This window comes from Quercus robur, chromosome 11, assembly GCF_932294415.1.
Source record: "Quercus robur chromosome 11, dhQueRobu3.1, whole genome shotgun sequence".
NCBI lineage: Eukaryota > Viridiplantae > Streptophyta > Magnoliopsida > Fagales > Fagaceae > Quercus > Quercus robur.
The window spans coordinates 35,729,986-35,790,933 of NC_065544.1; the positions used below are offsets into that span (position 1 = coordinate 35,729,986).

General features: G+C 34.8%; 2 protein-coding genes and 1 long non-coding RNA gene across 5 annotated transcripts; 2 read left to right on the forward strand and 1 right to left on the reverse strand.

Moving 5' to 3' along the window:
- Positions 1-22,865: 22,865 nt before the first annotated feature.
- On the forward strand, positions 22,866-26,510 carry LOC126706965 (uncharacterized). Its single transcript, XR_007648775.1, has 2 exons — positions 22,866-23,066; positions 26,281-26,510. It is a non-coding gene; the product is annotated as an uncharacterized LOC126706965 (long non-coding RNA).
- Positions 26,511-32,536: 6,026 nt separating this feature from the next.
- On the forward strand, positions 32,537-59,953 carry LOC126706344 (LYR motif-containing protein At3g19508). 3 transcript variants are annotated; one of them, XM_050405764.1, is made up of 4 exons: positions 32,537-33,039; positions 59,418-59,495; positions 59,613-59,665; positions 59,762-59,953. In XM_050405764.1, the coding sequence occupies exons 1-4, from the start codon at positions 32,923-32,925 to the stop codon at positions 59,793-59,795; spliced, it is 282 nt and encodes a 93-aa protein (XP_050261721.1). In that variant the 5' UTR covers positions 32,537-32,922; the 3' UTR covers positions 59,796-59,953. The 3 variants fall into 3 exon arrangements, with proteins under 3 accessions (XP_050261721.1, XP_050261722.1, XP_050261720.1); XM_050405763.1 differs by lacking the exon at positions 32,537-33,039 and having other exon boundaries at positions 59,057-59,495; XM_050405765.1 differs by lacking the exons at positions 59,418-59,495; positions 59,613-59,665; positions 59,762-59,953 and adding an exon at positions 33,239-33,624 and having other exon boundaries at positions 32,726-33,117.
- Positions 51,823-55,009, reverse strand: LOC126706343 (putative calcium-transporting ATPase 13, plasma membrane-type). The gene has a single exon (XM_050405762.1). The coding sequence runs from the start codon at positions 54,876-54,878 to the stop codon at positions 51,948-51,950; it is 2,931 nt and encodes a 976-aa protein (XP_050261719.1). The 5' UTR covers positions 54,879-55,009; the 3' UTR covers positions 51,823-51,947.
- Positions 59,954-60,948: the final 995 nt, after the last annotated feature.

Here is a 60,948-nt window from a genome sequence, read left to right on the forward strand (position 1 = left end):
TACGGGTGCTTCCGTAAACCTCATTCCGTTGAGCACCTTACAAGCCGTAGGAATTTTAAAAAGAAAGATCCAAGGATGTACGATGGAAGTAACGGGGTTCGGTGGAAGAGGTGAGTACACCGTAGGCCACATTCAGTTATGGTTGAAAGTAGGCCCTATAGCCTCTTTAGCTCGTTTCCATGTGGTCAGAACGGAAGTATCCTACCATATGTTTTTGGGAAGGCCCTGGTTACACAAACACTCGCTAGTCTCATCCACCTACCACCAATCTGTGAAAGGGAGATTGAATGGCAGAATGATATGCATAGCTGCAAACCCTTCGCCATTCGAGCAGGCAGAAGCCCACTTGGTGGAAACAATGTTTTATGACCAATGGGCTCCATCTGGGGAAAATTCGGTTTTAAAGCCACGAGGCACCTTCGTCCCTAAGTGGGAAGATGTTCAAGATGACCCAGAGTTCGATTTAAGAGAACTACTGGTGCGAAAGAAGAAAAGAAAAGAAGCGCCTGCCGCAGAGCCAGACGAAATACCTCAGTGCATTAGGGTTCGAGGCCTTGATGGCAAGATTGTGTATAAATTATAAAGGTGCGTGGGGCCCACAGGTGAGATGCAAGTGGGTCCCACTCAAAAAGGGCAACACAAGAGTTTGACGTGTTGCGTTGCTGAAGGAAGTTTGGGAAAAGAAGAAGAGAAGGATGAGGCAATTACGGCAGAAAAGGACATCCAGGTTATGGCAGAGGAAGAGTTGGAAGAAGTTGACTTAGGGTCTGATTCATGAGAACCAAGGCCTATCTCAATCAGTGCAAGCCTGACAGAAAAGGAGAAGTCAGAACTTATACTGCTGTTGAAAGAATTCAAAGACGTTTTTGCTTGGGATTACAACGAAATGCCAGGGCTCGATCCCGAGCTAGTTGCGCATACATTAAATGTAGACCCAGAGGCCAAGCCGGTGGCCCAGCCTGCTAGGATATTTCACACAGAAATAGAAGGACAGATAGTCAAGGAGTGCGAGGCCTATCTAACCGGGCTTGCCACGACGCTCAAAATGGGAGTCAAACATTTGAGAGTACTGGGAGATTTGAACTTGGTTGTTTGCCAGGCCAAAGGAAGTTTTTCCTTAAAGGAGCCTAGCCTAGCCTAGCCCCATATAGAGCGATGGCCTAGAAAATGGAAGAAAAATTCTCAACTTTTGAAATAGAGCATGCTCCGAGAAACGAAAATCGGTTTGCGGACGCGTTAGCTGCATTGGGTTTGCAAATAATCTTCAAAGGGAATAACACTAATATAGAAGTCTGTAAGAGAGAAGAATCCATCGTTGAGGTGTTGAAGGAAAAGTTCCGAGAGGAACAGGGCAAAGGGGATTGGCGAATCCCCATAAAGGAAACCTTGGTGAAGGGAGATGATGCAGTAGAATTAAAGATGTTAAAAGACTATGCCTTGGTAAAAGAAGAGTTGTACCGCAGGATGCCAGGTGGGGTCTTATCCAGATGCGTGGGGCAGGAGGAAGCTCAATGAAAATTGAAAGAAATACATGACAAGACTTGCAGGTCTTACGGAGAAGTCAGTCTTTATCGCAGACTTTAGAGAGTGGGCTTCTATTGGCCAAGCATAGGTAAAGATGCAGATCAAGTCCAAACCCAGTGTGGGACCTGCCAGCTTGCGGCAAACAGGGAGGAAAGTTACGCTGTGTTCATCGACGAGGATTGGAGAAGCCCTTTCATGCAATACCTAACAGAAGGCGTCCTGCCACAAAGGCATAGTGAAAGATACAAGCTTAAGAGGCTGGAAACACGTTACTTCTTGCATAACATGGTCCTTTTCAAAAAAGGATATGATGGAGACCCTTTGAGGTGCTTGGGCCTTGAAGAGGCAAAAGAAATGATAAAAGAAGTACATTCAGGAGAATGTGGTGAACATTAGGGGAAGAAAAAGCTTTACAGATGCCTGTTGCAGATGGCTACTACTGGCCAACCACGAAGAAAGATGTGGCAGAATTTGTAAAAAAGTGTCACAGTTGTCAAGTACAAGCCAACTTGATTCATACCCATCCACAGGGCTTGCACAGCATGGTCACCCCATGGCCCTTCCACACTTGGGGACTAGATTTGGTAGGGCCAGTTAACCCACCATCACATGGATACATATGGATATTAGTGGCTACAGAATATTTTATTAAGTGGGCAGAAGCAGTGCCACTCCGTAAGGCCATAGGGGGAGCAGTGGCAAACTTCATCAAAGAAAATATAATTGTGAGGTTTGGGGTGCCCTACAGGATCATCAGCGACAACGGCACACCATTTTTCAACAGTGATGTAAGGAGAATGCCAGAGTTCTACCAAGTCAAGCACCACAGGTTATCACCTTATTACCCTCAAGGGAATGGGCAGGCAGAGGCAACAAATAAAACTCTCATAAAGATCATCAGCAAAATGAGCCAAGAGTATACGGGAGGATGGGCGATGCACCTGCCGGATGCTCTCTGGGCTTACAAAAAATCACCAAAGTCAGCCACAGGCTTTTCACCCTTTTCCTTAGTCTACGGAACTGAAGTAGTGAGTCCGGCAGAAATAATGACACCATCCTTGAGGGTCATGCAAATGCGAGAAAAAGAAAAGGAGGGAGAAGTCTTCATGGCAGAAAGGTTAGAGGACCTAGAAGAGCTTGATGAAAAGAGAGAAGAAGTCCAGGAACACAGCCGAAGATACAGGCAAAAGATGACTGAAGCCTACAGCAGGACGACCAAGGAAAGAGTGTTTGCGGAAGGACAATTAGTGTTAAAGGTGGCAGACTATGTTAGGCGAGACCTGGCAGGACCATCCAAGTTTGCACCAAAGTGGGAGGGACCCCTTGTGATAAGGGAAGCGCATCAAAGCGGGTATTATTGCCTAATTCAAATAGATGGCAGGGACTTGATGGATCCCATCAATGGAAAATGGCTGAAACGTTATTTTGCTTAGAGAAGAAAGTTATGTCGTTGTCCCTTTCTTTTGTTTTTTTTTTATGTTTCCTTCACTTTTTCTTTTTATTCCTCCAAGTGACTATATCACAGAAGAAAAAGTTGTAACGTGCTTTCATGAGTATGCAATGAAAAAGTATGAAGTATTAGCATCATGTCATAGCAATAGTAAAAAAAAGGGTAGCAAAGTGTAGCATCATTACAAACCCAAACTGTGACAAACACACGCCAAATAACTACTGTAGGAAAGATATAAATGTTCTGTGTGACGTAACAAAAACAGAAAAGCAGAGAAAAGGAAAGGGAACCGCGCCATCATCAATGGAGTCCAGAAATGAGACTCTGATCTCCAAAACGACTAGACCCACTAACACCGGAAAGAAGGTGCTCACGATGACCCTCCAAATCTGCCACTTCTTTCTTCAAAAGCTTGATACGGGCATCTATGGCATCAACGGCTGGCTAAACTCTCCTCATAAAAAGGGCTCGGGCAACCTCACGAAGATGATCAAGAACAAACTCCACGGCGAAACCCACACTGATAAGTTCTTGAACCATAGCCCTCCACTGCAGGATTCTCTCGGCAGAAACAGAGTCAATGAAGTTATGCTCAATATCATTTAGCATGCACCCTAACATCTTCAAGAAATGCTCCCTGGCAGAACGGCCAAGACGAAACTCCTGCATAAAGTTGCCACGACTGCTGTAGGTCATCACCAAGTGAGAAACACAATCCTCAGGGACTCGGAAGCCATAAAAATCTATGTAAGGAGGACTGGAAGCCCAGAAGTTTGCCGGACCAAGGTCGTTAACCTCCAGTCGGTCAAAGCGGGCAAGGAAGGTCACAGCATCATCCGGGACGGCAACAGAACTACTACCCGCCTCAAACTGAGAAAGAATAGTAGGAAGTGGACCTATAAAAAAGGAAATGCAAGGCAAAATGAGAAGCCATAACACGGGAAGAGAAGACTTACAGAAAAAGAGGATGAAATAAAAGGAAAAGGAAATTTGTCAAAGCTACCAAGAATGGGGGCTACGGGTGTAGTAGAAACAAGTACTGTAGGCACAGCAGAAGCAGGAGTAGTAGGTACGGCTGAAACGAGTGCTGAAGGTGTGGCAGGAATAGGCGTTACGGGTGTGGCAGGAGCAGTCATTCCCACGCTTGCTGCAATTTCTGGCCCCTCAGAAGTCTCTGCAAGCGGGGAGATAGGTGTGCAAATGAAACGCAAATACAACAAAACAAAAAAAGAGAAGGGGAGGAAGGATATACATACCCATGAAGTCAGACTCGGGCGAAGCACTCCCTTCCTCATCGAAATCAGAAATCCTCTTCTTTAGGACGGGCGCATCATTGGGATCCTCAAGAATGTCATCGGATCCCTCTGAGGATAAGTCCGTATCAGGACCATGGGTAACGGAGCCGAGAATGGAGGAAGGAGTAACAACAAGGGAGGCACCGCCCTTTGCAGCCTGGGAGATAGCTGTAAAAGGGTCACTAGTCGAAATAACAAGCGGCAAAACGGAAGGAGCGATCTTGGTTTGAACAGTGGTAGGAGGAATGGCTCCCTCTGGAGGAGTGGGTCTCTCGGCAGGCAAAGGTGTAGTCTCACCAACCCCTTCGACATGAGTACCCTCTCTAGGTATTGGCTTAGCGGAAGGGGTGAGAGTTTTGGCAGGAGCCTTATATGTAGCAGTGGAGGGAGCGGGCGTTGCGAATACTGCATCGGCCCCATCAAAAAATCCTTCCATGGATACACCCATGGAGGCGGAAATCTCCTCAGCGGTAGGGCGATATATGGATAAAGGCTCAGGCTCCTCCTAAAAAAAAGGGGGAATTAAGCAAAAAACAAAAGACACATGGCAGAGGGAGCGTGTGCGAAAAAGAAAAAAAAAAAAGAAAAGAAAAGAAAAGTGAAGAAAAGGGACTTACCTCAGATTCAGGCTCATCAAGCAAAATGGGGCGGGTAACTGACGAGTCTTCCTTATGCTTGGACTAAAAGAAAAGAGGCAGAAGAAATTAGCAAGTTAGCCGCAAGAAAGTTAAGAAGTTTTGTCAAAGAAAAAAAAAGGGAAGAGATAACTTACCCTCCGTTCAGCGGCAGATACAGGGTGAGGAGTAGTCTTCCTTTTGCTACCACAAGTTCTGCTAGTCAAAGGAGCACCTATAGGAGGTAGTGGGGTGGTAGGCTTGGTTTTGCCGGCAGACTTAAGTTTGGCAGGAGCTTTCTTGCTCGGTACAGAGATGTTTGTTACTTTAACTTTTTTCTCCCAACCGGGAGGATAATCACCAGCGTTCCAGTACCAGCCTTTCTTCTCTGCGTCCCACTCAAAGATGGCTGACCGGCTTTGTTTTCTAGCATACGCCAAAACAGACTTAGAAGGAAGTAGCAGACGAGGGTTAACTGAGACAACCATACCTAGCCCATCAGGAGGAATAAGGGAGAAGCCACGGTTACCCGTTAGCTCATCGACAAATATAGTCATCACTGCGTGCTAATAACCGTGCATGGGAGGAGTACAGAGACCCTCCCTTAGTGAATCGGGGACTGTAACAGCGTTGAAACGCTACCTCCAAAACTCAAAGGCAGTGTGCCGCAGGAAAAGACGGACTGAAGTAGGAGATTCCATGAGGAAAGAAATGTCATTGGGGATGTCTTGATCCAATCCAAATTGCCTTCTCACCTGGTTGGCAGGATAGTAAACAAACCTAATACCTTCATCGGGTAGGTAAGGCAGCCATTTGGCATTAGTAGCAGCAAGATAGGTGATCCCTGTTTCATCAAAACTAACCAATGGGGTAGTGGTCCCAATGGTGTCAACAAACGAACCCATGGTAGAATCCGCACAAATGTAATCTGCACCCAAGTTCCTATAGGCTCTCCAAGAAAAATCGATGCCCTCATCAAAAGATTCAACCACAAAATAGCCAATCGACTTCAAACCAGACCAACGAAAAGCAAGCGGAAAATCAGATTCAAACCTACCACAAAAGTCAGTCTCGAACATGTCTGGTACTTCTCTCTGGCAAACCGAGCGGATCTACACTTTGTCAAGTATTGAGCACAACTCTCAAACAACAACTGCTAGAGTATGGTACAGTGAACGGAAGAGGTAACAATGTGGCAGGACCAAGCCTAACTCTCATCACTACGGAGAATGTCTAATTGAACATACAAATGTCCCAGGAACATGGGGGCCAGCAGCAGGTTCACCCCAGCAGATATTTTAATAGCCAAACGAAAGTACAAAGGCTTTATGGCATAGTGGGGGTAGGACCCAAAAACGAATTTGCAAAGCCAAAATGCAATAAAAGCCGCACAACGAGCAGCAACAGAAAACTTAGAGGAAGAACTCACCCAGTATGACAACTTGGCGTTTCCGGCCATCCTTTTCCTCAATTCAGCCTCAATGGCCTCTTCCTCCGGAGAAAACTCTAGGGAGGTAGGATCAGCATCGCCAAGAATGGGCATGAGCAACTGATTAGCCACATCTTTAAATGTCACAGTGAGTTCGCCGCACGAGAAAAAGAAGGTGTGGGTGGTGGTACACCACCGTCGGACCAAATGACGGAGGTTATAGAAGTCCCGAAAGTTCGACAGACAGCGAGATGAGACTATAGCCTTCAAGATGCTGGCTCGTTGCAACAAACCCATAAAGCTTGTATCGGAAAGCTCACTGTCAACCCATTCCCTCCAACCCGAGGCTGTGCCGGACCCAAATTTGAAATGAAGGGGTATGGGAAGCGAGGTACCTTGGCGAATGGCCAGATCGGGGATCAAAGATGCTAAAGGAGCCCAAGAGACGTCGGGGTTTCGCCGGACAAGGGCAATCCATACACGACCCGGCGGCGGCAGCGCATAGTCACCAGGAACTTTTGGAAAGTGAGGATTGACTTCATACCACGAGTCGATTAAAGGAGCGCATTCACTATTGGGGTCGCGCTGCGTCTCTTCCTCAGCGGACTGCTCCAAATCGGAATGTTCCATCTCCTCGCCTATATTAGGAACGGCGGGAGAATCGGAAGCGATTGCCTTCCCTTTGCGACGGGAAGAGCCTTGGCTTTTCACCGACGACATGGTAAGGAGGCTCAGTCGGAGAAGATGGGTATGGATGTTTGAAAAGAAAAAAGGACAGTAAGAGACGGAGAGTGTATGTTTTGGAAAAAGAAAGAGTTTGTGTTTAAAGTGTAGAAGGATTCCTCCTTAAATACCCAGGTCATTAATAACAGCACGAAAGAAGGTGACGGGTTAGCCATCAAAATTGGATGAAATTAATGAAGCGGCGACTCTGTTTCGAAAATAACTGCCAAACTGGGAAATTCGAAGAGACAACCCTGTTCGCGACAGGAAGGAAAATATATATAATATATATGTATAAGAAGGGGTCCACAACTTAAAAAAGACCCGCAAAAAAAGAGAAGAAGAAAAAAGATGAGAGAAGGGCAGAAACGCCTTTTCATTCACATATGAATCGTAGGAACGTTTCATAGGTTCAAGGGGCTAAATGTTGAGGGCCATTTGTGAGAGTCCAGGCAAACAGAAAGTAAGCCCAATAATAAGGGCAACAAGGAATTGACAAAATAGATGGCAAAAAACCATTAGGCTCAAGTGGCAGGAATAATGAATCACAGGCCCAACAAATAAACAAATGGGTCTTGAAGAGGCAAGTGGGCTCAAAGAAGCCCAAAAAGAAAGAAATGACATCCCATGGGCAGTGTATGAGGTAGAAAAGTGAGAAAGGGCCGCCGCAGGCCCAAGGCAATGCAAACTAAGAAAGTAAGGGGTTTATGGTAGGCCCATGAACCCCAAGGATGAGAATAAGGTTATTGGGTCAGGGAAGCCCAATGAAGTTAGTAAAAAGCCCATGGGAGTGTGGAATTAGCAAATGGGCCGAGGAAGTCCAAAGAAAGTAAACGGGCCGTGGATGCCCAAAGGGACATAGGAGCCCATAAGTAAAAGCAAAACAGTAGCCATGACAAGCCACTGAGAGAAGGAATCAACGGCTGGCCCAAAAGAGGCCCAGCAGGATTAAGTTATTACGGCAGGAATAACAGTACAACGTTGCAAGAAATAAAGAAAATCGAGAGTGGGCCAAAAAAACGTAAGGCCCATCATCAGACAAAGTCCAGCTCGTAAATGGAGCGGGAAACCAAAGAAAAGCCCACATAAAAGGTCAGAAAACACAAAAGGAGAGTCTCCAGATCATGGCAAACGCATGAGCAGTAAGCAGACTTTTGGACATATCTGAAAGGAAAGCACGGGCAAGGCCCAGGCACCACCAGCCTGTACCCAGCCAATATGGGATGTGGTGGGGCCATGGGCCAGAGGTAAGAGGTAAAGGGGGTATGGTTTGGTGGTGGGGAGAGGGGAAAAGACCTATTTTTGTGGCTCCCTCCCAAGCCCTTTTGGAAGGTACGTCCTACTGGGATGACAGACTACCCAAAAGAGGCAAGGTTGAGGGGGGAACTGTTAGGTGCATGCCTTGAGGGAAAGAGAGAGAAAGCATTTATGTCGTGGCAGGAAAGAGTGCTACGGTAGACTAAGGAATGAAACAAACCTGCCTTTGTCTGGCAAAGGTGAGTTTCACACACCTTTAGTGGTCAGCAAATACGCCCAAACCAGACAAAGGCGGTTAAGGGGTAAAGTGGTAAAAAACTGGCCACGGCAGGCACTATAAAAGGACCCTTGCCGTGCCCTGGGAAAGGATCGAAAAACAGAGTATTCACGGAGTAAAAAAAGAAAACAGAGTAAAAGAAAAGAAAACAGAGAAGAAAAGAGAGGGAATTGAGGAAAAAAGAGAGATAGTACAATGGACATGCACCAATAGGTCGGTTTCCCTCTCTAACCCTTCAAATCCTGCTCTCTTCCAAAACCTAACAAGGATTCCTTTTGGGCAATAACCATTCAGGTCCGACTCCCTCAAAGCCATTAATCCCCACGGCAAGATCTTTTCCTGGGAGATTATTTGCATTGAGAGGAGGCGTTCTCCCCTCTTTGGCTTTGCTTCGGCAAACCAAACTTAAAACTTGATTTATGCCAATTCTTGATTAGTTCATATTGTTTTCTTCCTCCTTTACTTTCTCTGTGAATGACATTATCACGACTGTAATCATGTTTTATAAGTAGGGATTACTTAGCCATTTATTTAAATAGTCAGAGTACTCTATTTTGGTTATTATTATTATATCTGCCTGCCGTAACTCATCTGAAACAGTTCTGCTTGTCGTAAGCCTACTCCTGGCAGACAAGGCATAGTTTGTGCACAAACCGGCCCAAGTTGAGTTACAATTGGACCGGCCCCAACTCTCTTACTCGGAAACATTCGGGCCCATTACCGCAGGAGGCAGCCCAGCCCAACACACATTACACAAAAAAGGCCCCTACACCCATCATAACTCCTTTTCAGGTATATTACATGATATTTCATGTCAATATATACGCCATTGTTTTCATTGCGGCAAAAGTCCTGATTTGGCATTAAATATATTGAAATAATGTTGAGAATGGTGTTGATAAGCTAAATGCTAACATGTTACGGTAGCTACGAGAAAATTAAAATATCTCTTGTTTTATGCACTATGCACATACCTTACTTGCAAATTTATTATCAAAGCTTGTTATAGTAATAAATACTACGTATTAACAATTTGAATAAGTTGAACATTGGCAACTAATTTATCTAAGTTCTCCACAATGGTTTTTAAAATTGAACCAGAGTAGCCGGGTTGACCAGATTAACTGAAAATCAACCACTAATATAGCTTTTAAAACTAAAAAAATAAATTAAAAAAAATCTATTTTTTGTCGTAAACCATTTAAGCTGACGTCAAACTGTCTAGTCTCCTAAACCAAACATGGGTTTACCAGTTTTCTTCCCTGTAATTTTTTCTCAAAATCACCGGCATCTATCTCATTTGTTGTAGCCAAAAGCTCCACCAAGATCTTATTTTTTTAATTAGAAAGGTCAAATCTATTTATGTACATGGGGAAGAATTACCGAGAGAGCGGAGGGTGAGAAAGAGAGACATGAAAGCAATGTAAAAGAGAGACTGAGAGGGGGATTTTGTTGGAATTTTACTTAGGGAGTAATTCAGGAGAAACAAATTTAATACATCTAGAAATTAACAATTACTATATAAGCATATATAACATAAATCAATTATAAGATGTGAAAAGTTTTTTACTAGATTATGCTATTCAAGGACCTTATAAGTAATCGGGATGTTCTCCTTAGCTAGTCAGGATTAATAAGAGTTTTACTTTCTCTTTTACACCCATTTGCGATTGTGACCTTGACAATATTTATAATATTCAAAAATGACATAACCAACCATAAAATCTTTCCTATCATAATAACACTTCATGTAACAGATATGTTACATATGTTAATAAACAACTATATTAATTAGATTCATTAATAAAAAAGTTCATTAACATGTCATTATTTTTGTAACTCCATATTAACGCATGGATTCATCTATTGTTCATATCTAGAATCACTATAATGACAACACCTTTAAGAGCATCCACAGCAGTAGTGCTAAATAGTTATATTGCTATTTTTAGTACCACCAAACACTAAAATATGCCCTACAATAGTGGAGCTAAATCTATATTTTTTTGCTCCACAGCTACAGTGCACAGCTATTTTTGGCTGTGCACTGTAGCTGAAAGGTTTTTTTTTTTTTGTGCGTTCTCACTGCTTTTGATTATTTTACTATTTTTTCTTTATGTCTCTCTCCTCACTCTCTCTCTCTCCATCTGCTTCTCTCTTCCTTCACGCCAATCTGCACGCCATCAACCCACACTTCGCCGTCAACCACGCTCATCGCATTAACCTACTCCACTCCTGCACTCCTCATCGGCCCAACTCCCCTGCCCCACGCCACCGAATTAACCTAATGATCCGGTTAGTAATCCACACCACATCACCTCCGCTATAAACAAAAACAATCCACAACCACCATAAAACACAAACCCACATCATAAATCACAAACCCACGGCAGATTGGTTAAAGCAGAGAGAAAGATCATAAACCCATGACATAACTCACAAACCCGTGACCCCAACCGAAGAATGCCGGCGTTCTCAGCGACCCAAGAAGCCCTCATCCACGGCAGGATCCTCGAGAGCTTTAACAAGTACATCTCCGACACCGGCGAGGAAGGTTTTGAGATGGTGATGGGTGGGAAGGAGAGAGTGGTGACAAGGCTTGCTGGGAAAAGAAGGGAGAGAAGTGAGAAGTGAGAGTGGAGATGGAGAATGGAGAGAGGCACAGCGCAGAGATAGAGAGAAAGAAAGAAATTAAAAAAATAATATAGTAGATATATTATTTTATTGTAATGTTTATAGGGTTGGCAATTCGTGTTCGCGTGTCAGGTTTGTGTCGTGTCGACTCATGAGTATTCGATTATATGGGTCAACCCTAGCCCGACATGTTTATTAAACGGGTCAAGATTCATCAACCTTAACATAACCCATTTATTAAACGGGTCAGTCGTGTCGACCTATTTATCGAATTTTATCAAAACGAAAAGAAAAAAAAATAGTATTAACTATTAACCAAATTGATATGAATTATGAAAAACCAAACAAATAAATATTTTTAATATAAAACTAATAATTATTCAAAACTAAAGCATATTTTAATATCACAAATAATTAATCATAATATGTCAAAAAAAAAAAAACCACAACAACTAATAAGTTTATATACCTAGAGTTTGAATGGTATATTGGTAAAATGTCATTTAATTAAACGGGTCAGACAGGTCAAACGGGTTCTATATGATGAACACTAACTCAACCCGTTTATTAAACGGGTCAATCATGTTAACCCAAATATGACACGAATCCATTACGCCTCAACCCATAACCTACTAATTTCGTGTCGTGTCGTGTTGGGTTCGTGAGTTGTGTCAAATTTTACCACCCCTAGATGTTTATATTATTTTATTGTATTGAAAGGTAAAATAGATCCATTGATGCTGGATGTTTTGTAAAGTAAGTAGGTAAAATAAATAAAGTGGATTTTTGTGGTGCCAAATAGCTAAAAAAAATAGCACTACTGCTGTGGATGCTCTAATAGGAGTTCAAGTTATTGGTAATGACACAACAGATTTATTAAAGCCAACACTCAACATGCATGAATCTCATTATGGAAGGACTGTCGAGATTATAACCATCGAAAGACTAGCCCTTATTGTCTTCCATAATCTGAGCGATTTTAACTTGCACCTCCTTTTCATTGTGGTCCAACAATGTACCTATCAGAATAGGCTACATCATGATGGATATGATTAAGTCAATGACTACAATAAATGTGTTCATAATCTTAGTCTACTAAATCAAGTAGACCTATTTCAATATATATATCAATATCTTACATCATAAAAATATTGCATAATTTCACAAGAGACTGAGTATTTATATGTTGATAATAGAGGCATCATAAAGTATTATGTTGGGCCACATTATTTTAACATATTTCAGATTTGGAAATTGGTGATTGTTTGGGTAAAGAGAAGCTGAGATGTTAGAGAGAGATAAAGATAGCCGAAGTGAACGAGAGAGTAAACTTGAATGGCTAAAGAGGGTTTGATCTATTATTGAAAATTTGTGTTTTTCTTTTTAAAATTACACCTCATGATGGGCCTTTTGTTGTTGATAAGCTCAATTTAAACTGCTTTGAAGCATTACTTTTGTATAATTATATTAATTAATATTAGACAAATTTGCAAGAATATTTGTCTAATCTCTGTAATAAATTATTAGAACTATCATATTATCTCCAATCAATGTTGTACATCAGTACATGTAGTTTATTTATTTTTATATTAATTATTCATCTTAGTTCAACCTTAGTCTGACCTCAATAACTTCTCTATTTTTGGATTCTTTAAACGGTCCGTGACTAAAAACTATGTTCTCCATAGAACACAAAGCTCAAGCAGTAGCAACGTTGAGAGACAACCAAACTTAATTTAATCATTTGCCTTAAAATCTCAATAAGACTATAAAGGGAAGAACAACAGAGATTTCATACAACAACCCTGAAATTGCAACTTAAGAAGAAAAAATTAAAACTAATGAGCTATCATCACAACTATAAATAATGTCTTTAGGCACAATGTCAACAAAATCTTAATTTTAACAGAGTCTTAGTCGCATTTAAATAATTGTTAATTACTAGCTTATAATCCATACATTTTTTATTATAAATTTTATAATATTATTTTTGTATTTACTTTCTAGCCATCATCAAAGTATATTAATAATTTATACTAGCAATATATATTAATTTGACTTTAAATCACAAACAAAATAATTAATCTTATAAAATTGGAAAAATAAGTTCCTTTTTTCAAGTGAATTTCTTTGCAACCTCATAAAAATTTAGATTCATAGTTCAAAGTTATATCTATAATCCCAAGACAAACTTCAAAATTCAAATGGTTTTATTACTTGCTTATGGACTTCATGTTTTAGCTCTTAAAAGTCGTCTTATACGTCTAATGTTGCCAATGTTCATGCATGCACTAGAGGATGTTTTTCAATCTCATGATTTTTTTCTAATTATATAGTATATTATACCTAGACACATCAGAATGAACTGCTTAAAAGATTTCAAAATCCAAAATTTAGTAAAATTTGCCAACTCGGAAGCAACATGAATGACGTACGTCTGAGATAGGGTTCTAATTAGTGTTTGCTAATTTGGGTTTGATATTTGTAGTGACATGTCCCTTAATTCTATGGTTTAAGATACTAAGCAAAACACATGTTACAATTGATTTGTATTATGGGTTGATATTGATCCACAATGGGAGATTTGGACAAGAATATGTAAACTACCGGAATCTTTTTATTAATTCAAGTGTGATATGTCACATGAATCTCTCTTGAGTGTTTTCTTACTGTTTTCTCTCTTCCTATATTCTGTGTTTGTTTCTTCTCTTTCTTCTCTTCTTTTTATATGAGTCATCTTCGTATTTTGTCCTAGTTCACTTGGATAACTAGCTTCTAGCCTTATCGAGCTCTTCTTTCTTGATTTTTCATCATGAAAGGAGACTTCTGGGGTCTTCTTTACTATTCAAGCATCCACCAGAATAATTTATGATCTTATCGGGCTCTTCTTTTGTAGGTTTTTCATCATAAATGGAGACTTTTGGGGTCTTTGTTGAGGCATTCACCTGGATAACTTCTAACCTTATTGGGCTCTTCTTTCTAGATTTTTCATCATGAAATGAGACTTTTGAAATCCTCTGTACTGTTCAAGCGTCCACTTGGATAACTTCTAATTTTATCGGGCTCTTTTTTTGTAGGTTTTTCATCATGAATGGAGATTTCTAGAGTCTTCCTTACTGTTCAAGCGTCCACTTGGATAAGTTCTAGTCTAGCTTATCGGGCTCTTCTTTTGTAGATTTTTCATCATGAAGGAAGACTTCTGGGGCTTTTTTTACTGTTCAAGCTTGTCTTTCTGCATTAAATGCGGTGGTACCAGGCAAGTTACCTATATTGATGCGAGTTTGTTGTGGAATCATCAGGAACTTTTAGAAAGCTACCTCGGAGAATTTTAGCCTCTCTAGGATTTACCTCGGTAGCTCGGACACGCCTCGGACATGACCGGCTCAACATGCGACCTAGAAGGGTGTTGGGCCTAACCAAGAATTCAAGGTTTTGCATTTGTTTAAAAAATGGACTAGCCAATACTGGATTTATTTCCATTGTTTGGGCCGATACTTAAGTTGGGCCCAATACTTACCTTATTATAATAAGGCTCAATATTCACTCAGTATTCGCCCCACTAGAATATTGATATGGGGTTTTAGTTTTGGGTGCATTAATGAGTGTTGATATGCTTTCACTTTCTTGCTTAAAGACTATTCTATTTTTCTGGTTTGAAGAATTGAAAGGAAAATGTTTGCATGGACTTCAGCAACTGGGGACGTAAACACTTGAAGTTTTCTTGGTGCGTGTCTGCCTACACGTGTAATGTTGATACTTTTACAACTTGCATGTCCAATTCTGAATCACAGAAAGAAAGAAATAGTACTAGTTGAAATGTGATTGCAGGTAAACTTAACTATAGTTTGGTTTTGGTATAGCAAGAAGACAAGAAGTTCTAAAGAGACTGCATTAATTATTAATTATATGCATGCATATCTCATATTGTTTTTAGTTGCAACTACTTTTTAACTTTCTATCACACAGATTCTAGTTGTCCTAGGTAAGCCACGTAAACTATAATACCGATCAAGTTCTATAGCAGTAGGAGTGTGGGACTGCGATCAAAGTCCACAATCAGATTTACTTTCCTACGACTATTAGTTTGTAAATGCAGGGGTTAAAAGAAGGGAGATATTATTTGCAGATCAGAGACATTAAAAAATCTACAACAAAAATGTAAATAGGAATTTTATTTATCATTCATGTTGATCATGTAACACTAATTACATTAATTATCATATCTGATAGTTTTTAGACCCCTTAAAAACACAATTGGATTATCCTAGGTAATTAGCCAAGTTGTTACTTAGTCCAAATTTCAAATCTAGGTTATCACAATCAAACAATCATATCATGCAAAGCAGCGGAAAGATAAATAACACAATGATATGATCACCCAGGAAATCAAACCGATAAAAACCTGGGAATGATTTAACCTAGCTATCCTCAAGGTAAACCTAAATCCACTATGAAAGAATCGAAGTTGTTCAACAAGACTTAGACCACTAACATCCTATTGCTACCCTCCAGTAGAAACTTACTAACACGACCACGTGTAAGCTCCAAAACCATAGACTCCTTCTTTCTTGGATTCGCCAGCAAGTACAAGCACACCTGCTTGTGTTTCTTTAAGTTCTTATGGCAGCAATTGAATGATCATCAAGCTCTTGAAGAAATTTCCTTCTTGATAATCCTAAGCTTGTGTAAAGGAAGGCTCCTCACAGATCTCACAAGAGATTTACACAAACAGCAATATGAGCAACACTAAAACGTGGCTAGAGTTTGCCTTATATACCTAGGGCAACTTAGAAAACCCTAAACGTTTTAAAACAAAATTAGGGCTAAGTTGGAATTCTGCAGAAAACGCATCTGACCCGATTTTTGATTGATCGAGCCTAAGCTTTAATCAATCGAACCAGGCCGAGAAGCATAAATGATTTATGCATTAGCTTGTTCCAACTTTACATAAATGAATCAACTTTGAGCAAGTCTAAACATGACTAAACATCTTGTTTTGATCATGGTTTGCCAACAATACACATTAGAGTTCTAAATACATAAAATCCTAAGTCTTTAGAACCTAACAAACTCCCCCTTTGGCAATCCGTGACAAAACACAACTAAAAGCTCAAAGTTTATAAAGAAAAACCCTTTACAAAAATAATGCTCATAAAAACAAATCCAATCCTAACTACTATCCATCAGTTGCAAGTGTAGACAGCAGCTCAATTAAATCAACCTGTATATTTCCTAAAACACTAAACAAAATGCATAACCGCATGTGTGACAGAAAAACAAAAACATTAAATCAACAAATATGCAAACTAACTCTCCCCCTAAGTTAGATACATCAAAAACAATGTTAACTCCCCCTAAACAGAACATTCTTGTATTTTCCACACATATTCCCAAAAACAATTTCAAATAATATCCCCCTTTTTGTCACATATTGACAAAGACTACTCATACAAAGAGTAAAAAGCCAACATACGCAACAAAAATCAAGAGAAAATAGAGAATTAAGGGAACACAAAACAATTCAACTCTATAGAAAATAGAGACAACTCCCCCTATGAACAACAAGGTTTGGGAAAAACAGTTTTGGGGAAACTTTAGGAGGTGGGGAAAAAAAAACACAACCCAAACTTAAAAAATTAAGTTGATAAGTTTAGGATACATATGAAAAAAAATATTCTCTCTTTCAATATATGCAAACCTGACACTATGTGACCTATAAACAATTGCATGAGTAGAGAAAATATTTGTGCATTGATTATCCATCATATCTATTAAGAAAATAATTTTCTACAGTTCACACATAAAAATAGCATATACTAGAATGTAAAAAGGATTCAAAAATTAATCAATCAATTTTTAAATCAAGTTGAGTATCCAATTTAGCAAGGTGTATGCATGTTATGTGTGAAACAATGAGAGATATGATTGCAAAACTGCAAGATGGATACAGAAAACAATGCAATGCATGTGAATCCTAAACATAAATGATGCATGAAAAAATAGATTGGTCAAATACTTAGAAACTCCTCAAAGCATAGTATTTCATGAATAAAATGCATGAGTATGAGATTAAAAGTTTTCCAAAAACACTTGAATTCAACCCAGATCTTTCAAAAACAAGATTTTCAACCAATTTGTCCTCAAATCTCAAACTTTAAACACATTTTGCATTAAAATCAAGGAACTTTTAATCTTGGATGGCCACAACAAGATCACACACAATATAATGTACCAAGTTTAGCAAAGAGTAACTTGTGTAGCGTGTGCAACTAGCAAAAACTTGAGATACATGTGAGGTGATATGTAAATAGAAATCAATCACAATTTCTACAAAATTCATCACATAGAATTTGAAAGAGACTATTACCAAAAGAGTGACATCATATAACTTCCACATCTCCTAGAAAACAAGCTTGTAATCATGTAAGTTTCTTTATTTGCCTCATATTGTACACATCAATTTTTATTTGTTTGATTTAACATTAAGTCCAATAATGTATACACCAATTTTAGCATTTAAACCGAGACTACACCTTATGTTCTTTTTGTGCATGTGCTACACTTTCTCGAGCACAAAATCTTACGATATGCACTAAGGTGTTCATGATTGACTAGTAAACAATGGTGACATGGTTATTTATGCCTTTCTCAAAAGGTTCAAGTTTGACAGTTAAAGACATGTGACTTCAAGATTAAGACAAAGTGATCAAAACCATAAACATATTTCCCACACAACATGCACTACAAAGCTTCAACTAGTAAAGTGCAATAAGTAAGCTCATTAAAGCTAAACAAGGTACATAAACTTGTTATGTAAAAATAAAATGGCCAATCCTTGATTATAAATCCAAGATGTGAAATACAAAACACAAAAATCTTTTTGGTTTTAAAAAATTTATGACAAAAAAAAAAAAAAAAGCACACATTATGCTAAATGAACAATGCAAATGCAATGTATAACAATACTTAACTAAGCTATAGAGGGTACACAAACAAGAAATATCAATTTCTTAATTAACCCATGAGTACATGTACAAACTAGTACATATTCATACAAAATCAAAAATAGCTTAGCACATATACAACACATTCTATTCAAGTTTCTCCACAATGTCAAGCATGTTCTAAATCAAGAGAGATATCATAATTCATGTAATCCTCAAGAAAAATAAAACAAGACTCAAAATAAAATATTTTTGTCTTTTTGAAAAATTTTCAATGTTTTTGGATTTTTTTTATTAAATAAAAAAACATTCCAAAAGAAACAAAACAACCAAAAACAAAAACAAGACATGTCCACAAACAATTGAAAGAATTAAATCAAGGACAAGTCAGCAACACTCACCTTAGAGAATTTTTTCTCACCCATATAACACGAGTCTTCAGCTTTGTAGGTGAAAATCCATAAGAAGCAGAGTGTATTTAAGGAATTACACCAATCTTCTAAGAAAAACTGAAATCCTGCAAATTCCTTTCACAAGCCAATAAGCTCAAATTTTTCAAAAAAATATGAAACAATTTATATGGACTTATGGCAGGAGAAATATCATCACATATCCTAGATTGAAACATAGAATGCTTAAATTTCAGTTTATGACAATTAGGATGAATGTAACCACGAACACCACAAAAGTGGCAGACAGGAACAAATTTAGAAATATCAGTATTCCTAGTGGGGTTTCCGGTCACAGGCTTTGGTTCTTGCCTCAACAAAGAACAATTTGGTCTAATATGACCAACAACACCACAAAGGTGACAGGTAGGCACAAAAACAGATTTATTATGCTCTCTAATAGTAGGTTTAGACTTAGGTTTAGAAACTTCAGCGTTTACATCAGAACTTTTACCTTTGTCTAACCTAACAAAATAAGTCTTTTCTTTATTATTCCTCTTGAAAGGAGGGATATAAACTTTCTCAGTTTTAGGCTTAAGAGAAACAGAAACACTTCTGTTATCAACAGCAGGCTTGGTACTAGTCAAATTTTCAATTTTAGCTTTAGATTCAACTAACTCTTGTTCCAAGCTTTTCATCTTCTCATCTTGAGAGGAAATTTGATTTCTCAAAAATTCATTCTTTTTATTTGACTCATCTAATCTAACAACCAATTCCTCTTTTTCAAGATTAGCCAATTTTAACTCTTCCTTGAATTTCTTAGCAATTTTCATAGATTTCAATAATTTCTTACGAAGAGTTTCACAGGCATTAATAAAATCAACAGAAGCATGAGTAGAAACATGATCAGAAAGACACTTCAAATTATCCATGACAATAGGGGTCAAGGATCAGCTCTTAGATCAAAAGAATTAAAACAAAAGAGCAACCCGCTCTGATACCACTTGATAGTTTTTAGACCCCTTAAAAACACAATTGGATTAACCTAGGTAATTAGCCAAGTTGTTACTTAGTCCAAATTCCAAATCTAGGTTATCACAATCAAACAATCATATCATGCAAAGTAGCGAAAAGATAAATAATACAATGATATGATCACCCAAAAAACCAAACCGGTAAAAACCTGGGGAGGATTTAACCTAGCTATTCTCAAGGTAAACCTGAATCCATTATGAAAGAATCGAAGTTGTTCAACAGGATTTAGACCACTAACATCCTATTGCTACCCACCAGTAGAAACTTACTGACACGACCACATGCAAGCTCCAAAACCACAGACTCCTTCTTTCTTGGATTCTCCAACAAGTACAAGCACACCCACTTGTGTTTCTTTAAGTTCTTATGGCAGCAACTGAATGATCATCAAGCTCTTGAAGAAATCTCCTTCATGATAATCCTAAGCTTGTGTAAAGGAAGGCTTCTCACAGATCTCACAAGAGATTTACACAAATAGCAATATGAGCAACACTAAAACGTGGCTAGGGTTTGCCTTATATACCTAGGGCAACTTAGAAAACCCTAAACGTTTTAAAACAAAACTAGGGCTGAGTTGGAATTCTACAGAAAACGCATCTGACCCGATTTTCGATTGATCGAGCCTAAGCTTCAATCAATCGAACCAGGCCGAGAAGCATAAATGATTTCTGCATCAGCTTGTTCCAACTTTAATTTACATAAATGAATCAACTTTGAGCAAGTCTAAACACAACTAAACATCTTGTTTTGATAATGGTTTGCCAACAATAAACATTAGAGTTCTAAATACATAAAATTCTAAGTCTTTAGAACCTAACAATATCAGTTTGCAAAATTTTTGTAGTAAAATTATTGTATTTTAAACATTTTCTTATTTGAAATAAATCTTACGATGCACACACAAAATTGAGAAACTGGAATTTTTTATTTATAATAAACGTGAAACTGGAATGTTAATGTCCAGTGTTTTAGAGTTGCCCAACAATTTCTAAGTACGTGTATTGACAAATGTCACAAAAAAATTTGTTTTAGGTCCACACAAGCAACTACAAAAGTTTTTTCTACCCAAAAAAACTAAGAATGTTATTATGAGATTGTCAATACGTACGTTAGATGATATTTAATAATTATTTATATATTACTGTTTTTTAAAAAAAAATATGTAATAATCATCCATAAATTCATTATCAAAACTACGCAACACACGACCTTAACTAATTTATATATAAAAATTCAGGGGCTACAAACCAATGTTATGAATACCGTTTCGGAGCCCGTTTCGGTTTGTCTATTGGAATGAAATATTTCGGTACCGGCCTATTTCGGCGTACCGTTTTAGACCGTTTCGGATTAACACAAATAAATAAATATAAATATATAAAAATATAATATAATGGATTTAATATATTTACTTTAAAAAAATTTTCTCAAATAAAGTTAGTATTTGGTTATTAAAAAATCATTTGTTGCATTTTTGTAAATAAAGTGAACATGTTGACTAATTATAACTAAGAACATTCTTGAAATAACTTTTCCCATTTCCCAAACCCACCCACGTGAACCTCTCCATCTCTTTTTCACCTACTCCATTTATTTCCTTTGTCTCACACACTTCTCAATGTTCTTATTCAAGAGTTTCAACTTTCAAAACTCTGGAGCCTCACCACTCACCACTCACCAGTGCTCTGTCTCGGTCTCTCTTCTTTGTTCTAATTTTTGTTTCCTCTAATTCTTTCTTTCTCTGCTGTGTTTGTTTCATTTTGTTCTTCATTATTGTTTTTCATTCTTGTGTTTTTTCTTCTCCGTTTTAAACAGAGACAAAGGCAGTGGAGTTTATTTTTTATTTTTTTTTTATTTCTTTTTCTGGTAAGGCAGTGGGCGGACATGAAATTTAGGGGAGAAGGCCAAAGATTCATACCGGCCGAATCTTTAATCTCGGCCGGTATTGACCGAAACGGACCGAAACTCCCGAAATAGCCCGAAATGGGCCGAAATTCCACCCGAGGTGGAACAGGGGTGGTCTCTGTTCCGGTTTACTCACCGGTACGAAATATTCCGGCCATTCCAGCCGGAACGGAACGGTATTAATAACAATGCTACAAACTAATAATATCAATACATTAAATTTATGAATAAAGTCAAGTGACATAAAAAATTTCACTAATTTTTTAATAGATCAAATAACATGTTGTAATTGACGCAAAAATAAAAATTGTGTGTGTGTATATATATATATTGATGAACAAAAATAATATATTTTGATCAGGGCCGGCCCTAGACATTTTGGGGCTTAAGGCGAGAACTAAAATGGGGTCTTTTGTTTAATATTAATAACAAATTTATCCATTGATCTTTTTTGAAACTCTTTTTTTTTTTTTTTTTTTTGAGAGAGAGAGTTTCAACCTATATATGGCATCCCCTCCTGATGATAGTTCTTTATCATTAGATCAAGACACCAATCAGTTTTTGATGTAGACGGGGATTGAACTCCAGATCTCTTATACTACCATCAGAGATTTTACCAGTTGAGCTAACTGTAACCCATTTTTGAAACTCAATTAATTTTTCTTCGTTTTTCCTTTTTTTTTTAAGTTTTTTTTATATCCAAATGCATATTTTCTAGTAGACATTTCTAATCAAAAAATATATTTATAAAGACTAAAATAAAAAATAACTTTCAAGTATAGATTTGAAACTCAATTAATTTTTCTTCGTTTTTCCTTTTTTTTTTAAGTTTTTTTATATCCAAATGCATATTTTCTAGTAGACATTTCTAATCAAAAAATATATTTATAAAGACTAAAATAAAAAATAACTTTCAAATATAGAGCAAATGAGAAATAGAACTTGATTTATATAAAAAGTATTGTTATAGTTTTACCGAATAATAACAAGTTTTTAACAATCTCAACCTGCATAAATAAAGATTTATTCATTATATTACCATTAACTAATATATATATAAACACAAGATTAAAATTTAAAAAAAAAAAAAAAAATTAAGCACAGTCATAACAAAAGTACAAGCCCAACCCAGCCAAGAATCCTGCCAAGATGGCCACACAAGTCTTATTAATAAGACCCACCCACAAAAAACATAAAACAAATCCCATTACACCTATAACCCAAAAAAAAAATAAAAAATAAAATAAAAAATAAAAAAAACTTGAAGGCCCAAACGTGAAACGTCCAACCACAGCCTAGCCCCAGTCTTAACAAATCTAAAGTAGAAAGCCAAGCCTTATAACTTATACCTCAAAAGTCAAAACCCATTCTGTAGAATGCCAGAATCAAAATGCAGCAGCGAAAAAAAAAAAAAAAGGCAGTTGGCTCGGCAGTCCTCAGTCCTCAGAGTTTTCAAATCAAATGCGATCGGATGAGTTAGATCGGAGGAAGCTTGAGCCAGGCAGCCAGCAATAGTGGAGAGAAAGAATGAGAGAGGCGGAGAGCAAGAGTTGAGAGAAAAAAGCAGAGCAAGAATGAGAAACAGAAACGGTAAAAATTTTAGGGATTTAAGGTTTTTTATTTGTTTTGATTATTGATTATTTTGTGGTTAATTTCTTAGATTGGATTTGTAGTTTATCTTGTTGAATTTTGATTTGTCTAGAAGATAATGATGTTATTTTTGGGACAATTGATTTTATTTAGACCAAAAAAAATTTTTGTGCTACCAATGTTTAACTAGGTATAACAGAAATTTTGTTTTTTGGTCAAAAGGATGTGCCGGATTTTTTTCGATTCATTTGAAACCAAAATTTTTTTTTCCCTACTACCCTTTCTTTTCTAAAATTTTGGGACCCCCTTCCACTTGGGGACTTTAGGCAATTGCCTAATTGGCCTAGTGGAAGGGCCGCCTTGATTTTGGTAGATCATGAAAGTGATATTACATTAGTTATAACTTAACACCTATAAGTTGTGAAGACACATCATTTCCCTAACATGATTCTTTTTCTTTTTAATTCACTATTCTTACAAATATACCTTGCAGGTTTCAACAACTTATCTATAATCTCTTTATTCCATATAAATAACATTTCAGCTTTTTCTCTTCTTTTCGACTCAAACTTAAGAGAAAATGCCACCTTCCTCACGTTTGGAATGGACGATCTTGGGAAAAACTCACACATAACTCTTTGCAACTCCCACAAAAGAAAGTTCATTATAGCTTTGACTCATCTGACATTTCCTTAGTCATTTTCTTCTTTTACAACTTTATCAATATAATAGCTCTCACTGCACAGTACTGTACTAAATTACAAAAACAAACTTTGAAGAATAGTGGAAAAATATTACCTCTCTTTGACTCTTTTCCAATGTCCTCTCTTGGTTTATCATTGATTATTTTCTAACAAATGTTATAAATTTCTCTTACTTTTCCTCAAAGCAATGATTTTCTCTTGAATTGTAATAAAATTTTTTGTTCTTGAAAAATTTTGCAAGCCATCATAACTCATTCCAAGGACAGTAACCAGGAGCCAAGAATGTTATGCCAGTTTCTGAAAAATCAAGACAATCTACCCAAAGTCCAATCATAAATGGAGCCTTTTGACAACGAAACAATGACAATGGTAGCCAATTTAGTGAACTACTCATTACAAAAAAACCCTGTTTACACCGGCGTTTTCTAAACCATACGCCGCTACAGGTCCCATATCACCATCATCTTCTCCTCAAAAGATGAAGCTTTAGGCTCCAGCAACATTGAGAGACAACTACAATGTAACCGTTCACATTAAAATCAAACTACAATGTAACCGTTTACATTAAAATCTCAATAAGACTTTCAAGGGAAGAACAACACGGTATTCATGCAACAACCTGGAATCGCAACTTAAAGAAAATTTTAAAATTAATGAGCTATCATGCCAACTATAAATAATGTCTTTTTCTTGAAGTTGATTTACGCATGTGTCCGCAAAACCTTAATTTTAACAAAATCTTAGTCGCATTTAAATAATTATTAATTACTAGCTAGCTTGTAGTCCGTACATTTTATTGGTATAAATTTTATAATATTATTTTTTAGGTATACTATAATCCATCCTAGCAATATATATTATTTTGACTTTAAATCACAAACAAAATATTATATTAATCTTATAGCATTGGAAAAATAAATAATGTCATTTTTCAAGTAAAGTTCTTCACAATCTCATAAAAAAATTTGAATCCGTAGTTCAAAGTTATATCTATAATCCCAATAAGAACTTCTAAATTCAAATAGTTTTATTGCTTGCTTATGGACTTCATGCTTTTGCTCATAAAAGTCTTATATGTCCAAATTTGTCAATAATCATGCATTTGGGGATATTTTTTAATCTCATGATTTTTTTTTTCTAATTATAATGTACCTATGTAGAATATGGTTTAAATTAAGAGTTCGACTCTTTGTTGGATTTGGATAACAAAGGAATTTTATTCCTTTTGGGTTACTGTTGTTTGAAGTTATCAAGTTCTATTAGAAGTCTTGTCTACTACTTAATTTGGAATTCTTTTTGGAATATGAGTGATTCTCCTTTTGTGTGTGGGAAAGAAGTCTAGTTCTTCTTGATTTTGGATATGCTAGCCAACTCAAGTTTCCTATATAAGTAGAGTGCTGCTGCGGCAAATTTAGAGAGGGTGGTGTGAGAAAAAGAGGCTTTCTCTTCGTTTGGTTATTTGATATTTGTGGATTGCAATTTGGAATAGTGAGAGAGGTTTGTTACCGCTTGGTTTTGGTTTTGCGATTTGGTGATTTGCTCTCTCTTGATGCGTTGCAACTTTTGGATTTGCTTTGTGGCTCTCTCTTTGGTTTGTGTGCAATTGGTATTTGGTATTCATATTTGATATTTGTGAACCTTTGGTTCTTTGATTTGTATTTGTAAGAGAGAGTTATTTAGGTGTATTTGGGATTTGAGTTTGTGAGAGTGCCTCTACACCAATTTGTATTATCCCAAATTTGTTATAGTAAAATTTGTTCATCGTCGCCCGTGAATGTAAGTTATTGCCAAACCACGTAAATTCTTGGTGTTTTGTGTCTTTTTTTTTTTTTTTTTTGATTAATTTTCTTTGTTCCTATTGGTAGTTTGAAGATCTTTCATAAGCCTAAAATATTTTCACAATCAACTTGGTAATTTGAGCTTCCGCTATTTTACAACAACCTAAACATATCAAAACAAAATGCTTATAAGATTCCAAAATCCAAAAAAAGGAATGCATAATGCAAATTCATTTAGAGCAAGAAAATACTAATGAAATAATCACTTCCACTGGTGTTTGTTCAACTACAATGCTTTGCCCTAAATATAGATTTTTCATGCCTCTAAGTTGAGTCGGGTGGGGCAAAGGGCCATGCTCGGCTCAGCGGGTCGGATCTTAAAGCAATTATGGGTAACCTATTGTTGGATGGCCGATCGAGTTAGGTCTCAAATTAGATTTTAGGAATGTGATCTAAATATCAAGCTTGTGGTGGACTATTTGAGCACAGGTTGGATGTCACTTGTTCTGTGAAAATTCTCTATTGGAAACTCCATTAATAGGTCTTATTTAGTTATTTGATTGAGGTTTTAGTGAGATAAATATTTTCATTTTGAATATAGATATGTTGTTGCCGTGTTCCTTTTTGTGACTGTTGGATTGTATTATAAATTTGATTTGTTATATATGAATGTATTTATCTTTTAAACTTGTATCTGTTCATCATCCTGATTTTTGTAATGAATTTGTGCAGGTGATTGACATGCTATGTGGTATTGGGTGCCTAAATATAGAGGATGAACTCAGAACTTTTTCTTTTTTTTAATGAGGAGAAGGGGTGTCACCATAAAGCCAACGTTCAACTCCTTTCACATTGTGGGATGTCCCACATTGATGCCTTGTATGGTCAACTTTGTTGGAACCTTACTACTGTAGCTTTGTTTTCGTTATATTAAGTTTATATATTTTTCCACATCTGACATATGATTGTATCTTCATGGTCATTTAGCTTATAATCTAGGTGAAACCATAGAGGAACTTAGGATTGTGTGGGAGAGATTAAGATCCCTATCTGGGCAGTTTTGTCCTAATTAAGTTAACTGCTTTAGAAGAGCCAAAGGATGTTGACACCATCAAAGTGGTGGAATTGGTAGAGAATCCCTGAAAACTTATGAACTACTTACCATAGCAATGTCAGAAATTATCTCAAGTCCATAGATGAGGAGGAAGTAGATTTTTCTGATGGTGAGTTGACTACTGTAAAGGCAGCCTTCCTTACTAGATAATTGTAGGCACTTCTTTTTGCAACGGAGAACTCACAAAAAGAGTAAAACCGTAGTGTTAAATAACCCAAAAGTAAAAATTCTGTTCTTACCATTCAAAGGAAATAAACACCGCTTTAAAACAAAATTAACTTCATCATGATCAAAAAGACAAAGAATATTTAGATTGGACCCGATCGTCCAATGATCAAGCCACATCAAGAACCAATGGTTAATATGCATCCAAGCGCATTAATGCCTAAACCATGTGATTATAATGAATTGATCCTTAATTGGATTACTTAGAACTAATTTTATGTCAAAATTCCATTAGTTTATTTTTTATGATAAGGATGTAATTAAAAGTTTTAAAAATAATCATAAAATTTAGACATAAAGCATGGATTTTAATTCTTTGACTTTCCTTCTTTGAAAATGAGAGGGAAAATCAAAGATTAAAAGATAGGATATTTAAGATAATGTTTCGTTTGTTTAGTAGCTTTAAAATACCTTTAAATTTTGTAATTATCCTTAAACAAATCAAAAAGAGAGATAGAGAGAGTGAGAGAGAGAAACCTGCCAAAATACAAAGTTAGACACAAAACGTGCCCAAGGCATAATAGGTGCAGATCAGAACCTTGTCACTGAGGCACGAGTGTTGATCGGTACTCATAGCTTGACTTTGAATTCAAACGTGCCTAAGGATAAAAAATATATATACAAAACAATAACTGGAGGGAAATAGTGGAGTAAAAATTATGCTATCTACTCCATTTCCCCTCTATAGACAACACCATTCATCATCAAACAAAAGTTCCAATTTTTACCTTCTTTCACACTTGAAAGGAAGGCATTTTGTGCGGTAAGAGAGTTATTATAAACTAAAAGTAGTGAGGTGTTGCAGAAATCTTGAGAGAAAAGCCTTGACAAGGACATTAGAGCATCTTCAATAGGCTATCTAAAGCCTTATTTGGAGAGCAAACACAGAAAAATCAAGCTCCAACAGTCTCTCCATCTCTTTTTTTTTTTTTTTTTTTTAGATTGGCTACAGTAGCTCTCTTGAGCTAGAGAGAGCTGTAGCAATTACTGTAGCTACTCCAAACATATTTCACTCTTCAAATAATCACTGGTTGAATAAAATAATGATTCTTTCTCTGTCATCCCTTTTCTCTTTCGTTCTTCACTCTCTCTTGCTTCTCTATCTCAACGATTACAAACTAAAACATACCACAATCAGATAAAAAACACAAAACCCAATCGAAAGATTTGAAACACAAAAAAATCTTTCTCATAAGCCTAATGAAATCCAAACAATAAAAGCAAAAAACTGCATTTTGTCGATGGTAGGGAGGAGGACAAGTGGCTGTGGAGGTGGAGCAAATCGGTTGTAGAGAAAGACCCATCTGTACTGCATGAACTACATGCTCATCTCACTTAGGGGTGGCAAAGTAAGCCTAAACCCATTTTCCCACCCAAACCCACCCACTATAATTGAACCCAAACCTACCCAATTATTAGTTTGGTTAAATGGGCATCAACCCAATTAGACCCAATGATTATCAGGTTTTAACTAAAAATCCATTAAACCTCATTTAACCCAGAAACAATATACCCAAATTTAATCCAGCCTTTCCCATTAAAAAAAAAAAAAAAACCCTCTCTACGATTCTCCGACGCCGACCTTCTCTACATCATCACTTTCAAGGCCAAAGTCGTGATCGTCAACGGCATCAGCCACGTCAAGGAGGGCGACAAACCGTTGGACCCGTCAATCGGAAGAGACTACATGGCCAAGCCGAAGAAGATTGTTTTGAGCGTGGCAGGGTCTAGGGTTTTAAGGAAGGCAAAGGAGGAGTTTGGGGCGCTAGGGTTTGTGGGGTTAGGAGGGTTTGGGAATGTGAGGTGATATCTTCCAAGTGAGTCCGAATCGTCGAGGTGTGGTAGAGATTCCAATCGTAGCTCGAGATTTGACCGCCATGAGCGATCCAGATCAATCTGTCGCCGGCGGCGGCTGTGAATGCCGAGGGAAGTCCTTCGGAGGCAGGACGGATGGTGGAGACGATGAAGGCGTCGATTCCGACGAAAGGAGGAGGAGATGTCGCCGACTTGAGATGCGATTCGATGCCGTGTATGAATGGAAAGGTTTGAAATTGGAGGTGAATGAGACTGATTTCGGGTTTGGGACTCTGTATGAGATTAAATGCAAAAGTAGTGATCCTGAGGAGGCCAAGAAATTGATCAAAGAGATTGGAATTTTCTTGGGAAAGTTAGAGAGGGAAAAGAGAATCCAAGAAAGTGTTGGGACTTCACTTTAATGGCATTTTGATAATTTTGATAATTGGGTAATTGGATAAGTTGGGGTTTACCCGTAATAATTGGGTTGGGTTAAATTTGGGTTAGAAACAATTAGTTAAATGGGTTTTAATGGGTAAATGGGTTTTATATACCCAATCCAATTATGTCCATCCCAAACCCACCCATTTGACACCCTTAATCACGCTCCTCATCCTCTTCCTTAGCCTCCTCTAGCACTCGATCTCCATGATCGTCTTCCTTGCCATGTTTGTCACCTGGTCTTCCTCTCTCTGGTTTTTTTTTTTTTTTGGGCCGAAATCCTTTCCCTATTTAAGTCTTTGAGTTTGAGATGAAGATATTTTTTATTCTTTAACTTTTGGTATGTGATGGAGAATTGGTTTGTAATTATAGGTGTGTGTGTGTATGGTGGAAATAATGGGTTGTAAAAAGTGGTGTGTACATGTGTGGTGGAAAATTGGGTTAATGATAATTACAAAAATTTTATGATCAGATATATATATATTTTTAAGGGATGCTATATCCATAATATTTTCACAATATTTTTACAATAAATTCTAAATAGTAGGTTGTTATAAATAGGCAAAAAAGTAATTTAAATTGTAATTCAAATTAAAACCAATAAGAACTTACCACATGTGATTTGTTATGAAAATGTCTTTTTTTTTTTTTTCATTTTAGAAAAAAAAAATCTTGTGATAAATTAGTGAATAATAATGAATAAATAAAAACTAACAACTCATGACTATATTAGGGTCTGTTTGGTAAAAGTATTTAAATATAGTTTTTTGTTTTGTAATCCATAAAATAGTGGGTCCCACACTTGAATTTATTGTTTGGCTAATTTTTTCTAAATACAGTTTTCAGAAAACTGTATCTTATTTTCTTGATTTAAAACAAGATTTTGAAAACAGCTAAGAAGGTGTTTTCAGAATACAAAAAATGTTTTTAATGACATAGTTGTAATTAAATTGAAAACAGTAGACCCCACGTATTTATCCAAACTCTTTTATCTCTTAAATTAAGGAGTTTATCTTTATCACAAAAAGAATTCTCATACTTCAAATTTGAAACTTATCATTAAAAAAAAAAATTTGATGAGCTCTATTCCCTTATCATTATCCACCAAAAAAAAAAAAGTAATTTACATATTCTACATGTTACTTTTTATAATTTTTTTTTTAAATCTCAAAAATAGAAATGGTCTTCCAAACAATTATTTTTTGTTTTTAGTATTTTAAAAATTGTTCTTAAAAATGGGAGCCAAACACGTAAAATATAACAATTATTATCTGAAAACTAATTTCAAGTTCAATTTTTTGAAAATTGTTTTTATACTGTTTTGAAAACAAAGATAAAAATGCTCTAACCAAACAGGCCCTTATTTGTTATCTCAATTGCTTCAAGAGATCCATTGAAAAAAAAAAAAAAGACCAACCACAATTTTAAAATTTTTACCCATTGAGAGTAAGAAAATATAGTTGGTGTTAAGGACATATTTTGTGTAATTGGCTAATCATTTGACAAAATGCACTTTACTTGTAATTGGGTAGATCTAGGATGTGTTCAAATACTTCAAGAAACAAGGTTTCAAGATCAAGTGTTGAAGTCATCAAGTCTGTCCAAGAAACAAGTGAAGAAGTGTTGAGTTTTTAAAACTCGATAGCTGCTCAACACCTCTTGACAGCTAGGCTATCTATCAAGCCTCTTAAGGTGTTTCTTATCGCAATCTCGACACCTTCTCGATAGCTGGTCGATCGATCGAGAAAGTTCATGTCCCTTCGATAGCTTCTCGACAACTGGTGGATCAATTGAGCCTCATCTCTTGTGTCTGATGTTTTAATCCTTGACACCTGGCTCGACACCTTCTCGACACCTTATCTGTCGAGCTTTATGAATTTCAGATTTTTAGATATGATTTTCAGCCCATGATGACATGTATGTATAGGGTTTCTTTTCTCACAACTCTAGATCTATATAAGGCTTATTTTAGAGGTCGTCACATAAGAGAATATAAGGAGAATATATGCAAAAGGTGACTGATGTCTTATTCTCTCTGAAAAAAGCTACTATGTTTTTGCGCCTTAGGGTTTTGTAACCAAGTGCTTCTTATCTGTCGAGCTTTACGAATTTCAGATTTTCAGATCTGATTTTCAGCCCATGATGACGTGTATGTGTAGGGTTTCTTTTCTCACAACTCTAGATCTATATAAGGCTTATTTTAGAGGTCGTCATATAAGAGAATATAAGGAGAATATATGCAAAAGGTGACTAATGTCTTATTCTCTTTGAAAAAAGCTACTGCGTCTTGGCGCCTTAGGGTTTTGTAATCAAGTGCTTCTTAATCTTCATTGTTGATGAAGTGAAGAACTTTGCAGCCAACATCTTCTTCTAGTTGGTGATTAAGTCGCGTACGAGGATCCGCACAATTGGTTAGTCACGTACTGGATTCGTGCATCAAAGGGTGGCATTCATATATTGAAGAGTTCAGAAGTTCTGAAGCGGTAGAAGGTTTCTGCTGTGAGTTCATCTACGGAGATTGTAGAGTCTAGGGACAAAAGTTTTGTACTAGATCTGAAACTTCTCTTTTCTATAGTGGATTACTTTTCGGGAAGGTTTCCCCTAGGTTTTTTACTGTGAAACTAGTTTGTTTCATTGGTTTTCCTGGGTCATCATATCTTATCTTATTTATTTTTCCATTGCATGATTTTGACATGATATTGATGTTTGTTTGTTTTAACAAGTTTTGTTAATAATAAATCTAATTAACAACTTAAATTTAAAAGTTGTTAATTCTATCAACCGGGATCTAAATTTTCCAACAGTTGGGAATAAATAAAGAAAGATTAAAAAAAGAATAAAGAAAAATTAAAGAATGAATGAAAAAATAATATTTAAACAAGATAGAGAAAAGATAGAGAGTCTGTTAGAAAGTGTATTTGAAAAAGTAAGTGTATTTGAAAAAGTAAGTAAATAAAATGTTAATATAACTGTTCACTCTCCAAACAGTACAAAAATTTGGAGAGTCTGCTGGAGATACTCTTAAATTGTTTCTGTAACCTTACTCCAGTCCATACACATGTTTACACACATGTATTAATATTATATCAAATTCTTTGAAAACATTTTATCAAGTAAACAATAGCACCATCAGAATCAAGATAAAGCACACGCATAATTGTAATTTATACTCTTAATAGTTTGACTAATTTTGATTATATCCTTTAAAGTTTCAAAATATGGATCCGTACTCATAACACTACATATCATTTGGATTTAAGCTCTTCTATTAATGTGTCGCGATGAGTTGTCTTTTAGGTGTCAATTATCTCAAATTGACATAGTTTTATGGATTCAAGTTTTAAAACTTTAACCCTCTCAGACAAATTTTTTTTTAAAACTTTAGGGAAAAAAAATCAAAATTACCTCAAACTTTTAAGAGTTTGCCATTGCAATTTACTACTAACATGGGTTTGATTGGGTTCCTTGATTGAAAATTTTACCAACCAAAATCTAACCCAATCAAAGTTTCGAAACCTCATCAACCCACAAAAAGTCGAATCGAATTGAGGCATTGGGTTAGATTGGGTTCGTCAGGTAAGCGGGCTGAATGCATACGCATAGACCATAGTTGGTGTAATCAAGTTTCCAACACACATTGGGCCGAATATTAAGGCTAGAGCCAGAATCCATTCTAGAATGCAACACAAGTAAATATCCAACATTCCATACCCTTGTATTGTATGTTTCCGAGTACGCCCGAAGAACCCAAAGCCCATTATTTTTGTTGATCGATTTCAATCTTTCGAAGAGCAACAGAAATGGAGAAAGCGCTGAGAGTCTATGGTGAGGTCCTGAGGCTAGTGAGGCGGTTGCCAAAGGACACAAGGCCTTACTACGCCAAGTACGCCCGTGAAAACTTCGTCAACTACAGAGAGGTCGACGCCAAAGACTCCAATGCCCTTGACGAGCTCTTCCACCGCGCTTACAACCACTCCATCTGGGTCCTCAACAAGGTCTTAACTCTATGTCTCTGTCTCTCATTCAAAATATCGAACTTTTTATTATTATTTATATTTTAAATTATGTAAATGTGGGAACTTTTGAGGACCCATTTTGGGTTTCTTGTTAATGCAGTATTCGGTGGATAAATCGGTGGCGGATAAGCTGAAGGAGATCTGTTTTCCTTAGCATGTGTTAATACGCCCGCCATGTGCTTGTTTTTATTCCTCAAAGGACAAAGGATAGTGAGTAGTGACACTTACTCTCTTTTTTTGGTTGCAAATTGCAGTGTCTACAACTTTTCTGAGAAGGGGTAGTGTTTTCATTGCATAATGTTTTAACTTTTAAACGTATGTGTTTGAAAGAAATTGAGAATATTCGGACGATGTAATGTGTCTGTATTCGTGTAATAAGAGGACGTTGTATTTGTATGTTTAGTTGCTTTTCTAGAATGCCCATAACTCGTGCGTTTGATTGCATAATATATCCAATGCTGCAATAAGGGTTTTGATTGTGTATAATATCGAATTTTTTTCTAGTAATGTTGGCTATGATTCTGGGATATTGAGTTGGCAATAGATGGAGGAATTTCAATGCTGCAGTACAGATATTCAGACTACACCTTAAATAACCTGTTTTACGGTGGAAAAAAACTCATTATGCATTGGACATATACAAGTACCGTCTTTTTCTTTGTCTCACATAAGAATGGACCCTATAAGTACGAAACTACTGCAATGTAACTTGTTAGGGTGCTTAGATATATCGGATACGCTATATACCACTTTTGTTAGGTGGAGGTTGCCATTGATGGGCTTTTTTTTTTTTTTTTTTTTTGCTAAATCCATTGATGGAGTTGTTCATCGAGTGTTTGAGTTCTTGCATCTATCCAATTCTCGATTGTTTTAAACTTTTGTAAATAGGTGCTGGCTGTAGTTAGCAAGACTTTTGTACATAGGTGTTGGCTTTAGTTAGTCTCTGGCTTACGCTGGTCTATCACCTGATTACCTCAGCGAGTGTTATACTGGTTCCAAATTGAAGGAATCTGAGAATTGAAGTAAGAAGATTAGAGCATTCACAACACACTCCATATAGTTTAGTCTAAAAATCTTACTATTATTACAGTCAAATACAACAGCCTCAATACTCACTATGCAAAGACCCAACTGAGGCACCCAGCCACTGTCGTCGATTTTGCCTTTTGGTTTCCTTTATAGACCGTGGGATTGCATCCTGCTAGTCTAGTGAAACCAAACTTTATGCAGCTAAAAAAAGTTTCATTGTGAGATCACCAGCGGGACTCTCTGTTCCTTTGTTGACATCAAAATCATTTTTTGTATGGTTACATTTGTGATCTGTTGTTTCTGGTAAATTTTTTATTACCCTTGCCTAAAGTTTGTTCTAACGTTGGCCATTCATCTATTATAGTTTTTTAGCATGATTCACAATGTTCTATAATGGATAACTATAATGTGAACTGTGTATTTTCTATGATTTGGTTATGAACCAAACCCAACCACCATCTCCCATCACCCATGGTGACCAGATCTGAGTCACCTTCAATTGCCTCTGTACCCACCAGATCTTAACGACCCAGATCAGAGCCTACCAGATTTTGACCCAGATGGACAATTCGGAGCTTAGTATGATCTCAGAGAAGCAACTGTGGCAATCTCATCAACTCCAAGAACCGAATGTGTATGTGTTTGAGAGAGAGAGAGAGAGAGAGAGAGAGAGAGAGAGAGAGAGAGAGAGAGAGAGAGGACATTTGAGAAAGCATTAAAAATAATTTAATTTGGTTTGTTGACGAACAATATCCTCAATCTATATATCATATCATATTATATATAATAAAAGTTGGGCTTAGACGCCGTAATTGCGCCACGTGGCTTCACCAAATTGCAAAAATTTTAATAAATTTTTAGATTTTAAGAATAGATATATACATATTTTTTGGATAAATATGATAAATCAAATAATGAAAGAAAGTAGTATTGAATTTACAACTATAACAGTTGTGTCTATCTAAAATTTTATCAACAAAGCCTAAAATCAATAGAATAGAATTATCTAAGGATAGAATTTTTTTTTTTTTTTTTTTTTTTTAAAGGAACATCTAAGGATAGAATTTAAATAAAAAAGAGAGATAAAACTACCTAAAAAAAAAAAAAAAGAGGTACATCCACTTAGAAATTGAAAATTCCACTATTGGAAAAAGAGCTTCCATTGTATATTGAAAGCATATATACAAATTTGCATAAAAGAGGTCTAATACATCCACTTAGAAATTGAAACTCCCACAATTGGAAAAAGAGCTTCCGTTGTGAGCTTCCGTTGTATATTGAAATCATACATACAAATTTGCATACGTTTCTTAAAAAAAAAAAAAAAAAAAACTTGCATTTTTTTTTTCCTACGTTTTTTTTTTTTTTTTTTTTGGTGGATAAATTTACATCTTATGTCATCTTTTTCCTAATAATTAAGTTTTAAAAAAAAAAAAGTATTTGAGTTTCACCTAAACTACTTCTTTTTGTTCATATCATCTTCTTTACAACCTAAAATTCTCACTATATATACATACAGTTTTTTGGTGTTTCATTATTTCTACTACGTACTTTACAATTATTTGCTATATTCTTCATTTCTTCTCTCTACCCTACCTACAACCTTGCAGGTAACTTTTTTTTGTTCTTTCATCAAATTGAATAGATTTTGTGTATTTGTTGCCTTTATATTATATATTATATGATTTTTACCAACAAGTTTTATAGATAAGCTGAAATTCTATGTTTGATCACACCTTTTAGTGTTTTTTTTAGAAGTTAATATAGCAAGCAATATATTTGTATTTTTTAATTTCTTATTACATGATTATTTGTTGTTGACATCAATATTTTATAATGGATTTAATTTGTTATGGTTTTGTTTGGTGCTTTGTTCCATGTAATCTATATTCTTTAATTAAAAGCAAAATTGCAATCAAACATGAAATTGGATATGAGAGAATCCATCTGTCCAAATTTCTATGTAAGTCTATCTTTACTTAACTCCGTTTTTTATTTTTTAAGTTCAAAATTTTGGATATTTTTTCAATTATTGAATTTGTGGGGCCCAATAATTTGTGGCCCTGGCCCATTTATTCATTAGAGCCCAAGGCCCAAGCCGAGGAAGGTTATGGCTCAGGATCAGGTAATACAAGTACAAGATAGTCTTGGGACACAGCCGAGGATGATTCAGTCCTCGGCATATCCGAGGTCTCATTGGAAGGAAGGGCAAAAACGGTATAGGAACAGTTTGGAAAAAATCTAAAATATCTAGGTCGAAAGAGAAGGATACACTAGAAAGCATAACGACCAGGGAAAGCTGCCCTTACTGTCATTCAATACTCTGCGCCTGACAGAGCCATACTCTCCAGCTTTTACAACCACCCCCAAACACTCTGGATATGGGCTGATGGGACAAGTATCAGTCTTGGAAAAGTCGATCATACACGTGGACGAAGGATAAGGAACACATGCTAGTATAAAAGGAAAAGTAAGCAATCCAGAGCAGGGGCTGGGAAAAATGGCCAAAAACCAGAGCCTCCCAACCCGCCTCTAGGAGAAAGACTCCCAGGGCGAACACGATTTAAATTATGTATGAACACCACGAAAAACCCGCCGTCTGGTGACTAAGGCCTAGCCTTTCAAACCCACGCTCTATAAATCATATTGTTTGGGCCTTTTTACGTGCGAACCCAACCCTGTTACGGGTCGTTACAAATCGCGTCCTTACAGAATTCATTATTTTTTCATGTGTAATATTAATATCTGTGTTTTTTTTTTTTATGATAAAAAAATAATATATGTGTTCTTAAAGGCTAAAACACAATAAAATTACAAACATTCTTTAAGTTAGGGTGTTATATTTATTTATTAGTAAGTTAGAATGTTATATTAAGTTAGAGTATTATATTTTTATTTATTATTAATTTAGAATGTTACATGTGGATATGTATGCTGGTTTAGAATTGATATAACTTATAACCATTTGAATGAAAATCAACACTAAAACAAATGATTTAAATATCAAAATAAGAAATAAAAATTAAATTTCTTTTAAGTGTACAAGTACAATTTATTTTTTAATCTTAAATTTTGAATTAATTATTTTTTCATTTTATTTGTTATTAAATTTAATTATATTATCAAAATATTTTTTATTAAGCCGTGCATCGCACGGGCATAATATTAGTATATATATATATATATATAGGCAAAACTGAGAGAAAATTCAATTATATTTTGAATTGATATTTAATTAGAGTCTAATTTTGCGCCACGTGTCGTATCTAATCTAAGTTTTTAAAATTTTGTACCAAGTTAGCTAATTCAGTGTAAAAATTAGAATTTAATTAGAGTTTAATTTTGCGTTATGTGTCTCATCAAATTTAAGTTTTTAAATTTTTGTACCCAGTTTTTTTTTTGTGCCAAGTGAGTTAATTCAATGTAGAAAACAAAGAGTTCAATATAAATAAATCATAAAAAAACCTAATCATATTTATAACCAACACATAGAGAAAATTGAACTAAATTCAAAATTAAATGTTTGCTTTTGGTAGCTTTCCATACAAATTAAATTGTTTAGATTTTTGTTGTTATTTTCTCTTTGAACTAATGAACATATTTTTTTTATACTATTTCTATTTAGATATTTTGTATACCAGGATCTTGAACGTAATAAATTGTAATTGAGCTGAACGATCCTATGCACCTATCCCTATTCAATTTAGAATATATTATTTGACCAATTTATTCTTTATTTTGTATTGTATTTAATAAAATATCATTGACAATGATTGTGAATTAATATTGTATATGTAGTATTTAATAGTGATTTTAAAAATTATAAACATAATAGTAGAGTAATGAGAAACTTGGTGTAATTAATATAATGAAAATTGCAAAAAAAAACTATTTTAATACCTCTAAATGTCCTGGTCAAACTAATATCTTATATGTTTTATAATTTAACCTAACATCAATAGCAGCACTACAATTCATCATTTTCGTATGTAAGCACGGGTTACATACTAGTACTCAATAAAGTATTGAGAGTGATGCACACTCATTTTAGTAGTTATAATTTTTTTAAAGACGATATTTTCACTATGCTGATGCTAATCCTTACTTTGTCATTGGACAAAAAATAAAAAGAGACCTATCTATTTAAATCATGCTATTTTCTAAATAAATAAATAAATAATCATGCTATTTTGTTTACTTATAAGTTATTGCCAAAAATTCAAAAATCCTGCAGAGTTCCATAATTTGAATGCCAATGTTAGCAGACATTTATATTGGCAAAAATATGCTATAACGTTTGTTCTATTTTAATTCGTCACCTTATATTACACATGGAGTGTAGGAAAAAAACAAAACCAAAAAGTTCTGCCTCCTCCCCTCCACCAGCCAGCTTTTATAGCCCAACGAACAATACAAGTCTAATATAGAGGTCCAAATGTACCAAGTTTCCTATGTTACTAGCAATTTAAATTGCTAGTAAGAGAAGGAATTTGGTCCATTTGGACATCCATATGAAAATAATTGTGTGTGTATAGAAATTTAGAGTGTGTGTGAAACAGGGAGTGAGAGTGGATTTATTAATTATTATTTGAATCTGAGAGTGGGTCTTTGGTGCAAGAAAAGGAATACGAAGAAAGTGACAATTTTGCAAGGATTTTTTAGTAGTAGTTTGTGAACTTGTTCAACTAGATGATGACGTTAACTAAATGCTAAGACCAATTGAAAATTCATGGCCGTTTCATCTTTTGATCAAACAAGAAACAACCCCACCATCTATTATAATGTAGAGCAGTACTTTTAACGTTACTTAGAAACAAGAAACAACCCCACTATCTTTTGTTGGATTTTTTTTTTCAAAAATACACCAATTTTCAAACAATTTCGTTTGTTAGCATTGTTTTCAAACTATTTAGAAAACTAACATCTTGAGTCTATGAGATTCGAGTTCATTGTAGCAACTCGAGTATCAAAAACTCGATTTCTATGAAAATTCATGTGGAACTCGAGTCTCTACGACTCAAGTTCCATAGAGCTGAAGGAAGGAGTGTAAAAACTAGAGAGTGAAAGGAGTGAACAAAGAGTGAAGAAGTGAAGAAGAATGAGTGAACAGAGAGTGAAGAACAGAGTGAAGAAGAAGAAGAAAGAAGAAGGATCTAACCGAAGAAGAAGAAGAATCTGACTGATATACTTGAGCAAACTTGATCTTCCTCTACGACCATGCGTTGCTGGGTTTTTCTTTGCTCTTCTTCTTTGTATCCAAGTGCATTGTTGGGTTTTTTTCTTTGCTTGCTGGGTTTTTCTCTGCTATTCTCTCTCTGTTCTTGCTAGGTTTTTTTCTTTGTGCTTGCTAGGTTTCTTTGCTCCTCTCTCAGTATGGAACTCAAGTCTCTAAGACTCGATTTGCTACAGTAAACTTGACTCTGTAGGATTCGAGATATTAGTTTCCTAAATAGTTTGGAACATTGTTAACTAACAAAATTGTTTGAAAATTCGTGTTATTTTGAAAAAAAAAAAAAAACCATCTTTTGTTCCATTTTTTGTATTCATAGTTTGAGCTTTGGATTAGAGTTGAGTCTCATAATAAACTAAAATTGCACTAATATGAGATTTAAATTAGCGATCGTGTCAAGGGTTCTTTGAGCATGTGAACTATAAGGCATTCATCCGTGCATCTAAAGGTTTTTTTTTTTCCCCTATTTTAGCATAAGAACCCACTTTAAAAAAAATAAAAAATAAAAAATTTACATAGGCACTTTACAAAAACACCTATATCAATTTATCTATTATTGCTCTTTTATTTAAATAATATTTTTCCTCACTTTTTTTTTATTATTTCACACCTACCCCCACCTAACACTCTTTCACCTTTTTTTTTTTCTCTCTTAACGTGCCTCTCTTTCTTCTTCTTCTTCTTCTTTTGTAATTTGGGTTTGATTATAGATGATGATTTTGGGTTTGCAATTTGGGTTTGATTTTGGGCAAAAAAAGCAAAGATTTTGGGCGGAGAAAATGGTGATTTTGGGCAAATTTGCAGTTGTTGCTTCTTCTTTGGCATCTTCTTCCTTCTTTCTTCTTCTTCTCTTTTGATTATTTATATGATTTTGTATACGGGTTTGATGAATTTGGATCTAAATTTAGAACGAGTTTAATGATCTGTATAGATTTGTATAGCATGTTGCTGGATTGAAGAGAAGGTAAAGGAGGAAAAGGGTAGAGGAAGAGAAAGCATCAGACGGGAGAGAAAATAAAATAAAATAATCATTTAGAAAGCTACAGTAACTATGTATATTTGCACGGTTATTGTAGCAGTATTGGATATAAACAGTAATATAAATTGACTGATGTGGCTAGATTTTGAGCAAAAATGTGTAAAATTGTGCATTTTTTCTATTTTACACCCACTGGGGCAAAATTGCAAATGCTCACTTTTCCAAATTTCGCACTAAATTACAGTAAAATTAATGGGATCTTCTCAAAAAAAAAAAATTCGAGTTTCAACCTATAGTGTCCGCTCTTGAAAATTGATCTTTATCATCAAACTGACACCAAATGGTTTTTGGAGTAAGCGTGAATTAAATCTTAGATATCTTATTTGACTATAAAAGATTTTACTAATTGAGTTAACTTGGACTCACGTAATTTTCTCAATTATTACATAAGAGAGATTCCTTGGGCTTATCTGCTGTATTAAAAGCATTAAAAATGTATTCCTAAAATTTAAAAAAAAAAAAAAAAAAAAAAAAAAGAGAAGGATGAGACGTTCTTCAACCCTCACTTGGATATTTTCCGGAGCACATGCATGCATAATGGGCAAGGGGCTTGGCTGATTTATTAACAGATCTGGATTAGTTTCCTAAAAAATATAAAAATCGAGTTGGGTTATATATTATATATAGATTACATTAATAAACAAAATTTCAGCTTCTGGTAGTATAGCTGGATGATTTGCGAGGAGAATTTGCATTCCCACCAAAAAAAAAAAAAAAAAAAAGCACAAACTAAAGTATTATTCAAGTGCATTAGAAATTAGAAAATGTTGAGTAGTCGTTTAAGAAATGAAAATTTACCAAACCTTTCTCCCTAGTTATCTATTACCAATCAGTAAGTAAACATGAAATATATATATATATATATATATATTTTTTTTTTTTTTATGAGAAGACTGCAAAAACTTTTATTAAGAACTAGCCTTATCACACACGCTCTACGCGTGCGATGAAACTCATTTTTTTTTTTTTTTTTGGTTTATTATCATAATTTTTCATTCATCATAATTTGAGGTATACACATTTAATATTATACATTTGGGTTTAGTGTCATAATTTTTCATTCATAACCAAATTTTCTATAACACCTTTCATATAGTTCAAGTATCACAAAAGATCAAAGAGTAAATAAATTTTGTTCAAAGTACCAATTTTGACAGAAAAATGTCTTACCTTTGAGAAGCATTCAGCATATGAAACAGTGAGTATGAAAGAAGATAGTGTCAATTAGAAATAGGGTGAAATAATGAAGAAGAAACTGAAAGAATATTATGGATTTGAAGTTTATAGAATCTAATGTTTTTAGAATTTTTCCTTATGCATTCCACAATCTTGAAAAGGGGAAGAGAGCAACAAAAAAAAGGAGAATTTTTTTTTTTTTTTTTTCATGGAAGTTTTTTTATTTGTTTTTTGGGGAACTGAGGGTATTATTTTTTTTTTGGCTTTGTCCGTGGGTAGTTTTAGTTTTAGTTATAATTGTTTTTCAAAGAACGTGGGGTAGTGGGAAGTTCTGGCCCTTCTTGGAGCTGTGAAGTGGGAAGTTTTTTTTATTTTTTATTTTATTATTATTTTTTTTTTTAATGAATGTTGGTTAGATTTACAATTTAACCTCATTTTATATCTTAAGAATAAAGATAAGTTAATTAAATTAGGGGTATTTTTGAAAGTAAAAAAAATATTATAACTAATTTTCTGAATCCTTTTAATATATAGAGATGAAAAGCTACGAGTACATCGTGGTTAAGAGCTTGTCCAATGAAACAAGGATTTCTCTTCAACCTATACAGAGAAATTAGCAATGCCTAGAGCATGAAATATTTTATTTGGTAACAAAATATATTTTATTGTCAATAGGAACAAAACAATCATAGAGTTTTCTTTTATGTGTAATGTGAAAAGCAATTTAATAGTTACTAAACTTATCACACGTACTTCGTGTGTGATGCAAGGATGTCAATACCGTACCGGAGGTCGTACCGGTTTGGCCACTGGTACGATATATTTCGGATACCGGTCAATACCGATGTACCGTTTCGGGTTTATCGCTATTTTTTATATTTATAAATAAATAAATAAATATATATATATATATGTATGTATGTATGTGTCTGTGTATATATATATATATTATAATAAATATAAAAGTTTACCATAAAATATTTCCTCAATTCAGAACTAATTATTCATGGTTTTAGACTTTAGTATCAATTAAAAGGGAAAAAAAATAAAAAAATAAAATAGAAAGCTTAAAAGTTACCATTGCATACTAAGAAAACAAATAATACTAATAAGTTAATGCAAATAAGTTACCATTCTGTCCTAACAAAAATTCAAAAATTACAAAACTTAAAAAAAAAAAAAAAAAAAAAAACTTTTTTCTGTACCGGCCGGTATTTTTTCTGGTACGAAACAGGACGGTCGAGCGTACCGGATTGTTGGCCGATACAGTATATTCTGGCCGTACCGGCCGGTACGGTACGGAATCGATAACCTTGGTGTGATGAGGCTTTTCTCTAGCAAAAATAAAATAAAAACTTGTAATTTGAAAATTAATAGGAGAGTGACCCTATTTTTTAGGCAATATTTTAGTGGGAATTAGAGTTGTATTTTTACCAAATTATCACTTAGTTTTGTCTCTACTTAAACATAGTTGGAGTATTTCAAATGCTTGAATATAGAGTGTTCCTATTTTGTAGGTAATTTTTTAGTACAAGTTAGACATGTATTTTTACCTGATTATCCTTTAGTTTTATCTCAACTTAACCCTGGGATTGTTGGGGATATTTTGTAACAAAAAAAAAATGTCTAGTCCAAACAGTGGCAGCTACAAGATTATTTTTTAGAGGGGTTAATAGTGTTGGAACTAGAAATTTGTTGTGGGAGTAAAAAATAAATTGATTTTTTTTTTTTTTTTTGTATATACAACTTTCATATTATATACAATAATCTAAAATAGTATTCTAAATATTATATACAATATAGTCTAAAAAAATTATAAATAGTTTAAAGATTGGTAAGACAACTACCATTAAATGCATAAATAAATATAATTAACTAACTAATAATATATTTTTGTCAAATTAATAATAATTTATTATATTTAATATCAATTATATAAAAATATATGATAAAAAAGAATAGTAAAACACCTGGAAGTAGAATTGGGAGTAAACATAAAACTAAGAAAAAATAATAATTGATATAAGTTTTTACTTTTGAAGTGTATTTATTTATTTTCTAGAGAGAATGTTTATTTATTTATTTATTTTTAATGAATGAGAAATTTTAAGAGTAATGCTATTAACACAACACTTTCATAGCAAAATTTAGGTGGTAAGTTATTAAAGGTATGTAAAAAAATGATGTAAGTTGTGGGTCTAGATAAAAATCAGTTACAACTTGCCACTTAACCTTTATTGTAAATTTATTGTGAAAAATATTGTAAAAATAGTATTAAGATGATCATATTCAAGATCATTTCAGCAAGGTTTAAACAAAATTTAAAGTTAGGGAGTTCAAAATTTTATTTTTGGAGGTAAAAAAAAAAGTTTTATATATACTAAAATTAAAAATTGGCCAGGGTGGGTTGGCTATAGTGCCGCCCTTGAGTCTAAAAAAGTCTCTTAAATATTAGTGTAGATAATATAAGTGGAATAATTTTCTTTCCAAATTTGGAAAATTAAAAATTAGGCTTCCCTTCATTTTCAAATTCTCTTCTCTCCCTGTAAATGTAATTATCGATTTTTTTAAAAAAATTTAATTTTTTAAAAAGGGTCCCCTAAAATATTTTCCCTCCTCCTTTAAAAAAAAACAAAAAAACACAAGGTTATTTAAATACCACAATCCCCTTTCCACTCTTCACAAATACACAGTTGAGCAAAATTATTGATTACTGTGGGAGCAATAGTATCTCATTTCACAAAGATGATGTGTTTTATCATGACGTTTTATATTGGGAGCACAAGGCATTAAGGTTAGCCACGTTCAAATTCCTTTCTCTGCATTCATCCCTGTAAATGTAAAATACAAATCTGCTTATACGCATTTCTTTAGAAAACAATTTGGCTAAATTCCGTGTTTCTGTTGCAAAGAGAAATTCAAAGGAAATACCCACTAATTTCAAGTCACTATATAACACATTGAAAATGACTTTTCATCTTCCTTTATAATGGACCCATGTGCAGACTTGTAGCACCCTTCATTTGAAACAGTTAAAATGTTAACAAACCCTTTTTTTTTTCATGAATTGGAAACTATAAGATCATGAGGACTCAACTGAGACTTCTTGGGAAACAAATTAATATGAAAATCACAAGATTAAGGTGCATGATATAGGCAACTAGAAACATTAGCAAGCTTTGGAATACCCATATTTTGTATGTTCAAAACTTCGTTGTTATGTCAAGACGTTTATAGCTCAACCAGTATCTCCTGGTGTTTCTAACAAAGATATCTAGGATTTAAATCCTCCCTCCCTCCCTTAAGTATCGAATAATCAACAAAAGAAAAAAGAAAAAAAATAAATAAATAAATAAATAAAGAGAGCTTTTTATTTTTTTTATAGGTATTTAGTGGAGGAAGGGGAGGCAGGTTCCGACTTCCGAATCCTTGATTTTGGGAACCACAAAGGACACCAATAATTCTGGAAAATCACTTGAACCCCAACTTTGTCGTTATCTTGGGAGAAAAAGAAAAAATGTTTAATCTCTCCCTGAGCTATTTGTGGTTTATATGTCTGTTGAAATTAATAATCAACGTGGTCATTGGTTTGTGAGCCACTTAGCATTTCCAGCCTCCCATAAACAAGGGATATATGGTGAAGATGTAGCTCTAATCCTGTGTGGGTATGTGATTTGTAATTACCTATCAAAACAAAGTGAGATATATAACTAATCAGTGTCATAGGCTAATTCTCTGACGAGAGAGCTTTAGCAGAGATATAGTTTATTTTATGAACAATGTGATGGTTGAATTATGTTTATGAAGCAAGGGATGGGGAACCTACCATAAGTTTGTTTTGTGCTTTGCTGGTTACTTATTTATTGTGATTTATTGCTAGGAATGAGTAATGCAAAACGCTTTGTATGGGCCTTTATTCAATCCAATGTGTGTTTGGCTAGCTTATTTGCTTTCACACAAAAAGTAACTTTAAGCAAATAAGTTGACTTATTATGAAAAGATAACTTATTTGCTTAAATTCACATTTTGTCTTACATTTAAGCAAATAAACTTAGCCAAATATTATGTATGCTTTTCTTTTTTTCTTGTTCTTGAGTCATCCTACAGCTTTTAGACCTTGATCCTCTTTGAAAATAGGCTATGAAGTAATGTTACTCATCTTTTATTCATAAAATGCAAAGAAAGAATGAAAAAAGTGCTGCAATGTTGGTAGTGTCAATAAACTCTTAGTCTGGGCCCTTCTTCATATCAGAATTTTGTCTTCACAACAATTTTACTAGTATTCTTTTCTTGTCCTTGAGTCATTCAGCTACTTATCAAACTAATTGTGTACTTTTTTAAACCTTGATCCCAAAGGTAAAAGGGAAAAAATGGACAAAAAAGTATTGTTGAACATCTATTCTTCTTGAAATTCTGGGGGGAAAAAAAACTAACAGTACTTGTTACTAAAAACTTGTTTGCCTGAGTCCATGTAAGACAATGGTTTGATTGCAGACCTGGTTTGAAGATGATTGTTGGATCTCTGCATCATAAATGCTCTGAAGCCAAGGATGGGCAGCTGGTTCTCCATTTGTTGCTACATTCTGTTGGTACCTAAATTGTTAGAGGCTTTTACTCAATAATAATAATAATAATAATAATGTTAGAGGCTGCCCTGTGTGCAAACTCTTTTATTTTTCCATCTCATGAGTTTATCTGGAGGAAAATGTAATTGTCACAGTTTTCTCTATTGTTTGTTTAGGTGAATCTTTTTCTTCGACGAATGTTATTATTCTTATGTCTATGTTGTTGGGGTATTCCACTCCTAAAGATTTAACTTTTTTAAGGCTTGTATTATATATATATTTACTAGATTATGCGTGCAGGTTCTGTGTTTTAACTGCTTACCATCATTATAATGATCTAAGCTACATTACTTTTTAGTACTTTAAGCTCTTTTCACATGATTTTTTACTTGAATTGTGGCTCAGATTGATGCACAACCTTTTAGATTAATATGCATGGAAGGCTACAGAAAGTTGTTTGAATTGTCCTGTCCCAGGCTAGTCCCCAGGAAATCAAGATCATCTGTCACAAATTGTTTCTAGGAAAGCAAATTTCTTAGTGAAATATGGAAAATGATGCATTGGGCTCTCATGATATGTAGTTCAGTATAATTTTCTTTTTATTCTTAGAACAATACATCTGCTGAATGTGAAATATTGGAGTTTGGCTATAATATGTTTTTTTTTCTTTACAAAAACATCATTACTTCTTTGAGTTAGCGTTTTTTGTGACCCTTTAAGAAGATTGGATTCTAATGTAGCTAGAATTGTTCCTAGCAGTCTAGACTTGCATTCTCTTAAGCACAGTGTCTAATAGTTTTGTTACATATCCACATAGTGAACACCCACATATTTTGAAACACATGAAAAGAATCAAGACATATACTTCAATTCAAGAACCTAAGATTTATGTCTTAGCTATTTACAACAGAACCTAAAATCAGAGAACTTATCATGAAATTACTAATAGAATTGAAGGATGAAGTGGTAAAAAAACTGAATTATTCTGGTATCCTATTTTGTAATTAACTATGCTTAAGAATTAGTCATAACTGCTAGCAGGAAATGCAATGCTTCAAATAAGCAAATTCTTTGGACAAAGCATCAATACCAATACAATCCCTTCATTGGCCTTGCTTCAGCAACTCAGTATTGGCAGAGGTATGTTTCTTAGTATTCCTTTATATATGTTACTTTTTTTTTTTTTTTTTTCCAATTATGCTAACGAAAACTTGTGGATGGTCAAAGCTATTGATAATAGTGGTATTCTTAACCTTCTTGTATGTCAAAGGTAAAACCTCCTCTAAATTTTAGGGTTGATGAAATGGTCACCAGATATAAGCCTTGTCAATGGGATTTGTCAACATGACAATGGCAAAAAGAAGCTTTGCATGGACATGTAGGTAGTCATGAGAATTAGTTTGGAGGAACCCCATTGACAAGACTTATAATTGGAGGATCCAAATTTAATCTACTTTTTTAAAGGAATATATTTAATTCTTGACCCCTTAAATTTAATTACAAGTGCATTATGATCTCAAGGAGAATGGGAAGAAGAAATTCAAACTATTAACCACTGCTTCATGAGGAGTAGTCCCCAGTGTTGTTAAAGAAGTGTGCTTAAGAGCTCAAAGTTCAAAGCCCCAAGGTCTAAGCGCTTCATTTGGTCGAAGAAAAGTCAATTAATAAAGCATGCCTCAGGCACACTTTTCTAATGCTTTTTCAAGAAGCACGAAGGCATGATATTTATTTATTTATTTATTATTCTAAAAAAATATATGAATCACTAAATTAATTTCTCAAAAAAGGAAATGACACGGAGTCATGGACCATTGACTTGTTAGAAAAATACTATTCTTAAGGTGCTGTATTACACACACACACACACACACAAGTCTATATATCAAAATATATGAAGAATAATTTACTATTCTTGTGCTTTTTGGGCTTTGCCTTTTGGAATTTTTTGATTGAACCATATACTTCGTTTAATCATAGCTATCGTAGTTGGTTTTCATAAGCACAAGACCATTATATAAAATGTTACATATAAACTTTCTATAACTAGTTTATGTAAAATTTGAACTTACAAACTTTGTACAATTGTACTATCTAAATTAGCTCATAGGAAAATATATTACTATTTTGGTTTTTTTATTTTTTTTATATATTATTGCTATTAATATTTTTATTAGAGTTTATTTATATTATATTTGAAAAATGTGTGTTTTACTTCAATTAGGTGTGCTCTTGCACCTTTTTGTCTAAGATCCAAGAAGTCTATGCACTTGATTCTTTTACCAACACTGGTGGTCCCCAACACGTTATGCTACCTCTTGGGGTAAATGAAAATTTTCTTGCAGTGATATATGTTTGAAAAATTAACATTAGATACAAAATAACTTCTGACTCTAGCCACGTTTGGAAGGTTGCTGCGTAGCAATGTAGGATTACAAAGAAATCCATTATGAGTCTCTTTCAGCTGCTCTAGGTTGGCCTTCATCAAAATAAATTGGATATTGACTATGAGATGAAAATGGACAACTTTTGAATGTTTTTTTTTGCTGGCATACTACTGTACACACATCTTTAAAATCTTAAGACATATGTAGGTTTGTCATCTAAGAGCTATAAATGAACTCTCCTTAGACATTCTAGGGTCTATTTGGATATCGTTTATTTTGCTGAAATTGAAAAATTACTACTGAAAGTACTGTAAATAAAGGTAAAAATTAGTTGAAATAGTATAGTGAAGCCCATAAATAATGCCAAAAAATGTAATAGGGTCTATAAATAATATAAAAAGTAAGCTAAATAATGAAATAATTTTATTTTTTAATTCTAACCCAAACGCAGCCGAGATCCTTAATTTTGTCAGGTGCATTGCACCATGTGGGTCCAGCCCATTCTTTTGCTTAGCTTATTAAAAGGGCTTGTTGGACAAGCTGCTGAGAAGTCAGCAAATAAATTGAACTTGCTGAAGAAGCTTGCCAAAAAGGAAGAATAGAAGTCATCTGTTTCTTTTCTCTAATATCAAGTACAAAAGTCAAGGCAAGGAATTAATCTTTTTGCTCTGCTCTGCTCTTCAGGCAAGCAATTTCTGAATTTATTATGCCCATTTCTGCTTCATCATCTAAATTCATATTAGACATGATGTTCTTCAAGGTAATCATGAATCTGCTCTTTTCCTCACAGAGTTCATTCAACCTTTCTTTTGAAGCTCCGCAGAGTTGTCATTTGATCCTCTGTGTAAAGCATAAGGTAAAATAAGGTGAAGATTGGCTCTTTAAATTTGTCATATAAGATATAACCGTATGTGGATTTCCAGGTTTTGAATTCTGTTCCTTTTTAGTACTGGCACTTGAAACCGTATTATTATCCTTGTTGTTTTTGTTGTTCTTGGAGGTTCAAAAACCCATTGAATTGCAGATTTTTATCGGGCTTGGCATTGCTTTTGTAGGAAATAGGCATTGCATGGTATGTATATGTTGATGTATTTTTTTTCCCATAATTTCAAATATATATTGACATATGTTGACATATTTATTTTATTTTTAAATATATACAATGTACATAATAAACACACATGATAAAGGGAAATTGCTGACACAACCAAGCAAAAGAGGATGGCATCATAGTTCCTTTCCCAAAAGCTAATTCAGTATGTTTGAAGGTTTTCCCAGAATCTGGAATTTTGATGAGGAAGCCACTATCCTATTATAACTACAAAATAATTCAAAGGTTAAAAAGACTTAAAAAAAAAAAAAAAGGCCCTTCCAAATCTCTAGACAAGTAATCAGAGAATCTTTATCAAGCAGTTTTTGTTATGATTTTTGTATGCTTGGATGAATGCCTTGGGTAAAATGCAAGTGTATTTTGTCTTAGTTTTCCTACTTTTGAATTTCAGCCATAGATCAAAAAATAACAAAATAAAAATTTAAAGGTACATATACACACACTGACACACACACACTACCAGAGGGGTCCACGAGGCCAGAGTGGGCTCATTAGTATGGCTGTAAAGAAACTGAGCCAAGTCAAAATTAGAAATTCAGTCTTGTTAATTTTATTTTATTTTGAACAAAAGTCAAACTTGAGCTTGTCACCAAACAATATTACATGTTCAACCTTGATTCATTTTTTTGTCGAACAAGTTTAAGGTTGTTTATGAGTTACTTGATTAACTTTTTTTTTTTTTTTTCCATATATAGTAAAACAATGACTAAATTATTTTTTATTCCTTCACAAACTTATGAATTTTTACTACAAATGGACCATTTTTATAATCAAATAAACTACAAATAATACTTTGATGTCGTATGAATTTATTTACAAACTTATACAATCTAATTTCAAGTCGTATATTTTTACACAAACATACATATAAAAATATAATATTAGATATAATTAATTAATTAATTGTTTTTTTGAGGAAAAGATATAGTTAAATTGAGTCTCATGTTCATGAGCTTGTTCAAGAACACATTATTATGATTCAGATTGGCTTGTTTAATAGTCAAGTTTATACTTGGGCTTGACCTTGGGATTTTTGCTAAACAAATGAACATAAACTAGCCTTTTTCCAAGTGAAGCTCAAATTGTTTATAAATAGCTTTGTTTGTTTACCACCCTTCTCAAGTCAGGTTAGCCCTGGAATAGGATTAAAAAAAAAAAGTTCACTTTTAATCTCAATACTTGGATCACAAATTTTTTTAATCTTTTAACTTTTTAGCTTTTCTCTCTCACATTTAAGTGCTATTCCACAATGCAATAGCCCTTGTTATTGGCTATTGCACCAATTTAAAATTTTAAATCCAGTTAAGCCCCTATTAGAATTAAGTTAGGAGCTCTTTTGCTTTTGCCAAATATAAGGAGACTCTTTTCTATTGGCTGGCAATGCTATACCTATGAAACTCTGCAAATGCTTTTGTATACACATACTGCATAAATACAATAAATTGACTTAAAATTTCTTTTACCATGCCTCAATAAGCAAACCCAGTACTTGTTCTTTATTATGTAGGTTTACTCAAAACATGTCAAGAGTAAACCTATCATGAGGTTAAAGTGCCCATAATTTCATGCAAGGCATTGGGTCCATATTATTACAAATGTTTTCTTATATATATATATATATGTGTGTGTGTGTGTGTGTGCACGCGCTCTTGCATTTTTATTTTTATTTTTTTGATTCAATGGCCTGTGTTACTGCTTAAATTTCTTTCTTTCTTCAACTGTAACTCTTAGAAATGACTTGTGTGAATACATTCTTCTGGAATCTTTTCCTTATTTTCCCCCTCTCCTGTATACCTACCTAGTTGGCCACAAACTGGAGCTGTTTCTTAATTACTTTTATATGGGAAAATAGGTTGCATCAAAGTGTACCCTAGTTTGAGAAACCTTAATACAGAATTCTGTTAGTGCAAAAAGAGAACTAGTTATTTACTTATATGATATATATCGCAACCTTGGAAAATGACTTTTTTCAATCTTCATCCACAAGGTAGTTTACTGGTTGCATCTTAAGCAGTTTCTTTAAATATCAACTTGAGAGCAGTATGAATTCTAAACTGAAAATAATAGCAAATCTCCATAGGCATATTGAATGAATATCTTTCATCTTCTATTCAAGAAAATTCCATTCATGACATGATGAGGCAAACAGCTAGAAATCAAATTGAATATTCTCATAAACTTGATTTGAGAAACAAACGAAAGCTAAGTAATTAAAACATTCTTGTCATTAGGTTAAGGGCTGACATTGGCTGGTCTTTTAGGATACAGAAGCTCTTCAGCTTCCCAACTGCTTGCCTGAAACTGGGATGCACTTTACAAGCCAACCAATTGGCCATGACAAAGCTGCAAGTCCAATGCAAACACCCCATTGCCCCCAATCCAGTCTCTCAGTATTGGCAAACCTCTTCAGAAACTCCACCATCACCAGCTGAAGAACTATGGTGATCCCAACAATTGCCATAAATAGCTTGTTCGTAAGTATCCCTTTGAATATATTCTTCTTCTCCAGTTTCCTTGCGTTAAATTCATTGAATACTTGGCAGAGGACAAAAGTATTGAAAATGAGGGTGCTCTTAATGCTCTCCTTTACACCAAAAATGGATTTTCCCTTAAATTGTAAAACCAATAAGATGGTCACTTGATACACAGCCTGTGCTATGAGATTCCTCCACATGATTCTTGTTATAAGTGGCTCCGATCGACCAACAGGTGGCTTTGCCATAAGATCATTAGTGGGTTTCTCAGTAGCCAAGGCTAAAGCTCCCAATGTATCCATTATCAGATTCACCCATAATAGTTGGACTGCAGTCAAAGGGACCTTACCAGAAGAAACAGCTGCAACAAAGTTGATAACAAGGGCAGCAACATTCACTGTGAGCTGAAACTGAAGAAATTTTTGAATATTAGTGTATACACACCTTCCCCACCTCAATACTGTCACCACAGAGGTAAAATTGTCATCCAAGATGACTATATCTGAGCTCTCTTTTGCCACTTCAGTTCCTTGGATCCCCATTGAAAGCCCAATGTCTGCTTCCTTTAGTGCAGGTGCATCATTAGTTCCATCACCTGTGACTGCAACCACATGACCTTTATGCTTCAAGCATTGTACCATAAGAAGTTTGTCAAAAGGAGATGACCTGGCCATTACAAGGATTTTGTCAACTTTTTCCATTCTCTCTTCAGGTGAGTAATTTCTAAATTGCACCCCTTCAACTACAGCTTCATCATCCAAATCCTCATAAGGATTGAGAATCTTGCATTCAAGGGCAATAGCCCTTGCTGTATGCACATTGTCACCAGTGATCATTTTGATATTCACTCCAGCAGCCCTGCAAGACTCCACAGCTGCACTGACTCCTGGCCGACATGGATCCTTCAAGCCAAGTAACCCTAATAATGTCAGCCCATTTTCTTCAAGCTTCTCAAGTACTTGTCCACTTTCTTCTTCAGCTTCTTTGTAGGCAAATGCAATGCATCTTAGGCTTTTTTGTGCCATATTCTTAATAATAGTCTCAAGCTGCAACTTTTCTTCCTCATCCATTACTTTCAGCACCCCTTCTCTATCATAATACGTAGAACACATGGCTAATGTCATTTCAGCAGCTCCCTTCCAATGAGTATGAATGGTCTTCTCATTGTTCCTCTTCACCAAAACCCCACTTCTCTTTTTCTCTGAATTGAAGGCCTCTACCTGGATTATGTTATAATTCTGCTTTACTGCTACAACACTTGTATTTAAATTAAACACAGCCCAAGAAAGAATTGCTTTCTCAGTTGGACTACCAGAAATTTCAGGAACTGATGTAGAATGTGGTTTGTATACTGTACCAGTTGTGTTTAAGCTAACTGCTTGTTGTAGTAGTTTGAGAATATTACCTGCCAAACCCGCAAAAGTGTCATCTTTCACTGCTTCCTTTCCAAGCCAAAACTCTGTAACTTTCATTTCATTTAGTGTAAGAGTGCCTGTTTTATCTGTGCAGATTATTGTAGCCGAGCCCATTGTCTCGCAAGAAGATAGTTTTCTGACCATTGCATTATCAGCCATCATGCATTTCATTGAATAAGCCAGAGTTAGAGTAACAGCCAGAGGTAAGCCTTCTGGAATAGCCACCACAATGATAGTAACGGCAGCAGAGACAATACTCACTACTACATTCATCACATCATTAAACTTTGTCTTGCTGCCAATGAATTCCTTGTTTCCTTTGTCATCTCTAGTGTTCCCTGTGAAGTACCGAATCAACATAACAACAAGAACAAGTGCAGCCACCAACAGACCAATCTTCCCTATATAAGAAGTTAGCTTGTTGAGGCGTGCTTGCAATGGCGTCTCCTCATTCAAGTCACGATTTATAGAACTCATCATCTCACCCCATGCAGTGTTCATGCCCACAGAAGTGACGAGCATGAAACCATAGCCATCTGTGACCTTTGTGCCTGATAACATAAAGGGATTCCCTTGATTGATCTCAATGTGGTCACTTTCACCAGTCATGCTAGACTCATCCACCTTCAAAGAATGCCCTTCCAAGAATAACCCATCAGAGGGAACTTGATCACCAATCTTTAAGCACACAATATCACCCACAACAACATCAAATATCGATATAGGTTGGCGCCTCCCATCTCTCACAACTTCCACTCTTATATCACTACTCTTTGTTGAAAGCTTCTGAAATTGCTTTGATTGTTTAAAGTCACTCACTGCAGACACAGCAACCACCAAAAAGACAGCAAGAATAATACTCCCACCATCATACCACCCATCTTCCCAGCCATCTTGCTTGATCCCAAAGCCAAGAGAGAGCACAGCACATGCCAATAATATTAAAATAGTCGTATCTTTAAATGCATCAAACACAAATCTTAGAAACATTTTTGGTGGTGGTTTTTGGTATTTGTTGGCACCAAAAGCATTCTGCCTATGAATAAGATCAGCCTCACAGCCATTGATACCGTTTTTTACATCAGTTTCAAGAATTAAAGCAAGTTCTTTAACCCCTCCAAACTCACTCAAAGACTCAAAGTTTTTGTCCCTTACCGTATCGCGGAGCTTCTTTGGATCAACAGTAAGCAAAGAAACGGGTTTGTTGTCACGTGGGGAGTCCTCGTTGATACGCTGCACGTCAATGGCAACGTAGGAAAGGGTGCGCAAGAGAGAGCCATCCTTGTGAAAGATATGGCCGTGAAAGCCATCCTCCATCTCCGTTTATGGGTCTTGGAGACTGACCACAAGTCTTCTTGTCCTTCATCACCTATCTCGCTAGGCTTTCGAAACCTCAAAGTAGACATAACAATGAAACCTAATAGAGATTAGAGAGGGAGTTTGTTACTGTGTACTCGTAGTCCAAGAAGAACAAATAAGGTTTTTTTTTTTTTTTTTTTAATGAAAACACAAATAGAGCTTGGGATAATAAAAGGGTTTGAGAGAGAGAGAGAGAGCCAATGCTTAGAGCTTATGGTGAATTGTACTGTGTGTGACAATTTTCTTTGTTTATATATAGCGGTAAGCTAAGAAGTTTCACTGTAGCTTCTTAGTAATTTCTGTGGTAAATTTTGCTACGCGTCTAAGTAATTTTCTTGAAATTTACAAGATAGGATTACTCTGTATAACTCTTTGTAATATAAGCTCTTTAATAATTGAGATAGATTTTTTTTTTTCATTTTATAAATAATTATTTATTTTTTATATTTGTAGATAAGGTTTACACAGCATGTGTGACTCGTTGTTATTTTATTATAGGAAAATAAGGATGTATTCAATATTTTTACCATTTATGCTTTTGTAAAACATTACTGTATTTTGAAAATAGAATCTTAATTGATTGAATTTTTTTTTTTTTGTTTTTTGTTTTTTTGTTTTTTTAAATTTTCCGAGTAATTGTAGCATTCACGCCTTCCTTGCCTAGCATTAAAATATCTATGTATATTGAATGCTTTCTATTTATTAATAAGTTCAAATTTGAGTGAACTTTTTACTTTGGAAAATTGGTAACACACCCCTCCCCTTTTTTTTTTTTTTTTTTTTTTTTTTTTTTTTTTTTTTGGCGTTGGTTATATTGATTTGCCCTATTTTGTTGTTATTCTTGGTTTTCAAATTGGAACATTTCTTTCTTTCTTTCTTTTTTACTATTTTTTTTTATTATAATTCAATAGCTATAATACTAGGAATGAATGATTTAAACCTTGGTTTTGTTCGAAAAAGAGAACAAGCAATATCACTAATTTACAAAACTCTTAGCATTAAAAAATTTCTTCAAAGAAAGAAAATTTCTGAATATACCTTTGAAGACTTATGATTAATTCTGAATTGTTTGGACTTTTCATCAATTGAATTGTTCGGACTATGAATATAAATATGTTAAGCCTACCTTTACGTCTTTCTTTTCAACATGCCCTCTATTTTGGCATATATATTATGAATAAGGTTCTACCCCCACCCATTGCGAACCAAATCATGACCTAGATGGACTAGTCAGAGCTCAATACAATCTCAAAGAAGCAGCGGTGGCGACCTCAGCAACTTTGGGAATTGAATGTGTGTACACACATTAAAGTTTGTTGTAGTATGTGTTTGAGAGAGAGAGATTTAGATGAGAAAGCATTAACAATAATTAAATTTAGTTTTTTTTTTTTTTTTTTTGGAGATAGTAATTAAATTTAGTTTGTTGATGAATAGTATCTAAGAGATTCATATGAGAGAGCATTAACAATAATCAAAGTTTAGTTTGTTGATATATATATATATATATATATAATATAGAGAGAGAGAGAGAGAGGTATTGTTCACATGTTAACTTAGAACCGTAAAGTATTATCTTATTGAAACATTATTTTCACTAGATTGATGTTAATGCTTACTCTATCATTGGACAAAAAATAGAAAGTGACCAATCTATTTAAAATCACGCAATTTTGTTTAGTTATTAGTTAATTACTGTACTAAAGATGCAAAAATCCTGCAGGATCCATAATTTGAATGCCACGTTCCAACCCATACATTTATGTTGGCAAAAATATGCCATAACGTTTGTTGTATTTTAAAATTTTATTTATTCACCTTATAATTCCGGAAAATTACATATTGGAAGGAAAAAAAAAAAAAAAAAAATTGGCTGCCCCTCTCCCCCAGCCAGCTTTTTATAGCTTATCGAACAACACAAGTCCAACATAGATGTCCAAGCAGTTGTGGAGCTAGAGAATTTTCTACAAGGGGCCAAATCAAATGTATCATTGTATTCTAGTAGTTTCAATTCTCTATATAAATGTGTATAACTTTATTTTTAGAAAACAACAAAAATCTTTTGGTAAAGACTAAAGAGATTTACTTATATATTTTTACTAGGGTAAATTGCAAATTACACGTTTAAAGTTTGGGGATGATTGGATTTTATACCCTGAAATTTCAGAATTTAGATTTTATCTCCTGAAGTTTGGGGTGTTTGGATTTTACACCTTGATATTTCAAAACTTAGATTTTACCCCTTAAAGTTAAGGGTTGTTTGGATTTTACACCCCTAAATTCTGAAACTTAAGGGTGTGAAATCTAAACACTTCAAAATTTTAGGGAGTAAAATCCAAACACTCCAAAAATATAAGAGGTAAAATCCAAATTCTGAAACATTGGGGTGTAAAATCCAAACATCACCAAACTTCAAGGAGTAAAATTCAAATTCTGAAAATCTCAGGGTGTAAAATCCAATCACCCTAAACTTCAGGGGTGTAATTTGCAATTTAGCCTTTTTATTAACTTTTTTTTTTTAGAGAGTTTCAACCTATTGCGTCCGCTCCTGATAATAACTTTTTATCATCAGACCAAGACAACAATCAATTTTTGGTGGTGTAGGTGGGGATTGAATACCAAATCTCTTATACAACTATCAGAGAATTTACCAGTTGAGCTAACTAGAACCCACTCCTTTTTATTAACTTATACTTTAATGCTCATAAAATTAATGACATATATATATGACAAAAAAGTCAATATTAAAAGAAAAAAAAGAAGAGATAACAATAAATTAAAAAACATTTATACTTTTTTTTTTTTTTAATGAAAGGGGGCCATCACCTAAAATTTACTCAGTATTTTAAAATTTTAACATTAAATCGAGGGGGGAGGGGGCATTTTTGGAAAATCCAGGGTACCTTTTATTTATTGTATTAGTATAACAACACCATGTTAGCATATATAAATATTTGGATAAATACTATTACACACACTCTTTCACACAAATTTATACACATGCGCAAATGCACTGAAAGATCGTGACTTGAAGTCATGATTTTAACGTGTAAGTTTGTATGAAAGTGTGTGTAATAAACATGACTTTATGTATTAAACAATAGAAAACATAAAATGAGATCAAACCAAATTGGTGTACTAAATGGAAGAAAGAAAGAGAAGGGAAAAAAGGGCTGGCTTAAACAAATTACAAAGCTAGCATGAAATGGTGAGTTTTTGCCTCACCAAATTGATCAAACCAAAGACACTGTACGTAAATAGAGATCCTCGCCCTTTTTATATAAGTAATAGATTTTGTGAACTTGTTCAACTAGATGATGGCATGATGCTAAGTAAATGGCAATAACTAAATGTTAATGCTAATTATTGTTTCACATGCTAAGGTCTCGTTTGGTACACCCACTCAAATACATGTTTTTAGTTTCTAAACAATATTATACGTATTTTTACATACTTTTTCAACCACACGTATTTTCACATATGTTTTCAGTTTTTAAGTACATGTACCAAACACCCTATAAGTCACATATTGTTGTACCTGTACATACTCCAACTAAAATTGTGTTTTTAAAACAAGATTTCACTCTCCAAACAGTACAAAAATTTGGAGAGTCTGTTAGAGATGCTCTTAAGTTGTTTTTGCAACCTTACTCCTTTTTAAGTCCATACACATGTTTACACGTGTATTAATATTATATCAAATTCTTTGAAAACATTTTGTCAAGTAAACAATAGCACCATCAAAATCAAGATAAAGCACACACGCATAATTGTAATTTATACTCTTAATAGTTTGACTAATTTTGATTTTATTCTTTAAAGTTTCAAAATATGGATCCCCACTCATAACACTACATATCACTTGGATTTAAGCTCTTCTATTAATGTGTCGCGATGAGCTGTCTATTAGGTATCATATATCTCAAATTGACATAGTTTTATGGATTCAAGTTTTAAAATTTTAACCCTCTCAAACAAAATTTTTTTAAAAACTTTAATGGACAAAAACAAAAAAAAAAATCAAAATTACCTCAAACTTTTAAGAGTTTGCCATTGCAATTTACTACTAACATGGGTTTGATTGGGTTCCTTGGTTGAAAATTTTACCAACCAAAATCTAACCCAATCAAAGTTTCAGAACCTCATCAACCCACAAAAAGTCGAATTGAATTGAGGCATTGGGTTAGATTGGGCTCGTCAGGTAAGCGGGCTGAATGCATACGCATAGACCATAGTTGGTGTAATCAAGTTTCCAACGCACATTGGGCCGAATATTAAGGCCAGAGCCAGAATCCATTCTAGACTGCAACGCAAGTAAATATCCAAGAACCCAAAGCCCATTATTTTTGTTGATCGATTTCCATCTTTCGAAGAGCAACAGAAATGGAGAAAGCGCTGAGAGTCTATGGTGAGGTATTGAGGCTAGTGAGGCGGTTGCCAAAGGACACAAGGCCTTACTACGCCAAGTACGCTCGTGAAAACTTCGTCAACTACAGAGAGGTCGACGCCAAAGATTCCAATGCCCTTGACGAGCTCTTCCACCGCGCTTACAACCACTCCATCTGGGTCCTCAACAAGGTCTTAACTCTGTCTCTGTCATTCAAAATATCAAACCTTTTTTTTTTTTTTTTTAATTTTAAATTATGTAAATATGGGAACTTTTGAGGACCCATTTTGGGTTTCTTGTTAATGCAGTATTCGGTGGATAAATCGGTGGCGGATAAGCTGAAGGAGATCTGTTTTCCTTAGTATGTGTTAATACGCCCGCCATGTGCTTGTTTTTATTCCTCGAAGGACAAAGGATAGTGAGTAGTGACACTTTTTTTTTTGGTTGCAAATTGCAGTGTCTACAACTTTTCTGAGAATGGGTGTGTTTGAAACAAATGGAGAATACTCAGACGATGTAACGTGTCTGTATTCGTGTAATAAGAGGACGTTGTATTTGTATGTTGGTTGCTTTTCTAGAATGCCCATAATTCGTGTGTTTGATTGCATAATATATCCAATGCTGCAATAAGGATTTTGATTGTGTATAATGTGGAATTTTTTTCTAGTAATGTTGGCTATGATTCTGGGATATTGAGTTGGCAATAGATGGAGGAATTTCAATGCTGGAGTACAGATATTGAGACTACACCTTAAATAACCTGTTACGGTGGAAAAAAACTCATTATGCATCGGACATATACAAGTACCTTTTTTTCTTTGTCTCACATAAGAATGGACCCTATAAGTACGAAACTACTACAATGCAACCTGTTAGAGGGTGCTTATATATATCGGATATGCTATATACCACTTTTGTTAGGTGGAGGTTGCCATTGATGGGCTTTTTTTTTTTTTTTTTTGGCTAAATCCATTGATGGGGTTGTTCATCGAGTGTTTGAGTACTTGTATCTATCCAATTCTCGATCGTTTTAAACTTTTGTAAATAGGTGCTGGCTGTAGTTAGTAAGACTTTTGTACATAGGTGTTGGCTTTAGATAGTCTTTGGCTTACGCTGGTCTATCACCTGATTACCTCAGCGAGTGTTATACTGGTTCCAGATTGAAGGAATCCGAGAATTCGAGGAAGTAAGAAGATTAGAGCATTCACATCACACTCCATATAGTTTAGTCAAATTTAGTCTAAAAATCTTCCTATTATTACAGTCAAATACAACAGCCTCAATACTCACTATGCAAAGACCCAACTGAGGCACCTAGCCACTGTCGTCGATTTTGCCTTTTGGTTTCCTTTATAGACTGTGGGATTGCATCCTGCTAGTCCAGTGAAACCAAACTTTATGCAGCTAAAAAAAATTTCATTGTGAGATCACCAGCAGGACCCTCTGTTCCTTTGTTAACATCAAAATCATTTTTTGTATAGTTACATTTGTGATCTGTTGTTTCTGGTAATTTTTTTATTACCCTTGCCTAAAGTTTGTTCTAACGTTGGCCATTCATCTATTATAGTTTTTTTTTTATCATGATTCACAATGTTCTATAATGGAACTATAATGTGAACTGTGTATTTTCTATGATTTGGTTAT

Coding starts and splice junctions, on each gene's coding strand:
- LOC126706344 (XM_050405764.1), top strand. CDS start 32,923: ATGGAGAAAGCGCTGAGAGTCTATGGTGAGGTCCTGAGGCTAGTGAGG. Junction 33,040..59,417: donor ACTTCGTCAACTACAGAGAG/GTCGACGCCAAA, acceptor AACTACAGAGAG/GTCGACGCCAAAGATTCCAA. Junction 59,496..59,612: donor CCATCTGGGTCCTCAACAAG/GTCTTAACTCTG, acceptor TTGTTAATGCAG/TATTCGGTGGATAAATCGGT.
- LOC126706343 (XM_050405762.1), bottom strand. CDS start 54,878: ATGGAGGATGGCTTTCACGGCCATATCTTTCACAAGGATGGCTCTCTC.